Genomic DNA, 62,258 nt, shown 5'->3' with positions numbered 1-62,258 from the left:
AAGACCTCTGCAATTCGTCCTGGTATGCTGTCAATCAACTTCTGGACCACATACTGACATATATTCTTGGGACAGCATGAATTGCAACAGCACCTTTGTGCATACACAGTGTGTAACTAGGGAATTGAGCACGCGCAGTAACAAAACTCGCTCAACTCCGTGAACATCACCATTGTGTATGGCTCTTAATCAGGTCCACAATCTTCTGAGACAAGTTATATGAAATTCAGCAGGTACCAGCACCATTGACTCATACCTTCCAACATTCGGAGTCCCAGAGTTGGGACCTCCGCGTGCGCGCCTGGAAAGGGGGCGTGGTCTAATTGTAAAGGGGCATGGTCTGATTACACGCCCCCGTTTACATTACTAATGGGGCGTGCCCAGTATCTCCGAGATGCTGGGCTGCCCCCCGTACTGTGAATAGATGCTGTGCGCATGCGCACAGTATCTATTCTCGCTCTGCATACCTGCTATGCTACTGTATGCAGAGTCCCAGAAAAACGGGACTGTCCCACTGAATGTGGGACAGTTGGGAGGTATGTTGACTAGACCTCGATCTGCAGGAACGGAACTATTATGGTAGCAAAGATACTGCTCCAATGGGGTCTGTGGTCAAGAGGGGGGGGGAGTGGGTACTAATTACCCGGGCCTGGGCTTGCTGAAAGCGGCCAGACGAGGGCCCGGGTCTGACGCTGTCCCTCCCCCCTCCCTGTCAGCTGAGCAGCCAAGCACAAGCTCCTCTGTCTCCTCTGGCAGTCTCCACTGCCTGAGGGGGGAAGCGATCATCCTCGCACCCCCCTCTGGATTTGCGCTGGGCTGAGGGGCTCACAGCGCACCCCTCCACAGCAAGCAGGCTGCAACAGTTTTTTTCTTAAGGGGGCATTGCCACACCTCTCGCGATTAGGCTGCGCCCCCTTCACCCGGGCACCACAAGGCTCTTGGCAGCGCTGTCTGCGGTAGTGCAGGGCGCTGACTGCACTATTAAAGTCCCATGCAGCAGTATTGAGACTGCTGATAAACTAACAGGGTAGTTTGCTTCCTATTGGTTACAGCAAGCAAGGACTGATTAGCAGAAGGTGTGTCTGTAAGCTGCTGGTGGTAAGAAATTGACAGTTCTATGTACTGTGTATTGGGGCCCACAAATGCTTGCAACAAGGATACAGTAAAAAAAGTCTTTGCTGCTCATCCGAGCGGCAGTACCCACATTATTTCTGTGTTGTGATATGACCAAGTTTTCAGGCTGTTCAGAGAACATTTCACAAGCTTTATTCCATATGAATGACAATCAAAATAAATGCACCCTAAGCATGCTAAATAAGACTCTTTTGGTTAACTCTTTAGCAGTGAGCTGCAACCGCGTTCCAAAAAGTAAAAATTAAAAAATTGTCTATTATATCTATATAATAAAGAGGACTGCTTATTTAAATTCGGTCATCACGTTGCTGTGCTTGCACCTGCCAATGTCACCAGTGTGCCTGCACATCCTTTTGGCACAGCCTGTCGTTCTGCCGCTAAGGAGCTACTCACTGCTGCCGGTGGTGTCAAAACATGCAAAGTAGATGGATGAGATGTGCGTTCTGAAACAGTACATCAGGTTTAATTGAATTCCTCACTTAAATTCATACTGCTGCAGTCATATGATGTACTGTCTAAAACCTAATCAAGGTGATGGGAGGGTACTGAGAACTGTCAGTTCCAGTGTTGGAACAAAAAACTGTTTTATTTAGTTCCTATGCTGTGTACAAATAGGGCTCAATTCAATTACCCATGATTTATTTGCAGCTGCAAGTAAGTGCAGCTAACGGCGTAACAGGGCTGCAGTGTGCACTGTGCTTGCCCCGCCTCCTGAATGCATGATGGTGCGCTGAAGGGACAAGGCTTCCAGCACCAGTAAGTGCAGCACTGCCCGGAGCATCCTGAGGGCGATCCAATCGGCTGTACAGACTGCAGGGTACGTGTCTGGAGCGTCCAAAGGACGCGAGATATGGCCGTGAGAGGGTCAATTCTGATGCCATTGCTGGTGTTTACTCTTTGCAGCGGCACCTCGCCGCCCTCGCGTGGGGGGAATAGTTAATTGGATTGAGCCCATGTAATTATTGAACAATGTAATGATACTGTATTAGCACAACAGGTGGAAGTAATATTAACATGTGAGATCATTAAGGATTTCCTCCAGGGATGCAGACATTGCCATGTTTGTCCAGGCTGCAGTATAATATTAGCTCATGGGATTTTGAGGGTGTGCTTCAGAGAATGCTTTTCACCACTACTAACAAACCAACTAATTGAACTTATTGTGGAAGAACAGTGTTGCATCTGTCCAACAGATCCAGAATCTTTCCAAGGCGCATAGAAGCCATAATGGTTACCACCCATCTGGGAATGCTCTGTTCTGTTCATCCCGGATGGGTGGTGTCTGGGAATTCTCAAACTGCCGTTGCCCTTTGCCTCTGTTCCACTTCCACCCGGTGATGCCTCCTAGCTTGGTAAGTCCACCCCAACGTCTACTGCCCGCCCCGCCATGGTCCTCCTGTGAGTCACTATTTTCTAAGAAGGAGTGAGGACCCTCGGAGAGGGGAGACCTGGCAGACTGGGACTGTCACTGAAAGGAGCATCTCAGTCCAGTTGTTATTTGGGACTACAAAGAATGATAGTGTAACAGTAATTATGAAAACAGTTCATATGGTAATACTTCCTTATAGAGTTGTGTGCAAAGCACCTTATGAGTGTATGTTTCCACTGCAGTCAATGAAGTTAGAAGGGATTAAAATGTCATTAACTATGTCCTACACTTCTCCCAGACTAATTATTTGATTGAAATAATAACATGTATTTTCCCTACTACAGCCATGGCCAAAAGTTTTGAGAATGTCACAAGTATTAGTTTTCACACAGTTTGCTGCTTCAGTGTTTTTAGACCTTTCTGTCAGATGTTACTATGGTATACTGAAGTAAAATTACAAACATTTCATAAGTGTCAAAGGCTTTTATTGACAATTGCATTAAGTTTATGCAAATAGTCAATATTTGCAGTGTTGACCCTTCTTTTTCAAAACCTCTGCAATTCGCCCTGGCATGCGGTCAATCAACTTCTGGGCCACATACTGACTGATGGCCGCCCATTCTTGCCTAATCAATGCTTGGAGTTTGTCAGACTTTGTGGGTTTTTATTTGTCCACCCACCTCGAGGATTGATCACAAGTTCTCAATGGGATTAAGGTCTGGGGAGCTTCCTGGCCATGGACCCAAAATTTTGATGTTTTGTCCCCCAAGCCACTTAGTTATCACTTTTGCCTTATGGCAAGGTGCTCCATTATGCTGGAAAAGACATTGTTCATCAGCAAACTGTTCTTGGATGGTTGGTAGAAGTTGCTCTTGAAGGATGTTTTGGTACCATTCTTTATTCATGGCTGTTTTCTTAAGCAAAATTGTGAGTGAGCCCACTCTCTTAGCTGAGAAGCAACCCCACACAGGAATGGTCTCGATGCTTTACTGTTGGCATGACACAGGACTGATGGTAGCGCTCAGCGTTTTTCCACATGGAGGGATTCATCACAGAAAATAACGTAACCCCAGTACTCAGGAGTCCAATCCCTATACCTTTTGCAGAATAGCAATACATGTTGGTAGCTGCTCAATCACTTCAGTAATATCACTCGGGTGCATGTAAGGGAGGGGTTATTTTATACAAGAAACAACAAAAAGTATTCCACCAGCACTCAGAATGAAATCATCAATAAGATTTGAAAAACTACATGGTGGTAGATAATTCAGAGATTTCAGTTGCATATTTGTGCAAAAATATGGCTAAGACTCCAGGCCACGTCGCGGCTTCTCTGATACTGGAGGTCCCTAATTCTTTGTCAAAGTCTGGGTTGCAGAGCCCCAAAAAGACGGCGAAGGCCAGCCACCCTAGGGAAGCACACAAGTGAAAGACTAAAGTGTTAGTAAGTTTTAATAAGAATAAAGCAAAAACTAAAGATATATTTAATAACACATAATCATAACACATGTAGTCGACAATATATAAGCATAGCTAAAAACAGAGAAATTAAAATTAAGATGATGAAAATATAAAAATGAAAAGGTATGAAAAATAAAAAACTAAATGTATAGACAATCACGTCAGTATGCACCACGCAGAATAATTATAAATATGAATATTATATAGTATAGACAAAATCGCTAACTCCTATAAAACACCAATCAATGCTGCTTGGTAACATAGAAACGAAAGGAGTAAAAAAACTGATGTAGTATTCTTAAGGGGGGAATCCACTACACGATTTTAGCAGGCGATTGAACGATAATGACGTCGTTATCGTTCAATCGTTTAAAAATCGTTTAGAAATCGTGCAGTGTTTGGTCGTTAACGATCAACGATGCGCGCTCCCGCTGGTTGTTTGATCGTCTCATCAGTCGACTGAACATGCAGGTCAATTTCACTTGATCTATTAACGATAGTTTGCAAATCGTTTGCAAATCGTTTGCAAATCGTTCAGACTGAAAGATAAAATTTCAAGGGAAAAAATCAAGGGAAAATCGTTTAGAAACTGGACAGGGAGTAGATCGTCTAGTGGATGTGCCCCATTAGAATGTCACAATTGTAGCTCCATTCAGGAGAGATAATCTGTGTCCTTTTAAAACAACCCAGTGTTGTAAAAGAGAGGAGTTTTTTGGCACAGTTCCCAGGAGACTAGTCAATGCGTGTAAAGTCTCCTATTTTGTTAATATGTAGCAATTCCAATTAGGAACAGAAAAAAAAGAAAAAAGAAGATGGAGCACTAGAAATGGGGAGCGACAGGAGAGCGCCCCTAAATCTAACACTCTTCTGGCGGACGCTATAGCCAGATGAAAAAGAGTCTTTGCTGTGAGCCATTTCAGTTCCACAGAATCCAGGGGTTCAAATGAAGGACCCTGGAGGGCTGACAAATCCCATGGAGCCACTGGAGGGACAAAGGGAGGTTTTATATGGAGGACACCTTGGAGGAAGGTGTGGACACCCAGTAGTGGAGCAAGTCTACGCTGGAACCATATAGATAGAGCAGAGACATGCACTTTCAGTGAGGCAAGATGTAGTCCAAGGTCCAATCCAGCTTGAAGGAAGGCCAGGACTCTGGAAATCCTAGATACTTGAGGATCGCAGCTTCTGGTACGACACCATTGGAAATATGTATGCCACACTCTGTGGTAGATCCGAGCAGAGGCTGGCTTACGCGCTCTGAGCATAGTTTAGACTACAGAGCTAGAGAATCCTTTGGACCTCAGGAGGGATGTCTCAAGAGCCACACCGTCAAAGACAGACAACCCAGGTCCGGGTAAAGGTAAGGACCCTGAGACAACAGGTCTGGACGTTGAGGCAGCAGGAACGGAGTGTCGATGGAGAGATTCCGAAGATCTGAGTACCAGTGATGTCGAGGAAGCAGGGAGACAGGAGGGAACAGGTACGCAAACTGGAAGGTCCACTTCACTGATAATGCGACTATGAAGGTTGCTTCGGTATCCCTTGTTCCGGACCCGTACACCGGCAGTTTGTAATTGTGTCGGGAGGCCATGAGGTCCACCTTTGGGAGGCCCCATCTGCTCACTAGGAGTTGAAACACCTCTTGGTGAAGAGATCATTCCCTGGGATGCACTTCATGATGGCTGAGGAAGTCTGCTTCCCAATTGAGAACTCCCGGAATGAACACTGCAGAGATAGCCAGGAGGTGACCCTCGGCCCATATCGGAATGCGTGACACTTCTGTCATTGCTGCCCGACTTCGAGTGCCCCCCTGATGATTGATGTAAGCCACTGTTGTGGCATTGTCAGACTGAACCTGTACAGGTTTTCCGTGAAGTATGTTCTGGGCCAGTTTGAGGGCCCTGTAGACAGCTCGAAGTTCCAATATGTTGATTGGCAGGGTTGATTTGACCGATGTCCAACGGCCCTGAAAGGAGTGTGGACCAGTCACTGCGCCCCAGCCCCGGACTCTGGCGTCCATTGTTAGGATTACCCAGTCCGGGATCCAACAAAAGGGGTGACCTTTGGTTAAGATGAGATGAGATGTCTGTAGCCACCAAGAGAGGGACAGACACACCTCCGGAGAGAGCACCATCTTCTGAGCTTTGATCCGATGGGATAACCTGTTCCACCTGGAGAGGATCAGCCTTTGCAAAGGCCTGGAATGGAACTGAGCATACTCCACCATGTCGAAGGTGGACACCATGGATCCCAGAACCTGCATTGCTGAGTGGATCGACACTCGGCATCTGTGGAGACATCTGTGCAATCGTAGTTGAAGTGTGGAGAGCTTGTCTGATGTCAGAAAGATTCTCTGATTCTGAGAATCCAGCAGGGTTCCCAGATGAATCATTCTCTGTGATGGATTCAGGGAGGACTTTTTCCAGTTAATTAACCATCCGTGCTTGTGGAGGAAAGCAATGGCCAGCTGCAGATGGAGGTGGAGCACATTTGGGAAACCTGCTAATAGCAGGCGGTCGTCCACATATGATAGCAGTCAAACACCCTGACCATGCAGGTGGGCCGCCATGATAGCCATAATTTTGGTAAACACCCGAGGAGCTGTGGATAGTCCAAAGGGCAGAGCCTGAAATTGGAAGTGTTGCTGTAGTATAGCAAAACGGAGATATCGCTGATGAGAGGGCACTATAGGTACATGTGGGTACGCATCCTGAATATCCAGAGATACCATAAAGTCCCCAGGCTCCATAGCTAGGATGATGGAGCGTTGGGTTTCCATCCTGAACCTGGGTACCCTGAGGAATTTCTAAGTAGAAAAAGGAGGGGGATTTAACCCCCTATTGTACCTCAGCACACTGAATAATACCTGCAACAATATATGAAGACTATATGGTCATAGAAATTCAGAGATATTAGTTGCATGCATTTGCAAATACATGGGAGGCTGCTGGGCCATGTCACGGCTTCTCTGTTACCAGCAGTCCCTTATCATGAGGCCTTATAATTGGTATAATTTACATTTGGGGTGAGCGTTTGGGCGTAGGGCCCCAGGGACTGGTCTGGCTGGGCCTCCTCAGGGCATCACCACTTAATACACATAGTTGCTTTTCACATCACCTTTTATGTTTGTTTATTATTCATGTATTTTTTCACATATATTTTAACCTCTCATTCCACACTTAATGATTACTCACACACAGCTATACTTTACACTGCACTGTCACTCTTTTTCCATTTTCGTGTGATGCCCAGGGGGGGTCCTGGGCTGGACGTTTTTTGGGGTGCACTGCGCCCCGGACGTGAACCCCTTAGTGTTAGGGACTGCTGGTAACAGAGAAGCCGTGACGTGCCCAGCAGCCTCCCATGTATTTGCAAATGCATGCAACTAATATCTCTGAATTTCTATGACCATATAGTCTTCATATATTGTTGCAGGTATTATTCAGTGAGCTGAGGTACAATAGGGGGTTAAATCCCCCTCCTTTTTCTACTTAGTATGACCCCTCCCTTTCATGCACCTGATTAGTACTGCTAGATTGATTGAGCAGCTGCCATTTTTGTTTGTTTACCCTAAGGAATTTGTTCAGGGATTTGAGACTCATTCGGCTTCTGAACCAGAAAGAGAGTAGAATAATAACCAGTCCCTCGCTGAGATAGTGGGACTGATGCAATTACGCCTGCTTGCAGCAAGGACTGTATGGCTTTCTGGATTTGCAGGGTCTTGCTCGGGTCTGAAGGAGGGCTTGTGTAGGAAAGCTGGTGGGGAGGCCATCGAAGAAATGAGAGGTTGTACCCGTGAGAGAACAGTTCTCTTACCCAAGCATCCGTGGTGGTTTGAAACCAGCACTGGGTGAACTGAAGAAGTCGACCTCCCACTATGGGATCTTCCAGAGGGTGGCCCGTCCCATCAGGCTGAGGGTTTATCTTCGCGTTTTGAAGTAGGTCGTCTGGTGTTCCAGGTCTGCTTGTTCCTGGGTTTGGTGGCAATAGTGGAAGCCGACTGCCTAGGAAAGGACTGACCTTTAGGCTTTCCCTGAGGGCTAAAACACTTAAAGGATGTAGTCTGAGGATTAGTAGTACTGTAGTTGCTGAAGGCAGATATGCAGTTTTTGATGCTGCCAACGTGGTTACAATCTTGTCAAGGTCTGGGCCAAACAAGATCTCCCCATTGTAGGGTAACACTTCTAGGCCTTTCTTGGAATCTGCATCTGCCTTGCATGAGCGTGGCCATAGGGTACATCGGGCAGACACAGCCGTGGTTGAGACTCTGGAGGTTAGGTGACTGGCATCCAATGTCGCTTCTCCAATATAGGAAGCTGCATCTCGAATGTGAGCAACAAAAGACATCTGATCGCTAGAAGCATCTGAGGGAAAAGTCTTCAAGTGCATCAGCCCAGCTCTCTATGCAAGGGTGTGTCACTAATGAAGACCACCTATTTGATTACCAAATACAAATGACGTGATCTTCCTCGAAAATGAGGCTTGGCTTGAGACACACTGCTCATGCGCAAGACGCCGGTCTCCGGGATAAGAACTGGATGATTCAGAATGAATACAAACACTTCTGAGGAAACCGCTGAACCTAGACGGAGGCGGAGAAACGCGTAAACCACACTATTTTGTATACCAGCTGCTCGGTAATCACTCATTTCGACTCCCGGGAGTACTGTGAGTACAGGACAGTTAAAGCCGATAGGTTGTGTTCCTGGATTCATTAAAAGGAACAACTTCATTGATTACAGTCTGCCTAAAGGGGATTGAAAGGCTTTTTACTGTTTGTATATGTGACTGCCTACTAACACTCTGGAAATTACTAATATCTAAATTGAAGTCTGGATGTACGCAGGCTGTGCTCCTTAATAAACTAACAACTATCTAACAGGATTGAAGTTTGGATGCATGCTAAATACTAATCGCATTGCAAATTAACCTATGAAGCCTTTGTGGTGAAAATCTTTTATTACAATAAAAACTTTTTTTTTGCTTTGAGCATGGACTAAACACACACTCTGCATCGACAGAGCATGAGCCAGAAACATATATATGTTTTTTAAGCTCCTTGGCACTAACACTGTTGATGTGTTTGAAATACTAACAGACTTTCTAATTGTATTTATTGTCCGTAGAGCAATGTCAGTTTTATTTTAAGTTTATTTAATGTCATTATGGTGTATCAATTAGCCCAGTTTTGCTAAATGAGTAATACCCGCTGATTATCTAATACTCATAAATATTTTTACTGGTGTATAGTGTTATGTATTTTTAGTATTCATTTTTATGATTATTAATATGTATTAAATTATCTTTACTCTAGTAGCGCTGTCTACATATTTGTGTCCTTCCCCTCTATAGCTTTAGCCACCCATGCAATAGCCATGGTTGGACGGGCAACAGCCCCTGAAAGAGAGTATATCGATTTCAGGCAAGATTCCACCTTAATATCTATAGGATCCTTCAAAGAGGTTACTGTAGGGATAGGCAATGTAGCGCATTTAATTAAACACGTAATATGTGAATCCACCGAAGGGGGGGGTTTCCCATTTTGTAAAATGAGCCACAGGAAATGGGTAACAGGAGGTCAGACCTTTTGTGGATGAAACCTCTTACCAGGCGTCTGCCAGGCTGCAGCCATGTGTTCAGCTAGTTGATTCAAAAGAGGTAATTCTGCTAAAGCCACTTTCTGTCATTTAAACAGAGGGTGCTTGGACTTAGGGGCTGGCTCACCATCTTCTATTAGTAAGATGCATCTGACAGCTCGCACCAAGGCAGGAATATTAAGTTTTGACTGACTCTCATCCTCCTTCAGAGGGGAGTAAGTGTTAGAGAGATCAGCATCTTCTAACTCCTCGGATGATACTTCAGAATCTGAGAGTTGCGTGGAATGTGATGATAACACAGGACGCTTAAAAGGCTTACTGGGTAGGGGCTTCTCACCTTGCAACATAGTTTGAAAGGCATTAGATGTAGCCACCAGACTCTGCACCGAGTTAGTGAGTACATCTACCCGTGGTGGGGGCACAGGAGGTACCTGTATTGCCTGAACCTGTTGTGGCAACCCCAGAGGGGAATTGCGACCTGCTGCAGGCAGGCCTGCCGACAGCTCTGCCGGGACCAGGTACAGGGAGGGGGCGTGGCCAGCCGGGGAGGTGTGGCCAGACCCCCTCCTTCCGAAAAAACCCCCAACAATTATTATGCTCGCGGCCGTGCGCAACACATAGGAGGCGCAGGTGTCAGGGGCGCAATTGCTCCCCCTTTCAGCATATAACGCAGCGTGATAGCCCGGCACACAGCGTGATAGCAGCATGTGTGCTGGGGAGAGAGGCTGCTGCAGCAGCAGTCAGTCCTCTCTCCCTGCTGCCTGAACTTGACGACGGTGGCTGGGACAGGGTGGGTGGCCGCCTGCAGAAACTGGGCCCCTTCAACAGACCCGAGTAAATAGTACCCGCTCCCCCCCCTCTCGGCACCCCTGGCTGCAGTAACCCCATAGGGGGAATTACAGCATGAACCGCTAGGCGGTCCGCAGCACCTTAGAAAAAGAAGCCATGTGGGGCTTTTGTATAGGCGCTGGGGGGGTCTGATGGGCCTGGTGGAGTATAACACTTATACACAACCCATCTTGTATCAAATCGTCCTCACTTAAGCCTGTAGCACATAATTTGCATGATAGCAGTATGGGTGCAGATTTTGCTACTCTTGCCTTTGCTAGACATAGCTGCATAGTAGTATGGCACTCAATATGGTACTGGGCATAATGCAACCACTGTGTATGTAGGATACTAGTAGGAAAGCAATATACTGGTCCTGTCTTATGCTTGGGCAACCTGCATGAGCATACTGCACAAATATGGCACAGTGTAATAACCAACTGTATGTGACAAGCCTCAGAATTACTTAGTTTTATAGATGTGAGGCACAGGAAAAACCCTGAATACACCTGTATATTAGGTCAAAGTCAGAAAAAAAGGGAAAGATATATGCTGACAGTATAGAGAGATAAACAGAAAGACAGCGCTAGCATAAGTCACATACAATGCAGAAATAACATATAACTGCAGAATGGCACTACAATCAACTACACAGACTCGGTGTCTGGTAGGCTATAGCGCTACATACACTGACTCCAGGGAGAGGGATTTAGGGGGACCGGACCCTGCGTTTCCCTGAAAGAGCTGTGACTGTGTCTAGGAGAAAATGGCTGCCAGAGACCTCTGAGGGGGCGTGGTCGGAGGAGGAGAGCAGCTCAGGGAAGCGAGACCTCAGAGGAATGGAGCCCTGAGGGGAGGGGCTGCTTTAATGGGGAAAGCGGACCTCCCCATGCTGATTATTTAACCACCGGGACGCTGGATTCCAGCTCCATATGTACCCTGGTGGTCTAGTGGATCACATTGGACGGAGCCTGTGTTCACACTCAGTGCCTCCGGTCTATCACCTGAGACCGGAGGTATTATTATTATTACATTTTATTTATAGGGCGCCACAAGAGGTCCGCAGCGCCGTACATAGAGTAAAGGCTAGACAGAACATTACATTACAATACACTAACCAACTTATAAACAGAGCACAAGTAACAATTAGCAACACAATTCTCCATACACAATACAGCTGGGAAGGTGAAGGCTGTCATAGAAGTGCTAGAGAAGAAGGCTGTGAGACAGTGGGGAAGAGGACCCTGCTCCTAGGAGCTTACAATCTAGGGGAGACGGACAGATGACACGAGGCAAGAATGTGTAGAGGGGGACCTGAGTGCAGAAAGTAGGCGTGGTAGAGATGGCTGAGGCAGGAGGGACAGAGGCTTGGTGACGGTTATGTGGTGCACGGGTATGCTTTGATGAACAAGTGGGTTTTCAGTGCACGTTTGAAGCTCTGCAGGGTCGGGGAGAGCCTAATCAAGCGAGGGAGCTCATTCCAGTGAAGGGGGGCTGCACGAGCAAAATCTTGGATACGTGCATGAGATGAAGTAACCAGGGTGGAGGAGAGGGAACAGTCATTGGCAGACCGAAGTGAGCGGGAGGGAGTATGTAAGGAGATGAGGTTTGAGATGTAGGGAGCCATAGAGTTAGATAGGGCCTTATATGTGAAGGTGAGGAGTTTGAAGAGGATTCTGTAGGGGAATGGGAGCCAGTGCAGGTTTTGGCAGAGGGGAGCAGCAGAAGTGGAACGGCGGGAGAGGAAGATAAGTCTAGCGGCCGCATTGAGAACAGACTGGAGGGGAGCAAGATGGCAACGTGGGAGGCCAGTAAGGAGAAGGTTGCAGTAGTCAAGCCGAGCAATGATTAGTGAATGAATAATCAGTTTGGTAGCATTCTGGGAGAGGAAAGGCCTAATACGAGCGATGTTGCGTAGCCGGAGCCGACAGGATTGAGCCAGAGACTGAATGTGGGGTGTGAAGGAGAGGGTGGAGTCAAGGGTGACACCCAAGCAGCGAAGTTGGGGGGCAGGGGAGATGATTGTGTTGTCAACAGTGATAGCGAGATTGGTTGGTGTGGAGACTCTATTAGGGGGAAAGATGATGAGTTCGGTTTTGTCTATGTTGAGCTTCAGAGAGCGCTCAGACATCCAGGAAGAGATGGCGGAGAGGCAACTGGTTACCTGAGAGAGGACAGAAGGGGAGAGTTCAGGAGAGGAGAGGTATAGTTGTGTGTCATCGGCATAGAGGTGGTATTGGAGGCCAAAGGAGCTGATGAGTTCTCCTAGTTTAGAAGTGTACAGGGAGAAGAGCAGTGGGCCCAGGACAGAACCCTGTGGGACACCAACGGGAAGGGTGGAAGGGGGGGAGGTGAAGTCGGAGGAAGACACAGAGAAGGAGCGGTTAGTGAGGTAAGAAGTGAACCAGGCATGGACGGTGTTAGAGATGCCAAAGGTCTGAAGGGTGCGAAGGAGGAGAGTATGAGCCACGGTGTCGAAGGCTGCAGAGAGGTCCAGGAGGATGAGCAGAGAGAAGTGGCCCTTGGATTTGGCTGCAAGCAGGTCATTGGTGACTTTGACCAGGGCAGTTTCAGTGGAGTGACGTTGGCGAAAGGAGAGGATCAAGGATGGAGTTGTCAGAGAGATAGCTGGTGATGCGGCTGTAGACAAGCCGCTCAAGTAGTTTGGAGGCAAAAGGGAGAAGAGAAATGGGGCGGTAATTGGCAGGTGAGGACGGGTCGAGGTTGGGTTTTTTAAGAATAGGTGTGACAAGAGCATGCTTGAACAATGAGGGAAAGATGCCGGTGGAGAGAGATAAGTTGAAAAGGTGAGCAAGGTGGGAGCAGGCAGTGGAGGAGAGGGAGCGTAGAAGGCGAGAAGGGAGGGGGTCAAGGGGGCAGGTGGAAGGGGGAGAGGACAAGATGACGGAGTGGACCTCATCACCCGTGGTGGGGCTGAAGGAGCACAAGATGGGGTGGCCGGGAGGTGCGGATGGTGGGGGAGGTGGGGTTGCAGCAGGGAGATTGGAGGATATACTGTGACGAATTGCCTCAATTTTGGAAGAGAAGGAGGCAAAGTCAAATGCAGTGAGGGAGGACGGAAGGGGTGGAGGTGGGGGGCGGAGGAGAGTGTTGAAAGTACCAAAGAGGCGGCGGGGATTGGAGGACTGAGAGGAGATGAGTGACTGAAAGGATTGCTTGGCGAGGGAGAGGGCCGAGCTGTAGGAAGAGAGGACAAACTTGAAGTGAAGGAAGTCCAGAGACGCTCGGCTGTGCGCAAGCATTTTTGGAGAAACCGGGTCAGTTTGGAGTGCCAGGGCTGGGATTTGGACTGACGGAGGGGGACAGAGGAGGAGAAGGGGCAACGGAGTCAAGTGCAGAAATGAGGGTGATGTTATAGAAGGAGGCTTCCTGGTTAGGGCAGGCCATGGTCGAGAGACTCAAGATTGCGTCTGGTGATGGTGGCTCTGGGTGAGGGGAGGAGTGGAGGACTTGAGAGAGTGAAGGAGAGTAGATGGTGGTCAGAGAGGGGGAAGGGAGAGTTGGAGAAGTCAGAGAGAGCACACACATGGGTGAAGACGAGGTCAAGGGAGTGGCCGAGGCAGTGGGTAGCAGCGGAGGTCCATTGAGAAAGTCCAAAGGAGGAGAGGGCAAGAAGATTGGTGGATGCAGGATTTGTAATGTCAATAGGGATGTTAAAGTCACCAAGGATTATAGAGGGGAGGTCAGCAGAGAGGAAGTGGGGAATCCAGGCGGCAAAGTTGTCAAGGAATTGGGTGGGGGAGCCTGGAGGATGGTAGATGACTGCAACACGGAGATGAATGGGGTAGAAGAGATGGATAGAGTGGACCTCAAAGGTGGAGAAAGAAAGGGAGGGCTCAGGTGGGATAATGCGAAAGGTGCAGTTGGGGGATAAGAGGATGCCAACCTTGGCGGTTGTCAGGGTTGTCAGGTCTGACAAGAGTGGGTGAAGGAGAGGCCCCCATAGGAGAGCGCCGCAGGGGAGGTGGTGTCAGAGGAGCAGAGCCAGGTTTCAGTGATAGCGAGAAGATTTAAAGAGTAGGAAATAAAGAGGTCGTGGATAGTGGGCAGTTTATTGCAGACGGATCTGGTGTTCCAGAGGGCACAGGAAAATTGGAGGGAGGGGACGGGGATATGTGGATTAGATTGTCTGGGTTGTGTGTGAGGGGGTGTGGGCTAGATCTAAGGGGAAGGTGTAAGACGGTGGAGATGGTTGGTATGGGGCAGGGACGAGGAAGCATGGTGGCTGACACAGGGTTGAGGGAGAGCAAAGGATGACAAGTGAGCAAATAGGAGGTACTGTAGGCTGGGAAGCAAAGCAGAGGATGCAGGTATTAGAGGGGAGGTAGACAATTAGGCAGTGTATTATGGCGGTGAGCTAGTGGAAGAGAGTAGGTCAGTAGTGTAGGAAAAATAAAAGTCAAATGAAGAATAGTAAATAATACACTGGTAAGAAGTACATTTAGACAGGGAAATCATGTGTATATAAGGCAAATGACATTGTTTGGGATGTGCATTCAGATGTGTTTCAGAAACAGAAATTTCAATGCTCGTAGCTGCAGCTAAGGAGAAAAGTTTTACAGTGTCCAAACCAGGGAGATCAGTGTAAAGAGTGAAGGTTATGAAGACTGCAGGAGGTAGTTTGATGTTTCTGTTGACTCACTGAATAGCATTCAGTGTAGCCCATCCGTGGTATGACTGCCAATGCATGGGTCATTGTGAGCGAAGACCCGCCTTACCTGTCCCCTTGCGACCGGGTCCGTCCAGGGGGGCCAGCTAGTGAGGACCACGGGATGCCCGCCAAAAGTGGTGTTGCGTCGCCTGGAGGGTTAACGGAGCGGCAGCGCAGACGTCCAGTGGACAGTCTGCTGCTGCACGCTCAGGTAGTAAAAAAAAAAGAAAATAAATAAAGCTATTTCAGCTGCCTAAGCAGCCCACTGCATAATGGTGGCCCGACTCCGGCCGGGCATCGACGAAACTGAGGTGTCTCTGGCTTGGGGGCAGGGTATAGGGGGATGGACCGATGCATCCTGGGAGCTGAAATGCGTGGTGCCCGGACCTCAACCACAAACTACACCCCCTCAATGTCTCCCTGTGGAACCCTATGGATCCTTAAGAAGAAAATCTAATATATGGTCCCCAGATAGGGGGCGTATCAGATATTAAAATGATAAGAACAGATACAACACTTGATCTTTCTTAGACAAAAGGGCGAGAAACAATTACCCATTAAGCGGCGGGGACGACGAAAAAAATGCACTCCCTTCAAACTATGCCCACACAATTGAGGAGAATGCTGAAGCACCACCTAATAACTCTAGTGAGCAGCCTACAAGAGCCTACTGTGGCTCTGTCCAAGTCACTTCCAGAAACCGCACTGACCCACAGCCAGGCCCGTATTTTTGCACCTATTGATTTCGGCTTGGTCAAGAAGCAGATACACTGCAGGCTTCCTTCTGTCCCTCTCTTGCTCTCTGGATGCATGATTTGTGGATGCACTGCCTCCTGCAATCCTCTGCCACACCCACATGCCAGCTGGCGGCCTTCCTTTAGGTCTTGTCTCGGCAGTTAATCAGATAGTCTGAAACCTTAATTGGAATGTTAACACTGTCCACGGAATGTTCAAGACTGGAGTGGCTGCCATGCAGTCACCTTGGCAACAGAATGTAAACAGTCAGCTAGCAGATTCTGTCACTATAACAACATTCTGCTATGCTGTCACAATCTACTGCTGTGTATAACCATTACACTTCCTTGATGAAGCCCGCTCGAGGGAGACAAGGACCTCGAGATCAGGGGCGTAACTAGTTATTTGAAGGCCCCATAGCAAAAGTTTGTAAGGGCCCCTATGTACCACCCAATGGTGAAAACTGTATATAACACATGAAGCTTTGACAAGGAAGATTGGCCCCCCTCAGCTCTGGGCCCCATAGCAGCTGCACCTCACCTATGGTAGTTATGCCCAAGCAATCCAAAACACGCAAGATCCAGGTTTTAGATCCGAGTTCTGGACTTGGCGAGAACACAGAGTTAGGATTTGGTTCTGCTCGAAACCCTAAAGTGATTCCAAACTGGGACTTGGTTCGACTCGGAAACCCCAAAGTTCTGGTGTTTGGTTTTCAGTAAAACTGAACTGCTCATCTCTAACTTAATGCTCTGCTTCCTTTCTACGTGGTAGTCCAGACTTAATTCATTGATCTGTACTTGTCCTCCCTAAAACTGTTACTACTGCTTTATATTTCTGGATTTCTTCTGTGATTTTCACCAATTTTTCTACAAGGCAGGCAAGGGCGGCTGACAGGACAGTTGCCCAGTGCGGGCCTCTGAGGGTACACGGTGCCTTATGTGTGTGGTCAAGGTGCACTGCCCCCTGGGATATGGAGAGATTATTACGCCCCCCTTGTACCTGGTTTAGCCATAAACCGACTCACCTGTTCGGTGCCTGGGTGTGCCTCACACCTTCCTCCCGTGCACTTCATCTGGAGCTTTGTTAAGTAGGGAGGGAGAGGCGGGGCAGTGGTTAAATTACTAAAGCTTGAGAGTATTGTGGGGGGGGGGTGTGCACATTGATTACCTCTGTTACCTCCGCGAAGTGGCGGAGAAGGAAGAAGACTAAAGGCCTTAAAGACAGAAGACACCAGAGCAGAGGATCATGGCGCGAAGACATCTGGCACTGGCCACCACTGACCAGGTGAAGACTGAGGCCAGAAGAGAACAAAGCCCTGAGGGCACAGAGGTTTCCACAACTCAGGTGAAGAGGAAGGAATTTACCATCGTGGTTGTGACGCATATTGGAGAGGGGTATGAGAGTATCGGGCATGGCTGGTCCATCTGAAGCCTTCAGAAGTATGCAGGGCCTCAGTGGGAACCTTCAGTAAATATCCACTCTAGACCATCAGGATTATTGGCAACCACAGGCATTAGGCCCAAGGCACCGGAAGGCATTAGACCTGAACTACAGTAAGGCGGTCATTAGGCCCAAGTCCTCTAGCCAGCACTAGGCCCAAGTCACTACTACTCAGAGGCAATAGCAGCCATTCCGGCTTCCAATCGTTGAGATGAATGAAGTATATGGAGACAAATGTGTTGGTTTGGAATTATGCAATGCTTGTTACTACTGCATATTAATGTGCCTGGGCATTGTAGGGAATATCTAGCTTGAGGAAGCGGATTCCAGACTGCTCCACACCATAATAAGTTGTTGTATTTAGTTAATTGTTTACCCTAAGTTAATACCCCATTGACACCGACTTAAAAATCCCGGGTCGATGCACATGAATGCGCATCAACCTGGGATTTTTGTTGTATACGGATCAACCCGGGTCCAGTGACCTGGGGATCCGACCCGGCTGGCTAGCAGGGTTGAGCACTGGTCATTCCCGTGTCACCCTGCAGTGTAAACGGCGCGACCCAGGTCACGATGGTCCAGGTCGCGCCGTATGATTGGCCGTCTTCAGTGGCGCTTGGAGATGACATCTCCAAGTGTCCACTGCTGGGCCGACCACCACGGAGCAGCGCACCCCACCCACCCTCTGTGCCTCCGGACCGCTTCGGAGTAAGGTAAGGGGGTCGTGGAGGGGGAGGGAGGGTAAGAAGTGCTGCTCACCTGCACCGGAGAGCCATCTCCGGTGTGAACGGTTCCGTAGTGTAAAAGGAAGTCTTTCCCGGGTCTGATCCGGGTTGGAAACGTGTTCCAAATCCCAGATCAGACCTGGGACTTTGGTGTAAAAGGGGTATAAGTGACAGTTAAAGTACTGCATATGTAGATAGCCATCTAGTTGTTATTTAAAGGGGTGGCATACTATAGGCTTAAGATAGGGAATTGTGTGGGCGGTATCATTACAGGTCCAGTTCAGGCAATGCAGAAGGTGACAAGTAGGATTACAGTGAGCAACATTTTTGTTAGTTTTTCTTTCCTGTTGCTGGGCTGGCCGTATTTCCATAGCACATCTGTGCACAAACGTTCCATCTCCGCTGTGTGTGAGCACAAGTGGTGGAACAGGGTGACAACGGCCTTAGGGCCTACAGTCACCCATAGTTGTAATAGTCTGCTTATTGTCTCGTGCGAAAGGGGCCTCTTCTAAATCAAGTGATTTGTGTCCTGCAGGACCCGGACAAAAATTTATATTCAGACCTCGTAGTACTGCGAAGAGTTGGGAGTACTACCTCCCGGGGAGTTTGGAAGCTACCTACTGTATATCTTCTGTGGTTCCCGTTGTGACATCAGCTTGTGTTAGGGAAATGTTTCTTCCTACAGGGAAAGGGTTCCTTTGCTTAACTCTTCACTTCTAGCTGTGGCTATCTGGGAGTGGGGTATGTATCTGCTTAGGTCATTTGTCCTCAAGATCTATAGAGGTGTGGCCTGGTTACGCTCCCCCCTCCTCCGCCAGTGTGCGTGTTGTGAGGCTATAGGTGGCAATGAGTGTGTGTATGGGAGGGGGGTCATAGGAAATTCTCACCCTGGGCTCCACTTGGTCTAGAACCAGCCCTGCATATGACTAATGTAAAACCGATAAAACAAACTGGGCCTTTGTACTTGTATCTGAACAAGTTAGCTATAAGGCATCAATGTTTTGGAGCCAATTAATATTCTATGCCTGGGCATGGAGCACCTAAAAATAATCCTTTTGACCCAATTTACACTTTAGAAATATATAAGAAGCTGAACTGCTATACATACTGTACTGTTAATAAGCACTCCATGAACATTCCACACATACTAGTTACAGGTGTTGCTTTATTTTATACTAACTTCTAATGACACATACCTGAAGAAGTTATACAATGCAGTGGAACAAGTTAGGCCACACTTGTCTTAATACTATTATATTCACAGAATTTATTTCTGGGAGTATAATTGTCTGCTAAAGTTTCAATTATGTATGTGAACAGGAAATGAAAATAACATAGCCCTAAATCCTACTATTGGTTATCTTTACAAAAGTATGTCCCCCCCTTCTGGGCACTAAAAAGGTACACTGAAATGCTATTTTTCACCTTGGAGGCAACAAAGACTTTCATCCACTCACTGGTCATCTGCAGAATGGACTACTGCAATCTCCTCTTATCTCACCTCCCTGTCTCCCACCTCTCTTCACTCCAATCTTTCCTCAATGCTGCGCTGCTCATCTTTCTCTCCAAATGTACCACATATGCCTACACCCTGCTACATGCCCTACACTGGCTCCCATTCCCCTTAAGAACTCAATTCAAACTACTCACTCACTTACAAAGCAGTGGTGGGGAATTGTACTGGCCAATCTACCCTAAATAAAAAAAATAATACTATGCACAGTGCTGCAAATGGGGACAATATCCTCCTCTGCAGCTGAACCAGGACCCTCCAACAAACCTGGGCCCAAGTAATCAGTAGATGGTTATGCCAATAACAAATAGAAAGAAGGGAAACCCTCTTTTTGCATTCTGTAACATTTTTACTAATAATTTAACTTAAAAGTTCAATTGGCAGCACATGGTGCCAGGGGCATTCTATGCACAGTATTCCGTACAACATTGGTGGGCTACCTTCTGTATAATGGGAGCCACAAATGAGCCTATAACCACTACTAAGTTTCCCACATGACATTTGTTTTTATTTTGCCTACGTATGGACGATCAAATCTTATAACTACACTGGATCGGGGAAACAAACACCTCGCCTTCGCTGAGAAGGTGTTAGATCTGAGGTAATCACCAGTAAAATCCAATCATTTTGCCCTCACACCCCTCAGTCATAGAAGTAGTGCCCCAGCAATGTACCTGCTACACCAGTAAAGCATATTAAAAATCCATAAGTAATAACAACAAATAAAATGACAGCAGCAGTACTGGTGCCTAGAAATATGCCTACAATAACAATTAATGAGACTTCATAAGCAGTAATGCTCAATAAATCGGTAATATGCCAGTCATAATGAAAGTGCCATCCAATAAACACCCACTAATAGTACTTACTTAATAAAATAACATGAGTAGTAATGCCCATAGTACTATTGCAGCAATAGAATGACCAAAACAATTATAATCTGTAATGGCATTTAATATCCACCAATGACAGTATTGCCAAATAAAATGTTATTACTAGTAGTAATACTTAATAAAATATCAAAAGAAGCTACCATTATTATTATTATATTCTATAATAGTCATCTGTACTAACTTGGGTGCTGCCACTGCCTCCTCCCAACCCATCTAGTTGTCATTCTTGCAAATAGCAGTATCTAAGCAGCTGTGTCTATATCACTTACTATGAAGCCAGCCTCTAATTCAGGGGTGGGGAACCTATTTTCTACCGAGGGCCATTTTGATATATATAACATTATTTGTGGGCTGGGTGCAGGCCACGCCCCCTCCATGTGATGTCACACGGGGGCTGGCCACAATCGCCGGTGATTACAGCAATGCCCGGAGCAACCTGAGGATGTTCCGGGAAGCTGTAAGGACACTCCAGATGGCACTGCAGCATAGATTCTGGCCGCAGGGTGCCATTCTAGGCACCATGCTAGCCAGATGAGGCTAGCAGAAAAAAGCTAATAGGGCAAGACCAAATTATTCCGCGGGTCTTTTATGGCCCCTGGGCCTGAGGTTCCCCATCCATGCTCTAATTGATCACTGCCAGTGGTGATGCCTATCCTACTATCAGCTCCCAACCCTGCCCCTTCTCATGTGGAGTAGTAAAGAAAACAATTGAAAAATAACATCCAGGACACAGCAGGAGTACAGTAGGGTAATTTAATGCGCACATACATCAGTAGGACACCAGTACCTGAAGTAATCTGCCTGACACACTACCACTTTACATCTCTTTAAAGAGATTACTGACTGAAATAACTTTATTCTGTGCGATAACTGCAAAAATACTGGGGGGTAAATGTAATAGGCTGCGGCTTTGAGACATCGAGACTGCCTGATGTTTAAAAGTAGCAGTCTTAATAGGCAAAATCATCCTGGTTTTGCCTACTAAAAGACTGCTACTTTCACACGAATCACCTATGGCTCAGAGCCGCAGCCTATCACATTTACCCCTGGAAATCTAACCTTTAGATGATGGATTTCTTATCCTCAAACGTGTGATACAAAGAGCATTGTATCCTCCGAGGCAGAGTCAGTTACCTGTCGGTTGTGTCGTTCGGTCTCTTCTCCAAGGTAAAGTGCCCAAAGTTATTCAATTAGAGATCCATGATCAACCCCAAGGCAACAGTTAACACTGTTTTAGGTACGCACCAATTTGGAGATTTTGCTTTAAAAAAAAAATATTTAGTGCTTGCCTCCTTCAAAAGAAATCAGTATGTAATGCCAGCGATCGGGATGCTTCCTGTCACAATACCGACAGTGGCATCCCGATGGTTAGTATCCCGACCAGGGTCGGGTAAGTATAATTACCGTCCCACCTCCCCCCCAATCCTCCCTTCTTGTAGCCTAACCCTCCCCGTTAGGTTCAGGAACTAAGGACCTCATTCAGAGCCGCTCGCTATTTGCGGTCGTTCGTTTTCTAAAAAGGGGTGGCTATTCAAATGAACCGTTCGCACTTTGCGGTCTGTTCACGCCTCTAAGTCTGAACGAGCGAGCAAAACATGCGAACGTAAATTTGAAAAATACGCCCCCTGGCCGCTCGCACCATACGTCATGTCCGCTATTTATTAGATTAATCGAGTACATCGACCAGCGTATGAACTGCTCGCTATTCTTGTGGTTGGTTTTTTCAACCACTATTTTGCGAGCAATTCTGAGTAAAAAAAAACCAAGTGACGTGGTCAATGATGCTGCTGGATTAATTATGCACTCCCTTAAAACGCCCGTTTTGACCTTTAAGCACGCCTGCGATCGGATTTCCACTCCCCGTTTTCAAGCACCTTCCCCTGTTACCACCCACATACGCCTCATTCTGTCACTCAAATTATCAGGCATTCGCTATTTTGCGAGCACATGAATTTCGACCACACTGACTGGTTCGCGCATGCGTATAACGATTGTACGCATGCGCAGTTGGGCAAACATCGCTCGGAGCGAACGAGCTGCCGCTTACGAGTGGCTCTGAATCAGGCCCCAAGTCCCCTCCTTCGTGCCTAAACCTAACCCTCCCCAATGGTGCCTGACCCTAACCCTCCCCACCCCACACTCTAACCCTCCCCGTTAGGTTCAGGAACTAAGTCCCCTCCTTCGTGTCTAAACCCAACCCCCCCAGTGGTGCCTGACCCTAATCCCCCCCCACCCTAGGGGTGCCTAACCCTAAACTCCCCCCCAAAGAAACCTAATGCTAACCCCACTAACTGCCCTAAACCTAAGCCTCCCCCCCATAGCTAACAGGATGGGCACCTAAGGATTTACATCGTTCGGGCACACGTCCTCCAGGATACCGACATCGGGATTAAGATAGGCATCGGTATTTCGACACCTATCTTAACTCCCTTATCGCCATTTAAGCATCAGCAAGACTACATCACCTTCAAAAATACATTTTATATTGATAACTTTAAATGTATATACTATAATGAAGCTGATGCATATTAAATAACACATTGTCAAATGTACAGATGATACAGTAGGTCATTCCCTAGCTGACCTGATATATACAGTTCTCATCAAAAGGCAAATTCCATGTGTATTTAGAGTGACCTTATCACTGAGATATATTTTCACCAGTCAATATGAGTATTTAACAAAACAACATGCACAATCTATATAAGCCAATGACATTTATTCCAGGAAATGTCTGCTAATGTTATTTACCTTTTGATCAGTATTTTCCATACTTTTGATAGTACCCTCAATATTGCAATTTACATTGCATGTAAACTAGAATAAATAATCAAAAATAAGATGACATTTTAGCAATATGAAAGCTGTAATCACAGCTACAGGACAAATATGAACAGGTAATTACAAGTTTCTCCTACATTAAATATATTTGCTTTAAAAATAACTGTTTTGAGCTGGTGATAACTAACAGAATTAAGGCCTGATTTAATAAAGAGTGATTTGCTTGTTATCACTCGAGTACTAATCTTAAATGGTCCAACCAAACTGCTCCTAAAGCTGGGTACACATTGACAGATATATTGGCCGATCAACAGTACAAAATGTTAGAAGTATGTTGTACAGAGAACAAAAGGGGTAATCCCAGAATTTAGTTTCCATCATGTGTATAGTTACCCTAAATCAAAGACTGCCAAAGAGGGTGGCTAAAAAGCTGAAGATAACCAATGAGTAAGTAATACATTTTTTTAAATCCCACACATCCTATCATAAAAAAAAATTGTCTGAAGGGATCTTTAAAAAGTAAATTCATTTTGAAAAACTCCTTAAAGGAAACATATAATAATGCAAAGCAGTATGGAGTTGCAAAGACCGCGACAAGACAACATATGTTTAATAGTACAAATATAGCTCATTCAGACCCGCTCGCTAGATCATTCGCTCGCACCCTGCGTATGCAAATCTAGCGCACGTCCAGCAAGGCAGGCGATCGCACGGCAAGGCATTAGCATGCACACTATGTCTTGGGTGTGCTATCACTGTGTGTATGCAGACGCCCATCAGCCATTCATAAGACGCCCTTGCGCACGCCATCTCCTGGAAGTGCTTGAAAACATTGGTACATCGAGAACCATCGGATGCAATCGCAGCGCTTGAGGTTGACTATACCCTGCCGCAAGCATTGCGATCACTTCAGAGTGAAATCCCACCAAGTGTCGTGTACTATGACGCTGCCTTATAATTATGCACGCCTCTGAAACGACGTTGAGACACAGGCACGCTTGCGTTCGCACCGCCACTCCCACGTTTCCAGTGGCCAGCCCGTCACCACCCACAAACGGCTTGTCCTGTCACTCACTCTGCAGGGCAGTCTATGCGCAGCGAGCGAACGCATCCTGATCTCTTGTAGATTGCAAATATCGGCCAGCTACGAGCATTAGCATCATAGCGAGCGGGTCTGAAACAGCTCCATAGTACCACATATATTGTAGAAATCTATGGGGCCCGTGTAGTAATAATCGCGGCACTGCCACAATTGTTAGCATTCTGTACCTGAGTGGATATTTTCATTTTGCATGAAAATATCCCCGCTACGTACCAAACTGACCCTGCATGGACAGAGGTAGTGCTAAGGGCTGTCCCCGTGAGTTGCTTCCCCCAGCAAATTTGTGAAAGACTCTTCCAGGGGAATCTGCCAGTGTCAGTACATGCACACAGTGTCAGTTTCTGTCAGCTGGAGGCTGCAGGAGGAATTGAAAGATCTCTCTCCTGCAAGTAAAGCCTCCATATGCTTAAAAGCAGTTTACACCATCTGAAGATGGTGTAAACTAATGGGGGCCAAACTACGGAAAACTTTGCCTTCCAAAGTTTGGTACATAGGGGTTAGACCGTAGTCCCCATTGGTAATAATGGGAACAGTGATCTGCAGCCTTCTGGCATGAGATTTAATGTGTCTCTAGGGCGGTCAAATGGCACTATGGAGCAAATACTGTAAACGATTAATAATTCTGAAAAATGTGTGTCAGACAAAGTAGAGATAAGCAGAATTTAGGGAAAGGATTGGTAAAATGGAAACCGGTATTTCAAAGTTTGCGAGTACTACTGCTCCCCTTCCAGCACGCTTGACATCCCTGGAATCGCAGGTGGAGGCATGTCAGCAAAAATTGGCCGACACGGAGAGAAGCCTTCATTCTAATAACATTTGTTTGGTTGGTTTGACAGAGAAGGCGAACATTACTAATCCAGAACATTTTCTGGAATCCTGGCTCATTATTACTTTTGGACGAGATGCCTTCACTCCCCATTTTGCAGTTGAATGGGCTCATTGTATACCTCTGAGGCCTCTTTCTCCAGGAGCCCCTTCAAGGGCATTTATTGCTAAGACTTTGCACAACAAAGACATCGACTCAATCCTACAGCTTGCTGGGACCAAGGGCCCCCTGGAATTCAACAGTCATAATGTGGTTATTTATCAAGACTTTTCTACGCGTCAAAAAATATAGGCTCACAGTTTGTTCCTGTTCAATGTTGGTTGCAGGAGTTACAACTACTGTACCCTATGGAATATTTTTTTATTGCTTGGCTCCGTGTTGTCTCAGGTGGGAGAACCCACTTGTTCAATTTTACTATTTTGCTGCCTCAATAAATGCCTGTTTTACTATTATTGTTGATATGCTGGTGACTCCTGTACCAGAATAATTGACTCTGCCTGCCTTTGTACTGTTTGGTTATTTATATTTGCTTTTACATTGTTTGAATGTTTAGTTACTGTCATAACCTGTAATTATCTTTCCCTTCTCCGCTAGTAATTATCTACCACTACCCTTCTTGTTTCTCTGCTTGTTATTGGTCTCAGTTATTTCAGATTGTTACCTTTGGTAGTGTATTTGCTGGCCCTTTCCTCCTGGCTGCATGTACCATTTCCTTAAGATACACGTCTGTAGATGTCCTTGTTTTCTTGAGTTGGGTGGGGGTAATTGTTTGAGGATTCAGGGGTGCCGTAAGTTTTGGGTATGGGACATGGGGTGGGGGGAACTTGAGGTGGGGGGTTATTTAATTGTTCTATTTTGTTGTCCATGTTTTTGTGAGATACGTGGCTGATGTGGGTTCTATAGTTATAGTTTTTAGTGGTCTGGTATTTGTTTTACGAATATTGGTCTGCGGCAGGTTAATGTATGTGTGGCTTTGTCCATTTGATATTGGGGCAGATGTATTAAGCGCTGGAAAATGATAAAATGGATAGTGATAAACGACCATCCAATCAGCTCCTGTCATTTTTCAAACACAGTCAGGAACATGACAGTTAGGAGCTGATTGGTTGGCCCTTTATCTCTCCACGTTATCACTTTACAGAGCTTAATACATCTGCCCCATTGTGCTATATCCTATTTAGTGGATCTATTTTTTCTTATAAAGATTACACAAATCATTTTATGGACTGGAGCTTCTCTTGATCCTGCTGGTATTTACCCCTATTATTATCATGCCGTATGGGGTTTGCATGCATGTACGCTTTTTAAGTAGTGTCATTGTTTGCTCATTTTTATTAGATATTTTAAAACTAATTGGGGATACAGAAAAAAGAAATGGAAAAACAACTGGGGACACAATCATGTGATGCACATTAAGAACACAAAAAAAAATATAAATATCAGAGTATAATAATTAAAGTTAGTTGGAAATAAAGACAATTGACTGAAAATATTCAGAATAGGAAAAAATACAATGGAGAGTATCATTGCGTGACTAATGGAAGACATGGACCCCCTGTAGAGAACTCATGCCTGCTAAACCACTTCATAATTGGGGAGTTAGATGAGGAGGAATAAGGAGAATTCAAAGAATCCATCAGAAAGCTATAGTTAATTTTGGTCTTAATCATCGTGATACAGTAGGTGGAGCTGTGCAATAGCTGCTTTAGTAGCAATGGCTTATTAAATAACTATGGTACACCATCATCATAAAAATATTTAGGAGTGCAGTGGAGGGGGGCAGAGACAACTGTAAGCCAGTAATCTGTAAAATAAAATCTTCTACCTCAGACCAAAGGTGACGTATGACAGGGCACTTGCAAAAAACATGCAAAATCTCTCCTACCTGACCACATGAACGCCAACACAATCTAGATTGGGAGGGCCATATTTTATACAATCTGTTAGTGTCATTTTAGTATGAGAGATGCATTCAGACATTTTGAAAATGGAAACAAAAATTGCTGAGACCATACATGGGGTTCTTAACAAATGTCTAAGTCTTGTTCCCATTTCAAAGTGGCTTGGGTCTTATCAGGTTGTCCTGAAGCCAATAGATGGGAGTACCAAAGAGATATTCCACCTTTGTGGGAATTGGAGGTTATACGGGATAGGACATGGGAGGGGACGATACCAATTCAAAGCTACCACGGAAGGGAAGGATTGTATCCAGTGTCTTATTTGAAGAAATTTGTAAAAGTCTCTGGAGGGTAGAGAAGCAAGATTGTAACTGGGAGAATGACAGAAGAGTATTGTTAATAAACAAATCACGGAGAGTCTGAATACCATTAGTGCACCAGAAAGAAAGATTTTAATTAAATATGACAGGTCTTGGATAGAAAGTTTAGCAGATTGTGGATTAAACTGTAAAAGAACAAATAAAACTGTCCCATGCTTTAAGGGTTGCAAGTGATGCCCTGGATATAGGTTTAGGGAAAACTCTAAAGCTAGACGGAATCCACAGCAAATCAACAAGGGGAAATTTTCCCAGCATGTCAGCCTCCAACTCGACCCAAGGTTTAGGGATAGGGCACTGTAGTCCAATCACTGATTTGATCGACCAAGCACGCTGCTTGATTAAGTTCTATATTAGGATAAAATAAGCCCCCCACCGATCTAGACATCATAAGATATTTTTTAGCAAGTCTGGCTCTCTTGTTGTTCCATATATATTTATTCAAAACTGCATGAAATCTATTTAGCCATGAGGAGGGGAGGGTCCTAGGGATAGATAAAAATAGAAGCAAAGTTTAGGAAGTGCCATTTTGACAGACGCCATTCTGCCCATCCAGGAAACCTTGTGGTTCATCCTTTCGTGAAGGCAATAAACTGTTTTAACACGGGGCCACAATTATATTCCAGAAGAGTTTCCTCTTCAGCTTACAAGGAGATTACCAAATAACGAAGAGAAACAGATTGCCAATTATAATTTAATTGTGTCTTAACAGAAAGCAAAAGATTGGGCGGAACATTAAATGGGACTTCCGTTTTTGATGTGTTCAATTTGTAATATGAGGCTGCAGATAATCAGAGTAAATTTTGTATATTTGGAAGTTGTTTGCTCATTTGTATTGCCTGTGATATAATCACCTTTGTTTCTTCCCTACTATTTGCTTCCCCTGATATTCTTCATCCATCTCTTGACTGTTTAGCCACTAATTATGTTATATCACTATATGGTTTCTCATATTTGTTCTTTACTTTACTTATCTTTCCATGCCATCATTCATACCAGATCTCTGTACTGCTATTTGGATTTAAAAATTCTATAAATGAACACAACAAAAAAACAAAACACATTGAACGCGAACAATGAGTGCCGTTATGTAATACAGCAGATGTGTTACCTGAAGATGTAGATATATATATTAGTTTATTTTTGCTAGAAATACATGCACTAGTATTATAGCGGTTACAACAAATTATTTACAATTCAATAACAAATATTCACATTTACTATATGGGAAGTAGAAAAGGAGAACATTTGGGCAGTATAAAATTGCAGTGAATACAGAAGCGAATAATAAAGTTATTTTTCTATGTAAACATAATTATATGCAGCTGATTTGTGCAAACATGTAATTATTAAGGGAAGTGTGATAGGAGAACACTTAGGTGAAGATTTTGGTTACAGAACCGTGTATTTTGAATTAGTTTATCCCAAAGTTGTAAGTTTATCAATTAAATCATCAATTGTGTACACAAGAAGTTTCATGTCATCCTTTTCACTCATCCGATGTTGACCGTGTTTGCGGAGAATGACATCTACATCAGTAGTAAGCACACAGTCAGCAATCTTCATTGACACGTGCCATGGGACGTCCTCATCTTTCATGCCATGAATCAGTCGCACAGGGGACGTTATGGGTATAGGACTATTTAATATGCAGTGGTTTTCTGCCTCTTTAATAAAAGAATAAGGAATATTATAAAAACCTTCTTCACTGTACTTTGAGGGGAGACTAAGTACACCTTTTTCCTCAACTGCTTTCTTTTCCTGTAAGGAAAAAGTTACAGTAAATATATCAGTCATCTTGCTTATTACAACATTTAATGCTTTATTTTTGTTTGTGCGTGTATTGAAAGCAATTAAAGTAATAAACCCACATACGTTTTTTCTACTTTAAATAACAAGTTAAGCACCTTTGTAAGCTATACCCGTTTTCCACTGAGTGAAAGACTTGGGTCAAGTCAACCCATGTCAAGCCTCAGTGGAAACGGCTCCCAAAAAAATAACCCGGGTCCAGTGACTCTGCAATAAACCCGGGCAGCAAGCAGGATTGGACACAGGTAGGATCCGGGTTCAGGGGCAGTGCAAACAGGTAAACTGGGTCGGATGACCCTTGTCCCGTTTAGAGAAGGGGAAGATCCAGATTTCCCGGCACTTGGAAGTGATGTCATCTCCAAGCTCCGGCAGAAGAGTTCCACTGTACATGGGTGCAGTGTGAACACGGCCTACCCGGGAACATCCTTTTATATTATGAAAATTTTTTATTTTTTTTTCCCCCATTGGCTTGCGGCTTTAAAATCTCGAAATATGGTCAAAATAATGCACTGCTGTTGAATGTATGTAAAGCCAGCCATACACGGTGCGATATTGAAACATCACGATGTGTTGTATGATTTCGCTAGAAATTCTCCATACGATGTGTTCAAATGGTGTACGATTGATCGCTATGATCATACGATACAGATGCTAATATGTATCACATCGTACACAATAGATCACAAACACGGTTTTGTCCTAAGATCTATGATCCAGCTATACAACGGCAGGGACACACATCGGCATCGTAAAACATACAGAATCAACAAACGATGTGCACGACTGCTCGTTACGATTGATTGATCGAAATCGTCTACATCGTGCAAAAAAATCGCGCCGTGTATGGGCCGCTTCAGACTTTCAATTTCTCTGTACAGATTGATGCATCTCGATATAAAAATAATACCAGTTCTATGTTTCTTATTTTGAATATGGTTTCTTAAGGGAGTGGGGAACATAAAATACCAACACACTGCTCAGACTTTAAAGAGGAAATGCCCATTTGAACACTATCTACTGTTACACGAACAGCTGGTTTTTTTTCCCCTACCAGAAAACCATTCATACGATGCAAAGTAGTAGTGTTTTTAAAACAAGGGGCAATATAAAGTAAAATATCACTTCAAGGGAGTTCTGAAATGAATATTCTAAATTAATGTAAATTATTGCTCTAGATATGATAAGGTATCTCATTGAATGCACAGTAAAAGAAATGGATAAGAAAAACAGTGCGGATCCACTTTTACTCTATAGCTAACAATCTAGATATACTATACTTAAAGATGTCCAAGCTCTATGAATATGCCTGCACTTACCTCTAATGGAAGTTGATTAAACACTGTGACAAAATGGTCAGCAGCTGGGGCAACACCAACAAGAGCTGCTATTTTTTCTGGTCGCGCTAGGGCAGCAAGTAGCATTAGCCATCCTCCCATACTTGAGCCAACTAATATCTTTAAAGACACATAACAAAAAATAAGGAACAGAAGGGTGCTCTAGATACAATGCGTGAAAAATTATGTACATAGAAATTACACACGCACAGCCTGATTCAGATGTGGAGACAATGCCGATATTTGCAGAGTTTAGTAATAATTAGGCGGACGCAGAGTGATTGACAGTCGGTGACTGTGGAAGTTAAAGGGGGGGTGGAGAGTTTACACACAGGTATTTTGGGACCGTTACGGGGGCGCGTCTGTGTACGCAGTTGCAGGGGCTCTGGCGACCGTCTTCCAACGGACATTTTGAGCAACCATAGGGTTTGCTCAGAGGATTGATGGTGCGACCAATGTGCAACTTTTTACACAAGGGACGGATCAAAGACGCCACCAATGGGCTTCTCTGTACAAATCCTGGTGGCTGCAGCATTTGCATATTTTCAAAGAACTGCTGGTTACAAAGTAGCAGGAGCGAATGGATTAGTGTCTACCTCTGAATCAGGTCCACAGAAATTTTAAAATGAAAGAACAAAACTTTTTTTTTTCAGTACAATGGCTTATCTAACCATCGACTGTCAAGTATTTTTAATTAAAACACACTAATAAACCATAGATGTGTTAAATCAGATATAAAACATTTATTCATCAAAGTATTTTTGATGGGGTAGGGGTGAAATGTTAATGTTTGCACTTAAACCTACACAATAATACATACTAAAAGCTATGGGTATCAAATGTAATTATTTGTGTCTCATCAGCCTCTCTATACAGCAATTTTGTTGGGAAAAGTAGTATCTTTATCTCCGCGTGTGTAGGCCCAAAATGACTGACATGCCTATCTAATAATAGTGACTGAATTCTACTGGACTGAGAAGAGGGACTGCTAAAGCCTTCTCTCTTATACTATGGGGCAATTCAGCTAGTGGCATTGCCCACAAGGTGCCGGCTTTCCAACCATTTCTGCAGCACCTCATGACCACAATCAGGTGTGCAGAAAAATCCACAATGTTACTGTACCGTAATTACAGATGACATCTGTAGTCACACATCTCGACTGCACATTGCCGATAATTGAACACCCCTGTTTGTGTCTAATTCCTGATTGGAAGTTTTACCACTGTCTTTTGGCTTACGTAAATAAAACATTCTGGAACCAATGCTGATGCTCAGAATGTTTTTCAGATTCTGATTTTATCTCTTGCCGATTATAGCATTTAAGCCAAGTACTTCTCAGTTAAAGTTTATACAGCAAGTCTCCATGGAAAATATATCAAGTCGTGTGTATTATGGAGATAAATAATAATATAATATAGATGAAATAACTCAAGCTTTATATCTAACAAAATGTGGGGGAGATGTATGAATGGGCTATATGGAGAAAAAGCTGATACCGCTTCTCCCCATGTATTATTGTGGGGGTCCCTGCTGCGGCGGCTGTATGCTCCGGGCTGCACGCACATCTCGCGCCACGTCCATTAGAGCCGGCTGGGAGGTGAGACACAGCGCATCAGAACTAGGCTGATACGCTCTGTGCTCAGGCAGGAATCTTCGTAGGGGGGAGTTTTCACTCCCTCACTCCTGCAGATGAGATCTTATCAGTACTGCTTCCTGCTTCGACTTGGTAAAGAGGCAAAGTAGGAAGAGATATAGCGACACGATCTACGCCTGTGTTGCTCATGCTCTTTCCCTCATCAGCAGGAGGTTACCATGCTAAGGGGGGAATTCAATCAGCCCTGATAATTTATCGTGGGTGAAAAAGGGTGATAGCCTCGGGTTTTAATGCCTGAGGCTATTCAATTACATCCCTCTTTTCACCCAAGCCTGTTGTTAACGCCCTTTCAATGAACGGGCATTAACACAGAGTCCGTAATAACTTCACGGACCAAGGTGTTAACTGAGTGTTTTCACCCGTTAACTGGCTCGTAATTGGGGATGTTTTTCGGGTCTGATCAGACCTGAAAAAAAATTCCTGTTATGTGCAGCCTACCGGCTGCCTTAGGGGCTTTTTGATTTTAACTGAATTTCCCCCCTAAGAGTGGTGGGTTTCTCCAACTAAACAACAGGTGTGACAACACTATACTGAGAGGAATGGTGGATTCATGTACAGGACTGCATTCTGAGCTTATACACCTGTATAGGATCACTTAAGGACATGGTGCTCAAGATGTAGGAGGAACTTTAGCTGTCTGATGGAGAGTATGATCATTTTACCTACCACTCTATTAAATGTCAAGTCAGCTTACAATGAGCAATACATTTTACCTCCATTGTTCAGAGTATTTTTATTTTGGTATATAGCGGTTCTTTAATAAAAGTTTTGTCCTTGATACAGTAAAATAACAACCCAAGTTTTGTTTAGATCATAGATTGTGTTTAAAGCTTTGTGGGAATGCTGTAGGGTGTATGTTTTTTAATTTCTGTACCCAATGTACTCCTACACAAGGTACATGTGCTTCTTAATGCTATGTATCAATTTCCATTTTTATTTTCTAACTATGAAGTAAACAAATATAATAGTACTGGATTTTTAAATCACACATTTTGTCTTTTTTTCCACATATTTATCTCATGTTATCAAAAGAGAAAATGTATTGAAAATATATAGAATGCCTTTCAAAGACCTGTCTCCTCCAGGTTAAATATTGAAAAAGACTGACAAGCTGCATTTTTCAAACTAGATTAAAGACGGAAGTAAAAAGAACAAATATAATCCAAAAGCAATGTGGTCATCCCAGTATAGGTATCTGGTCTTTAGGTATACACTAAATAAGACAATGTTTGGGTAGACAATGGACGATAGACAGGCAATAGGTCGACAGGATCTGAAGGTCGACACACTAAAGATCGACTAGTAAGCAGGTTGACAGATACTGAAGGTCGTCATGGTGATTAGGTCGACACGCATATGGTCGACAAACAAATGGTCAACACATTTTTTATTTTCTTTTTAGGGTTAGAGTCAGGGTTAGGCACTTACCCAGACGGTTAGGGACCAGGAGGGAAAGTTAGGGTTAGACACTAGAAGGGACGGTTAGGGACAGGCACCTACCCCGACGGTTAGGCACCAGAAGGGAGGGTTAGGATTAGGGTGAAAATTAAAGCTAGAAAACATGTGTCGACCATTTGTGGGTTGACCCAATGACCATGTCGACCTTCAGTACCTGTCGACTTTTTTTTATACTAGTCGACCTTTAGTGTGTCAACCTTCAGTCCCTGTCGACCTATTGCGTGTTTATCTTCCATTGTCTATTTACTGTAGACCTAATGATCCACCCCCCCAAGTATAACGCAGACTGTATTTTGTGACTTTTGTTTTTGTTACCCAACTAACTTCCTGGCAGCTATTTAAAAACCACTATAGTCACTTGGTGTGGCGTTAACATTTTGGGGCAGATTCAGACTTGGGAGCAGAGCATAAAATAACCATGCTGCAATGTAAGGAGTGCAAATACATTAATTTTTTTTTTACTGCAGTTCCCCCCAGCTCTAAATATCTCTGCACACTGTATCTCCCACCTGCAGTGCAACATGGTTTTCCCAAGGTGCACATTTTCTTGGTATCCTATATTATAAAGGAACCTGAAACAAGACAAGCTGCTTGTGATGGAACAAAATAGGAAGATAACCTGAGGTCCTTCAGACACATTATCCAGAATAGAAAGCACATCCTTCTTCCATTTCCCAACTGTACATTCCTTCATATCTCCTTCAGAACTCCCACATCCAGTGTAATCAAACCTGAAATGAGGAAATATTACAAAGTTTCTCATTTTAAAAGTAATCAAGGTAATAACAAAAAGAGGACAATGCAAGTTCTCACACAGCCGCTGGGACCCGTAAGACAACATTGCAGATGCACCCTACCACCGGGACCAGGTAAATGACAGCTGGGCCACCAGGGACCTTCCATCACATTGACATTTCACCGTGTAGACATGATTAATGTCGACATGCTAAGTATGTCGATGTATTGACCATGACGACTCGAGAACTGTTGACCTAACATACCACATCCCCCCCAAAAAATGTTTTGTTTCCCTACCATGACACAACTTAAAATGTTTGACATTTTATTTATATTTACTGAGCAGCTGAGTGCAAACTATTGTTCTCATATCAGCAATTTAAGAGCCTAAAAGCTGGGTACACACTGACAGATATATTGGCCGATCAATTGATCGCCCATTATATCTGCTGCCCATCGGCCACTGTGTACCAGCGATATGTCTATGAACGTCTTTCACAGACATATCGCGTCTGCTGTGCTGCACAGCCGAATGAAGATATATCTCCATTTTTCTTTAATCACTTAACTGACGATTTAATTCCCAGAATACAGCTCATAAATTGTCTTTTTTTATTTTTTTATTTAATGAAGTTTAAAAATTATTTGTAATAATATATTTAAATATTTTATTTTAAAAAATACAGTATATATCTAGGGGGGGTGTTTTCCAACCCACCCATCCCTCCGTGTCCACAGGCTCCCATTATAAAATAACTGCCTACCCCCTATAAGCAAGACACCCCCCCAGTAGTCATAAATCCTAATAATAATAACCCCAACACACCCCATTAATAGTAAACAAATCCCTGTTTTCTAAATTAGCATCCCCCCCCGGAAAAAGACCCCCATCCTCCTCCTCCCCTGTGACCAGTATTTATTTATTTTCATTATTTTACACCACTTCCAGAGTCATATTACTCATTATTAGTGCCCCCTCAGCCCCACTGATGTTAGATCTCCCTGCCCCCCCCCCCCCCGGTTACACCCCCCTTCCTCTTGTATGCAGAGCGCAGTGGAGCGTGTGTCAGGGTGGACTCCTGCTGAAGCTGATCTCTGTACTTGCAGAGATCAACCACAAAGTGCTTGGAGGGGAACCAAGTTCCTCTCTTTGCACTGCAAACCCCTGCACATGCGCCCAGGAGTGCCGTTCGCACGGCATTCTGGAAGTGATGTTGGCGGTCACAGACCACTGCATCACTTCTGGGGAGTCGGAGGAGACCCTTTCTGCACAAATGCACAACGGATCTCCTCTGCAAAATCCGGGGGAAGCGGGGTGTCACCGAGGTCGCATGTGTTTCGACTTTGCCAGCTGAAGCACTGCTGCTGAGGTCGCATCACATGCGATGACGCCAGTTAAGTGGTTAAATAGGTTGTTAGGTACCATTTAACATGCATGTTTTAGCTTTGGAATACCTCTCTGGAGGGAAACAAGTATGGCTGTCACAGCTTCTCAGCATTTCATGTGATGGCAGAGGTGGATGTTATGGAAGATATTTTGAGATTTATACTTGCGCATCAATTCAAGTCTCAAGCTACTGCTCTCTACTGATGGTTACAATGCAAATTATTAAAACAGTCAACGGTAGGATACGGTCTTGAAAGCACAGGTTGAAAACAAAATTACAATAGACCTTATTTACAGCTGTTATTTATACAAGCTAAATAAATTTTTCCCATTTAAGACACATTATGAATGTTTATCTGGTTTCCCTCCTTTTAATATTTTGCACTGTTTGTTGAACCTTTATCAATACATGTCAAAGAGATTTACATATTATTTACACCAATTTTCATACTGTCTTTCGCAGTCTGAAGAAACAAAAGAAAAAAATGTGAGAACTTTCTAAGAGATTGCTGCATTCAGCATTCAGACTAAAAACACAAATTAGAAGCATCTTTGAATATTCAATTAAAGGCACTGAAGCAAGCAATACTGTTTATGATTCATAAGAAGGCTCATCCAAGATAATTACATTATTATTAAAGTAAGACAGATGTTCCCAAACTTGGTCCTCAAGGCACCCTAACATCCCAGGTTTTAAGGATAACCATGCTTGGGCACAGGTGACTTAATTCGTACCTCAGTCTTGATTTAATCACCTGTGCTCAACCATGGATATTCTTAAAACTTGGACCGTTAGGGCCTATAGGACCGAGTTTGAGATATTAAAAAAATAATAAAATATATATATATATATATATATATATATATATCTATATCAAGCACTATCTTGTTTTTGTAATTTTTTTTATTTTACAATATAACATTTTCATAGGAAAGACCATAATGTAAACATACATTCTTTAGTCCACTGTAAGGACTATGCTTTTTCTTCTCAATCTACATTTGAGTCAGCTTTAACTCCTTGGAACAAGTTTACATTTAAAAATATCATGTTTTGAGGTGCCACAAGACAACATGATGCATATAAATCCCATGGCAAGGAGGTCAGCTCTTTAACCTCCCAACGGCCTGGGAATCCAAAGTGCTTAATCATTATTTTGCCACATCTGAAAATTTTGACACATTGTGACATCCAAGTTTAGGACAACCATTACCAAGGGAGAAGAACATGTAAAAGCTTCAATTACACCTCCTATGCTAGATACCACTAACAAATCTATGCAAGCTGCAGCTTGTCAGTTTCTATTGCGTTTACAATGAACTTGTGACTTTTTCAAACTGAAACCATAATTTCCAGGAAACTCCTGTACAATTGTTATTTACCGTATAAATGAGTGTCCGAGTGATCTGCAGAAATCTTCAAGGGCCAATGCTTTCTGACCATTCATGTCAGATGCATAACCAGGCAAGAAAATGACTCCAGGGCTTTTGCCTTTTAATTTCTGGTAGGCTAGTTTAGGTAGATCTTGTCGTGCTAGATACTGTACGGATGACTTTAACCTGCAAGCTTTACATGAACACAAAAAAACACCCAAAAAGTTAAACATATATTTTAAAAAATGAAGCACAACATCAACAAAACACTGTAGCAGAGATTATGAAAAACATGCTATACGTATAGAGATAAAAATGCAATATTGATATTGCAGTCTCATATTCAGTGCCCAAGGGGGTGATTCAGTGCGATCGCTCCCCCCCCCCACCCCCACACAGGCAGAGGAGACTGCCGCTGCTGCTCAGCGGCAGCAGTCTCCTTGGTTCCACTGCAGTATGTGCTGGGCTGCTAACAGATAAGGGTGGGCATCAGATACTGGCCCCGCCAAGCCCCTCATTCAAGCCCAGGCAAGTAGTACCCTATCCTATTAGATGCAAATTCTGAGGTGCGAGTTGCTATTCTCACTTCAAGTTAATTGTGCAATCCAATTAGCAACTTGCACCGAATCAGTCAGACTGAATTCGCAACTTTTCCTGAGGGTGTGAGATAGATAGGAAAATCTTTAGTTTAAGGTTAAAATGTTGGGACACGGGACCTCATTCAGACCCGCTCACAAGCGGGTCAATGGTGGGGCACGGCGCATGCACAAGCCCGGAGCGAGAGAGAAATTCTCTCACTCCGGGGCTCGTTACAATAGGGGCGGCTGTCGATGTTGATCGACAGCTCGCCCCGTTTTGTAGGTGTGGTCAGACAAACGGAGGCGTTTCTGAAGGAATGCCAGTGATGTCAGTAGGGAGATTCCTTCTCTGTTAGAGCAGGAAGCTGCCTGGGGCTTGCGGTAGACGAGACCCGACCCCAACGGTTTTGTCGCAAGCCCCGATGGTCGCGACCATCATCTAGTCACTCGCTAAAGCTGTGGGTGGTAACCCACAGCTTAGCGAGCGGCCAGGAGGCCGCCTTTCAAAAGAAAAGCGGCCGCCCTCATTCAGAGCGAGCGGCTCTGAATGAGGTCCACTGTGCTGAACCCCTTGGACCCCCCCCCACCCTAATGACTAATTAGGCATTTGGAAGTTTGCAATTAGCTTAATTAGTCCAATAATTACATGTCATTTTTTGGAGTAAAAAAAATAAAAAATTTCCTCAAATTACCCCAAAATCAACTTTTTCATTAGTTTAGGCACCCCAAACTTAATTACAATAATTTTTAAGTTGAAAAATAATTATTTTTATTATTTTATTTTTTTTTTTCCAGGTGCCCTTAAAGTACCCCAAAATCACCCTTTTTCCTACTTTTTGTTTGCGATTAAACGAAAAGTTTGTTTTTTTATAATTTTCTCGCATTTAAAAAAAAGCCCCAAAATCAGCCATTTGATACCATTTAAAATCCAACAGTACCTTCCTAGTGCCCACAAACAGCCTTCTATACGGTCCTGCTAACAAAATTATAAATTTTGGGGGTCCAGGACAGTCTACCCACATTTTCATGCATTTCTCGCAAATCTCATTTGGCAGTCAATTCGCACCCCTCCGCTGCAAGTAGTGTGAATAGGTATTTTTAATTAGATTGTAGAATTCTCGGGAGCGTGTGAGTTTCAACAAATAATCTCGCTACTCGCCATTCACACCTAATTGGATTGAGCCCCTTGGATCTGTGAATTTATCACAAATCCTATGTGTATTTGCCCAAAAACAGAACAGTTTTTCAGATGAATAAAACGGGATTTAATGGAATAGCCTGAAAGCAATTCAAGCGTTAACATGCTGTTTTATGTGCCCAAAAATTTATCGGGTCTAATTAAATCCCCCCCCCTAAGGGTGGAATTCAATTAGCCGAGATAATGCAATAAGTTATAGCAGGCTAAGTTTTTGCACTCTTCACGTGCGGATTTCGCTTAACAAGTCTATGCGCACACCTGTTTTTGGCTCAATCCAATTCCAAAAGTCGTGATGCAGCATTCCCGTGATAATTCTTTCTGATTTTACCCATGATAAAACTTTTTATTTTTCTACTCTTTTCTATTCTTGCCAGAAAGCAAGGAGAAGAGAAAAAATGGCTTTTTGGGGCACACTGCCCCAAAAAGCCATTTTTTCTCTTCCCCTTGCTTTCTGGCAAGAATAGAAAAATAAAAAGTTTAGATACTTAAAATTTGAGAGCACCACAAACCAAGAGCTGTACTATATGTATTGTGTCGAATCAGCTAATATGTTGGGATCTATTATATAAATGATGTCCTATTTGATCTTGTGTATATATGAATTTTACCCATGATAAGTATAGGTGAAAATGGGGACATCTGCCTGTACCCCAAAAAAAGGCAAAGTGAAATGGGATAACATACAGACGTGTATAATACCCCTTTCAGACATACAACCCGGGAAATTTCCTGCTCAGACCCGGGAATTTCTCCTGTGCAAATTCCCGGGTATTTGGTCGAGACCCCCCTTTCACACTGCAGTATCTACCCGGGAAATTCCCAGGTAGACCCCTTTCAGACATAAGCCAGGTTTTTTAGTTTTAAATATTACCTGCCTCTCCTCTGCTCTTCCTAACCTATCCCCTCTCCGGCTGCCGCTGATGATGTCATCATCATGCAGCAGGCAGCCATCCAATCAAAGTGCAGCCTCTATCTATAATATAATAACTCCTATCTACCCTGGTGGTCCAGCAGGAGTGCGGGCGGCCCGCTGTGGCTGAAAACCACCGGCGGTCTCCAGCGCCAGTGTGAGGACCCGGCCATGGTCGCTGACTCGTTTGTCAGCGCCACAGCCACCGGTGCGGGGGGTGATGAGCAGCAGCGCAGAGCGTCCTACAGGACGCTCTGCACTGCCAACTCATTGTAATGAGCAGCAGCGTAGAGCGTCCTATAGGACGCTCTGCGCTGTCAATGTAAAAGCTGCTTGGTTGTACCCGGGAGTAGTAAATTCCCGGGTAGCACCATTCAGACAGAAGCAGGGTAATTTCCCGGGACTTGAGTCCCGGGAAAAACCCTGGTCGATTGCAGGGGCGGCTACCCGGGAACATGTTCCCGGGTAGGCACCTTTCAGACAGACTCTGGTACCCGGGAATTTGGCCGAGGCAGGCCAAATTCCCGGGATTCTCGAGATGTCTGAAAGGGGTATTAGTGACCATAATAAAAGTATGTGGGGTTCTTAAATTGTGTTAAATTGCAGTTATATACATTTTTCTAAAACATTCAAATACTGATAGAAAGTGTATTTTTTTCGCAAAATAAATGTTCTACTTTAATTGAGGTACATAAAAATGAATATAAGTATATATTTGTTTCATTTAAAGACATTTAAAAAAACCTTCAAAATACACCTCTAATACCCACCTGCAATCTTAAAAACACCTGTCCCACTCATATAGCACCCACATATACCTGTCCTACATCAACTAACCCATTTTCCTGCAATTTGCATTTTATCACCCCAAAAAATTTTTAATTATTGGCCAAATTAAGCTAATTAGAAAATTATTTTGGTCTAATTGGTCATTAAGGAGGGTGTTCCCAGTGGTTCCGAACCAAGTCCCGACATTTTTACCTTAAAAAAAGACAATTTCCCCAACTTTTCACCTGGAGGTGGTGAAAACTTTTCACGGCAAATGGTATTGAGAATTTGCACCAGTGAAAAGTTGTGGCTAATAGGAGTGCGCGTTAACTATAAATCTGCAGAATAAGCCAAATTTTCACCCCAAAAAAGTGGCTTATCGCGGCTAATTGAATTCCCCCCTTAAGCTTTTGTCTTTATTATTTTATGTTTTTGAATATTTGATAATTGTTTTAAAACATTAAATATTACAAGGGGAATATCAAATTTCCCATAGGCACTTTTGACACAATGATTTGTCAAGCTTGACAAATCTACTCTTATGTCAGGGTGGGAATGTTTGGATAATGCTTCTATGTCTCCAAACCAACAAAACTAATACCCCTATTACACTAAAATCCCGGGTCTGACCAGGGATTTAGAACAGGTTCCAACCCAGGACAGATCCCGTTCACATTGTGTCTCTGGCCCAGGTTAGGCCATCTATACTGCACATGGGTGATGGAGATGACATCATCTCCAAACGCCGATGCCCCGCCTGTTCTTATGCTGTAACCGGTACCCGGGCGGATGGCCTGTAACTTGGGTCCATCCCAGGTGCAACCCTGCTTGCTACCTGGGTTGGATTGCCAGGTCACTGGACCTGGCTTATATTTCGGCGACTCTTTTACACTGAGTCGCAATAACTCGGGTTACTTGGCCAGTGTAAAAAAGGTAGTGACTGGACCACATAGCCCCACTAAGCTCTTTTTCCCATTGCAATTTAGCTGGATCATTACACAATCAATGAAACTTACTTTTTTCAATACAGCCATGGCCAAAAGTTTTTAGAATGACACAAGTATTGGTTTTCACATAGTCTGCTGCTTCAGTTTTTATGAAGGCAATTTGCATATACTCCAGAATGTCATGAAGAGTGATCCGATGAATTGCAAAGTCCCTCTTTGCCATGACAATAAACTTAATCCCAAAAACATTTCCACTGCATTTCAGCCCTGCAACAAAAGGACCAGCTGACATCATGTCAGCGATTCTCTCGTTAATACAGGTGAGAATGTTGATGAGGACAAGGCTGGAGATCACTCTGTCATGCTGTTTGAGTTAGAGTAACAGACTGGAAACTTTATAAGGAGGGAGGATATTGAAATCATTGTTCTTCCTCTGTTAACCATGGTAACCTGCAAGGAAACACGTGCAGTCATCATTGCTTTGCACACAAAAGGGCTTCACAGAGAAGGATATTGCTGCTAGTAAGATTGCACCTATATCAACCATTTATCGCATCATCAAGAACTTCAAGGACAGAGGTTCAATAGTTGTGAAAAAGGATTCAGGGTGCACAAGAACATCTGGGAAGCGCCAGGACCATCTCCTAAAGTTGATTCAGCTGCAGGATCGGGGCACCACCAGTGCAGAGCTTGCTCAGGAATGGCAGCAGGCAGGTGTGAGTTTATCTTCACGCACAGTGAGGCGAAGACTTTTGGAGGATGGCCTGGTGTCAAGAAGGGAAGCAAAGAAGCACTTCTCTCCAGGAAAAACATCAGGGACAGACTGATATTCTGCAAAAGGTACAGGGATTGGACTGCTGAGGACTGGGGTAAAGTTATTTTCTCTGATGAATCCCCTTTCAGATTGTTTGGGGCATCTGGAAAAATGTTTGACCAAAGAAGGAAAGGTGAACGCTACCATCAGTCCTGTGTCATGCCAACAGTAAAGCATCCTGAGACCATTCACGTGTGGGGTTGCTTCTCAGCCAAGGGAGTGGGCTCACCCACAATTTTGCCTAAGAACACAGCCATGAATAAAGAATGGTACCAAAACATCCTCCAAGAGTAACTCCCAACCATCCAAGAACAGTTTGGTGACGAACAATGCCTTTCCAGCATGATGGAGCACCTTGCCATAAGGCAAAAGTGATAACTAAGTGGCTTGGGGGACAAAACATCGAAATTTTGGGTCCGTGGCCAGGAAACTCCCCAGACCTCAATCCCATTGAGAACTTGTGGTCAATCCTCAAGAGGCCAGTGGACAAACAAAAACCCACAAATTCTGACAAACTCCAAGCATTGAATAGGCAAGAATGGGCGGCCATCAGTCAGTATGTGGCGCAGAAGTTGATTGACAGCAAGCCAGGGCGAATTGCAGAGGTCTTGAAAAAGAAGGGTCAACTCTGCAAATATAGACTCTTTGTATAAACTTAATGTAATTGCCAATAAAAGCCTTTGACACTTATGAAATGCTTGTAATTTTACTTCAGTATACCATAGTAACATCTGACAAAAAGGTCTAAAAACACTGAAGCAGCAAACTTTGTGAAAACCAATACTTGTGTCATTCTCAAAACTTTTGGTCATGGCTGTACATTGCAGGACCCCCCTACTTATTTGTTTGTTAATACCCAGTCTTGTTTTAGTACAGTAAAGCACTGGTGCTATATAAAAAAAAAAAAAAATCATAATAAACATATCTCCCTGTCTTCTATTTCCACTAACAATGCAACATCTAAAACTAGGGATGGCCATCTAAGGGTCCACCATCAATGGTGTCATATGTGTTTTACATTGATGACGATCTTCATCACAGCGCCTGTAAAACAGTGGGAGAAGGGATGCAGGCGGCAAGTCAATCAGGGAAGGGAGTTGGGCTATGCGGGCTGCTACAGGAGGTGGGTCTAATCTCTATAGACACCATACCGAGGGAGGGGGAAAAATACATTACTTCCCTAATTGCCATTGATGGTGGAGAAACATAGGATCTCCTCCATAAATGGCAAAAACCATCAACCATTAGTGGCAGACATCATCAATGGCCATCCCTACTAAAAAAAAAAATCAGCTGCATAAACCTGGAGTACAGTTTTAGTAAAGTGCTACAGAGTATGCTGACACACACACACACACATATATATATATATATATATATATATATATATATACACTACACATTAGTAAAAAACTACAGCTCTCACGTCCATGTTTGTTTTTTTTACACTTGAGATTTACAAGGAGGGCCCTTACAAAATGATGCTGAGGGACCTACCAATATCTAGCTATGGGGAGATGTATTATAGCGGCACTTATCGCATCATGAAGCACTAACGATGAGATATATTAACATCTCATCGGCCGGCGATCCCCACTAAAGCTCACAGCGCATCAGCCTAGTCCCGGCTGGCTCCACTGAGCATGCGCGGGATCCCTTGTGCAGCTCTGAAGCTGGCAGCCCACGCAGCAGAGACAGCACTATCCCTGTTTTGGGAAATATGGCATTGCCAAGCTGCAGCTGTCGATAAGAATAGCTGCAGCTGGCAGAACGATCAGGCGAACTGACCATTCATGCACAGCCCTGCATATCGGTGCTGCTATCTTGTAGATACCAGCGCCGATAATGACAGGGGCGTATAGGTGGCGCCACTGTGATTTACCGCCTAAACCCCAATCATACATGGGGGTTTGCGCGGTAAATATTGTGTGCTGATGCCGCTTCGGCAGTTAATACACCTACCCCAGTGTCCTTTTGATGCACTACATTTTTGAAGGAGGATGAAACATTACTATTCTACAAAGAGTGGTTATTTGAGGACGTTAAATGTTCATATAAATACAAACTATTCAATGTATTTAGCAAATGTTTAAAAAAAACTTTTACATCACAACTTATTTCAACAATGTGGTGAGGTTCGGGTAAATACAACTTATTTTATGCTGTCCAAGGTGTTGGAACAATTTGGAATGATAATTGCATATCAGAGGTAGACACAGAGTAGCACTCCAGTTGCTGTGGAACTAGCAGTCCTAGACAAGGTCCTGTCTTACATTACAGCAAGCTGTTTAAATATGCAGAAGGTATAGAAAACATACAGGTGGCACTATGAATACAAGCATTTACTACCTCTATTAGCAGAAATCGAAAGTGTTATGTATACCTACAGTGGAATCGGTCAGGTTACAAAACTAAGGGGCCCATTTATCATTGTACATTTGCGGCTTAATCCCGGAAAACACCTGTTTTCGGGGATTAACAGCAAATATAATATTTCCCCAAGATGTAGTACAGAGGGACCGCAGCAGATATCTCCGATACATGCTGCGATCCCTCCATTCATGCCGGCAGCCGCATCCCCCATAGGTTTCTATGGGGGATGTGATGCTGCCATATTTACCAATTTACGGAATGCAATGTATTCCAGAGATTGGCCCCCGCAGCTACCTCCATCTGAAGATGGTGGTAGCCCATTGAAGCCTAGAGGCCACACATCGGGGATTCAGCCGTCAGAGGGTTCCCCCGGAACACTCCCCGGCAATCGGCTCTATGCATGCTCAGCAGCCCTCGGAGCACATCTCAAGGACGAGCTCTTTTCAGAGCTCCTGTCCCTACAGGTGCTCCATAATACATCCTGATGATGTCATCTCATTCTGCAATGTGATCATGGGTGCTAATATTGTGCCCAGATCGCATTGTATTTGCAATTAATGATAAATGGGCCCCTAATACCCATTTCAGACCGACAACACGGGAAATACAAGTTTATCAACTTTTGAATTTCCCAGGTCTCAGTCCCCGACACTGATACAGAGCAGAGCAGGGTCGTGGACGCAGGACTTTGACCTGGGTTGTTTGCATTCACATATAGCAAAAAAACAGTTTTTTTTGTCAAAGGGGTATAAGTTAAAAGCTGATTGGTTGGAAAACTTAATTAAAATTGTTTATTAGCAATTAAGTTATTCAGTTGGTATCCATGGTGATTGTATACCCATTGGTGGTGTGGACCCGACGTGTGACGTCATTGAGCACGCTGACCTGATGACCGCCTGGTGGTATTTGTGAATAAAGGTAAGACACTGACAGAGGCATGCCGATGCTGAGGGTCCAGACAGGGAATAAGTATGCTATCAGTTTACCCCCTAACCCTCCTTTTCTCTAGTCAAACCCTCCGGTGGTGCCAAACCCTAACCTCCCCCCTCCTAACCCCCCAGGGTGCCTAAACTTACGGTTGCTGCTATTTCCAAGTTGGAGAAAGGACCTCTGTGACGTAGACACCACGTGACCGCTGCAGGAGGCTGGACCGCTCCTGCGTTACCATCCACTAGGGCATAGAGGGGGAATATATATTTGTGGCGAGCGCAGCAAGCCACCATGCCGAAGCGTGGCGAGTCTGCGGGGGGACACTTTTGGTCCCCCGTTAGCATCCCCGCCCCTCCCCCTTTCAGGCCGAGTCACGTGGGTGTGACGTCACAGGGCCATCAGCCCTGTACAGTCTAGACCTAACCCTAAACCTACCCCCCCCCCACGGCTAACAGCTAAGGGCGCCCGCTGTACTTACAAACGGGATGCCGGCTGTCGGGATCCTGTCATCGGCATCTCCACTTGTGTCTGGATTCTGGTGCTGGTCTTCTGTCCGCAGATCAGGATTCTGGTGCCGGGTTTCATCAGCCGGCATCCTGAACGTAAGTTTTTAAACTACACCTCCCCCTACTGAAGGGTATCTATACACTACCTTACATTATATACTTTTAATTTAAACCGGTACACTCATGTATTGCACAGGTTCTGTGGCTGGCTGGCTGACTTCAAGCCCGCATTTTACATGTTTTTTTTAACTAGCAACAGAACCTGTGTAATTCATGACTGTCCCGGTTTAAAGGGATATTATACATATTACCCGTAGTTACTGTATCGTAATGGTATGGGTGCTGTACAGGATAGGGAAGGCTGTATCACTTGTATGGGTGCTGTGCATGGACAGGGGGAGGGTTGCTCTCACCTGCGGGGTGCATGGTAACTTTGGGCTGCAGGGGAGCTGCTCCCCGCGTGCAGAGCGCAAGCGCCCAGGTGCGAGGTCCCCCCAGCGCTCGAGACGCCATGATCCCACGTGCCAGTTATGACCCGTCCGCCCTGCCACCCGCGTGACGTACCCGGAGGAGGCTGTCCTCGTGCCCTCTCTGTTGCTGCACGTGACACGGGCGGTGGGAGTGGCGAGGATGTGCACGCGCAATATTAGCATTATTGAGGAAAAAAAATGACCCTAGATTATATAATACACATTATAGCACACACACAATCAGAACCCCCCCTACTACTGAAAAGTCAGCCCTTATCCAGTGCTGTGGATCACAGCCTGACATTTTCTTTAATTAATAACGTATCACTAGCGCTTCAAGGTGAAAATGTGATACTTTGAGCTTAGAACGCACTAGTGATAGGCACTAATGTATAGTTTTAAGTAAAATTATGTAATTTGTGTATATTTCGAATTGTATGTGTCATGGTGCTTCTGCTCTGGGATGAGAGCATGCTATGCGCACAATAGGGAAATATGTAGTTAGAACTTATTGTAACTTTACAGCAATTCAATGCAAAGACTAATGGTGCGTACACACTGGGCGATAAAGTGGACGACTGAACGATAATGATATCGTTATCGTTCAGTCGTCCACTTTATCGTCCATTTTTAACACCAAAAAGATGAACGATGACGACGCGCGTTCCCGCGGGTCGTTCGTCATCATTGTTCATCGGGCTGACATGCAGGCCAACCTGACGATCTCGTCAGGTTGCTGCATGTCAGGGAATGGGGGAGAGAGCCCGGCGCTGAACAAAATCGTTAATGATATCGTTCAGCGGCTGTGCTCAATGTCATGAATGACACTACACGATATCGCTCACACTACACGATATGCTCCCTGAGCGATATCGTGTAGTGTTGTCCCCGGCAGGCTGTGCTCAATGTCGTTCATGACATTGAGCACAGCCGCTGAACGATATCATTAACGATATCGTTCAGCGCCGGGCTCTCTCCCCCATTCCCTGACATGCAGCAACCTGACGAGATCGTCAGGTTGGCCTGCACGTCAGCCCGATGAACGATGATGACGAACGACCAGCGGGAACGCGCGTCGTCGTCATCGTTCATCTTTTTGGGGTTAAAAATGGACGATAAAGTGGACGACTGAACGATAACGATGTCGTTATCGTTCAGTCGTCCACTTTATCGCAGAGTGTGTACGCACCATTAAGAGTCAGACAGCTCATATAAGCTGTGTAACTAATTTAATTACTACTAGCTGAAGTACCCGATGTTGCCCGGGTTTAAGTCTTCAAGTTATGAAGTTTTATTATGTGTTGTCACCAAAATCCATCCAGTAGAAGCAGGGCTGCCACCAGAAATTGTGGGGCCCGCTACTAATAAAATAGGCAGGGCCCCCCTGGGGGAGAGCATAGGGCAGGGAAGGCTGAACATTATTGGGGAGGCTGTCTGGACTTGGGGGGGAGGGGGGCGGACGTGCGCCTCAGACGTGAACCCCTGAATGTTAGGGATGCCGATATAGAGGAGCCTTGACGCTGGCCCGGCGCTTAATCACATATTTGCAAATGTATGTAACTAATACCTCTGAATTTCTATTATCATGTAGGATTCAAGTATTTTTGCTGATATTGCTGCAGTGTTTTGGAGGGAATATCCCTCTAAAACCTGGCCAGGATCCACCTGGACCACTTCACGTTGGTTTCATCCCAATCGGTGCAGGGGTGTCTCTGAATGCATACCCGGACAGAGACAAACAAGTAAATAAACAGACAAATTAATTTTATATACAACATTAGTGCCAATTGCTTTACTCATATTTTTAACTGAAAGGCATCATTGACTATTTCTATGAGTCACCAATTTTATCATTGCTAAAAGATAAGGGACAGATGCTCTAAGCTCTGGAAAAAGATACATTGGAAAGTGATAAACTACCAACCAAGCAGCTCCTGTAATTTTTCAAACACAGCCTGTAAAGTGACAGAAGCTGATTAGTTGGTAGTCTATCACTCTCCAATGTATCACTTTGCAGAGCTTAGTACATCTCTCCATATGTGTAACTTAAATCTAAAACAGCTGTTTTTTTAGATCCAGCTATGCGTGTGGTTCAAGTCACATTGGACAACACAGTGGTACAATGGTTAGTACAGTCAGGTGCATAAATATTGGGACATTGACAGAATTTTCATATTTTGGCCTCTATTCACCACCACAATGACTTTGAAATGAAACAAACAAGATGTGCTTTAACTGCAGACTTTCAGATTTAATTTGAGGGTAATTACATCTAATTACATCCAAATCAGGTGAACGGTGTAGGAATTACAACGGTTTCTATATGTGCCTCCAACTTTTTAAGGGGCCAAACGTAATGGGACGTACTAAACAATCCTAAATCTAACTTTCACTTTTTAATACTTTGTTGCAAATCCTTAGCAGGTAACTACAGCCTGAAGTCTGGAACGCATAGACATCACCAGACGCTGGGTTTCATCCCTGGAGATGCTCTGCCAGGCCTCTACTGCAAATGTCTTCAGTTCCTGCTTGTTCTTGGGGCATTTTCCCTTCAGTTTTGTCTTCATCAAGTGAAATGCATGCTCAATCGGATTCAGGTCAGGGGATTGATTTGGACATTGCATAACATTCCACTTTTTAGCCTTAAAAAACTCTTTGGTTGCTTTTGCAGTATGCTTCGGGTCATTGTCCATCTGCACAGTGAAGCGCGGTCCAATGAGTTCTGAAGCATTTGACTGAATATGAGCATATAATATTGCCCGAAAGAATTCAGAATTCATTCTGCTGCTTTTGTCAGTAGTCACATCATCAATAAATACAAGGGAACCAGTTCCATTGGCAGCCATACATGCCCACGCCATGACACTACCACCACCATGCTTCACTGATGAGGTGGTATGTTTTGGATCATGAGCAGTTCCTTTCCTTCTCCATACGCTTCTCTTCCCATCACTCTGGTACAAGTTGATCTTTGTCTCATCTGTCCATAGGATGTTGTTCCAGAACTGTAATGGCTTTTTTAGATGTTGTTTGGCAAACTCTAATCTGGTCTTCCTGTTTTTGTGGCTCACCAATCGTTTACATCTTGTGGTGAACCCTCTATATTCACTCTTGTGAAGTCTTCTCTTGATTGTTGATTTTGACACATATACTCCTACCTCCTGGAGAATGTTCTTGATTTGCCCAACTGTTGTGAAGGGATTTTTCTTCACCAGGGAAATAATTATTCTGTCATCCACCACAGTTGTTTTCCGTGGTCTTCCGGGTCTTTTGGTGTGGCTGAGCTCTCCGATGCATTCTTTCTTTTTAAGAATGTTCCAAACAGTTGATTTGGCCACACCTAATGTTTTTGCTATCTCTCTGATGGGTTTGTTTTGATTTTTCAGCCTAATGATGGCTTGCTTCATTGATAGTGACAGCTCTTTGAATCTCATATTGAGAGTCGACAGCAACTGATTCCAAATGTAAATGTCACACCTAGAATCAGCTCCAGACCTGCTTAATTGATAATGAAATAACGAGGGAATAGCCCACACCTGTCCATGAAATAACTTTTGAGTTGATAGTCCCATTACTTTTGGCCCCTTAAAAAGTAGGAGGCACATATAGAAACCGTTGTAATTCCTACACCGTTCACCTGATTTGGATGTAATTACCCTCAAATTAAATCTGAAAGTCTGCAGTTAAATCACATCTTGTTTGTTTCATTTCAAAGCCATTGTGGTGGTGAATAGAGGCCAACATATGAAAATTATGTCAATGTCCCAATATTTATGCACCTGGCTGAATTCCTGCCACACAGCACTGAGGTCATGGGTTCATTTCCAACCAGGGCCTGCGTGGAGCTGCATGTTCATCACGTGGTGTATAGGTTGCAGGTGCTCCAGTTTCCATCCGCAAAGTCCAATGTCACAGGCCTTCTAAGCCAATGCAGAAGCCCTAGCGTTTGGACTGTACATGACTATTGTATATTTTAACTCCCAGATTAGTGAGGCACGGGGAGCTAAGTCACAAGATGAAGTAATGCATAATCTTTATCATCGCAATTTTATGGCATCTATAAAAGTTTCCTGCTAACTGGACAACTTTTTCCGTCATTATAGATATCTGTACATGTTTGCATTTGGTCCACAGGACTTAAAAAATAAAATGTACTTTTAATTGTTTGTCACAAATGAAGATCCAAGTAATCTTGTTCCAAGCTTGTACAAAGATTGTAACTTTTGTGTTTCAGTGTACTGAGGGCCTGATTCAGAGCCGCTCGTAAGTGGCCGCTCGTTCGCTATGAGCGATGTTCGCACAACTGCGCATGCCTACGGGTCGTAATGCGCATGCGCAAACCAGTCATTGCGGTCGGAAATCGAGCACTCGCAAAACAGCGAGGGGCTGCTAATTTGATTGGCAGAATGTCCCGTTTGTGGGTGGTAACAGGGGAAGGTGTTTGAAACGGGGGAGTGGAGATCCGAACGCAGGTGTGCCTAATGGTAAAAAGGGCGTTTAATGGGAGTGCATAATTAGTAAAGGAGCGTCATCGACCACGTCACTTGGTTGTCTTTTAGCCTGAAGTGCTCGCAGTGATTGCGGTAGGAAAAACCTACAAGCACTGCGAGCAGTTCAGATGCCTTTCGATGTACCCGATTAATCAAATAAATACCGGTGATGACGTGTGATGCGAACGGCAAAGGGGCGCCTTTACAAAATAGCGAGCGCATACTTCGTTCGCTCGCTCAGACAGAGGCGTCAACAAACCGCAATGAGCGAGCTCTCAATTTAAATAGCCGGCCCCTTTTTAGGAACGACCTTCCGGCTCTGAATCAGGCCCTGAGTTTATAACTTTCAATGGAATTTCAGAGGGATCCACTACCTTATATCTCTCTCTCTCTCTCTCTCTATATATTGTGATAGGATCACTGGTCAAGTGGTCTGTGACAGGGACATTTATCCCAGATTCCTGTCCTATGTGTCCTTTTTGAAAAGCCGATTTGGGACCTGGGGGTTGTGGGTGAGAGGAGACGGAGGGCTCCACCCACGGCCACTCCAGGTTTTGGTTCTCGCAGCCTGGTAACAGGCTTGATTGGGTTCCCACTTGAGGGTGGCCAATATAAGCCTAGTGTGTTGAGGGCTGATTGTCTCACCTGGGAGAGCAGACAGGGAGTTTGCTCAGAGACACTTGGAAAACCTATCTGTAAGTACTGTGCTGTGCTTTGTTGCTGGCGAGGGCATTAGGCCCTGCCAGGTTCTGGTAGTGAGGGAACTACCTGTGAAGTTAGTGCCCCGACAGGGCTAGGATTTATGTTTATGTTTTCTTTGTGTTATTTCTGACATTGTACAATAAAGACTGGCGCCGACCAGCTTGTACTTGCATCCAGACTGGTGTGCTGCTTCCCTGCTGCTGTGTGTGTGTGTAAGGAAGGAGTCCTTTACCCAGGAGAGGGACCCCCTAACCTAACTGTATCACAATATGGTGGAGAATGCGGGCACCCACACAGCGTTCCTCTCGCTGAAGTTGCAGCGAGAGGAAAACTTTCCGTTTAAAAATTAAAGGGACAGACACCCAATTGGTGAGTGTGGAAATAACACTGTGTCCTTGGAGTCCCATAGAGGAGGCGTCAGCCAATGCTCAGAGAGGCAAGGTTCAGCTTCCAACCTACACCCCAGGACAAAATGGAGGACATTATTAAGGCCTTGCTCCAAGCTACAGCAGCTCAGCAGGAATCTATCAGAGCTCAGCAGGAGACGAACAAACTTCAGCAGGAAGCTACCTGGGCTCAGCAGGAATCTACCAGGGCTCAGCAGGAATCCACCAGGGTGCAACTGTTGGCTTGGAGACAGCCCAGAGGCAACAACAGGTCGCCATCGCAGAAAACAGCCAGGCCATAAAAGAGGTGGTACAGCACCTGGTCGCCCGGCCCAGAGATGTTAATACGGGTCCTCCCACCACCACTCACTCCGTACGAGCCAGTCACTTCCTCCAAAAGATGACTTCGGGCGATGATGTGGAGGCCTATCTCGCCGCATTTGAAAGAACGGCCGAAAGGGAGAGTTGGCCCAAGGAGCAGTGGGCAAGTCTGGTGGCACCTTTTTTGTCTGGGGAGCCACAAAAGGCCTATTTCGACTTATGCCTGGCTGATGCCAAGGACTATAAAAAACTAAAACAGGAGATCCTAACTCGCTTGGGAGTCACCACCTTTGTTCATGCCCAATGGGTCCACCGCTGGGAGTTCCATATGGACAAGCCTCCACGTTCGCAGATGCATGACCTCGTCCATCTGTCCTCAAAATGGCTACAGCCCAAGACGCTGACGGGACCACAGATCGTGGAAAGGGTTGTGATGGACCGGTACCTGCGATCGTTACCTGCGACTCTGCACAAGTGGGTGAGCCATGCAGACCCTAAGTCCGCAGACCAGTTGGTCGAGCTGGTGGAGAGGTACATGGTGGCTGAGGAGCTGATGAGTATGCCCCACCGAGCCCCGATGGCGCACCGGTGAACTCCCACAGACACTGGTAAGACTGTTCCAGGGGAGAAGGGTGCTGGGCGGTGGAATGAACCTGGAGACAGGCCTGCCAGGCCAGGAAGGTTCTTGCCCCGTAAACGACTAGACATTAATATGATTCAGTGTTTCCGGTGTGGTGACTTCGGCCATATTTCCGCTAATTGTTCACTTACAACTGAACCTATGCAATGTGATACTGCTCATGTCTACCGCAGGGGGTCTTTCTTTGCACAGACAGCCTGTACGGCTGACCGGCAGGCTGAGACTGATAAGCACATGTGTGTACTTACTGTAGATAGCAACCGAGTAGAGGCACTGTTAGACTCTGGTAGCTTGGTGACACTTATAAAAGCTGAGCTGGTGAACCCCTTGAGGAATACAGGGAAAACTGTTGGTGTGACCTGCATTCATGGGGATACTCGATATTATGTTACTGCCGAGGTGAACATCGAGACACCCTGTGGCTCTGCTATAGTTTCTGTGGGTTTGGTGCCTGGTCTGATGTACGATGCAATATTGGGGAGAGACTTTGCTCACTTCTGGAAGTTGTGGGAAAGCCGTTTTGTTCCAGAAGTGAACAACCCCGATCCATTTGAGAAGGTTGTCGATGTAGTGGAGGAGGGAGTTTCTTCTGAGTCAGAGTTATTCCCTTTTTCTACTATGATTGGCGAACTAGAGAATGCGGAGCGTGACGGTGGCCCGCCAACTGATGTGCCTCCCATTGAGGTGAGAAGTGTTGTTGGGCCAGTTGATCGTCTGCCTGATTTAGAGGTCAGAAGAGAGGTCTTTGCCGTGGAGCAGTTGAAAGACCCTACTTTGGTAAAAGCCAGGAAGAATGTAAAGGTAGTTGATGGTAAACCCGTAGACCCTGATTGTCCTTTGGCCTATCCCCACATGGCAATGTGTCAGGATTTATCCTGCCCTGAGTGTCAGTATCATGCTCCCAGACCACGTTTTAAGGGTCCACTAGTTCCATTGCCTATTGTAGAGGTGCCAATAGTGAGAGAGCACCTGAAACAGGCTCAACAAGCACAGCAGAGGGTATACAACCGCAATGCTCAGTTACGCAGCTTTGCTCCTGGGGACAGAGTGTTAGTGTTGGTTCCCACTGTGGAAAATAAACTTTTGGCTAAATGGCAAGGCCCCTTTGAAATCTTAGAAAGAGTGGGACAGGTCAATTACAAAGTTTACCAGCCGGGGAAAAGAAAGCCGGAACAGATATACCATATAAACCTGTTAAAGCCCTGGAAAGATAGAACGGTACTGTCGGCCGTCCGAGTCCCTCCAGTAAATCCAGGGCCCTTAGTTCCCGAAGTGACAGTGGCAAAAACCCTGTCGGCAATTCAACAACGAGAGGTCAAGGAGTTTTTGGTTAGAAATAGAGTGCTGTTCTCTGACGTACCTGGGAAAACCTTGGTCGTTAAACATGACATCATCACTGACCCAGGGGTTAAAGTTAATCTAAAGCCCTATAGGTTACCAGAAGCACCAAGAGCATCGGTGTCGAAAGAAATTAAAAATATGCTAGAGTTAGGGGTTATTGAAGTATCACATAGTGAATGGTCAAGTCCCATTGTGTTGATTCCAAAGCCCGACGGGAGTGTGCGTTTCTGCAATGACTTCCGAAAGTTGAACAGTGTTTCAAAATTTGATGCCTACCCAGTGCCACAGTGGAGAAGGAGGCGTTGGCCATAAAGTGGGCGTTACAAACTTTTAAATTTTCGGTGGAACACAGGCCAGGGGGCCTGTTGTTTAAAGCAGACGCGTTGTCACGCGTTCATTGTTTGGGGGCTTCAGTTGTTCCGCCGCATAGGTCGAAACAAAGGGGGGGGATATGTGATAGGATCACTGGTAAAGTGGTCTGTGACAGGGACATTTATCCCAGATTCCTGTCCTATGTGTTTAAAATCCCCAGGAGAAAGTCTGCAGTGTAGCAGGCTTGAGTTTCGGCTTTTTGAAAAGCCGGTTTGGTACCTGGGGGTTGTGGGTGAGAGGAGAGGGAGGGCTCCACCCACGGTCACTCCAGGTTTTGGTTCTCGCAGCCTGGTAACAGGCTTGATTGGATTCCCACCTGAGGGTGGCCAATATAAGCCTAGTGTGTTGAGGGCTGATTGTCTCACCTGGGAGAGCAGACAGGGAGTTTGCTCAGGGACACTTGGAAAACCTATCTGTAAGTACTGTGCTGAGCTTTGTTGCTGGCGAGGGCATTAGGCCCTGCCAGGTTCTGGTAGTGAGGGAACTACCTGTGAAGTTAGTGCCCTGACAGGGCTAGGATTTATGTTTATGTTTTCTTTGTGTTATTTCTGACATTGTACAATAAAGGCTGGCGCCGACCAGCTTGTACTTGCATCCAGACTGGTGTGCTGCTTCCCTGCTGCTGTGTGTGTGTGTGTGTAAGGAAGGAGTCCTCTACCCAGGAGAGGGACCCCCTAACCTAACTGTATCACAATATATATATATATACACACACATACAGCCATGGCCAAAAGTTGAGAATTACACATGTATTGGTATTCACAAAGTTTGCTGCTTCAGTGTTTTTAGACCTGTTTGTCAGATGTTACTATGGTATATTGAAGTAAAATTTCCTGGCCATGGACCTAAAATTTTGATGTTTTGTTCCCAGAGCCACTTAGTTATCACTTTTGCCTTATGGCAGGGTGCTACATCATGCTGGAAAAAGCATTGTTCCTCACCAAACTGTTCTTGAATGGTTGGGAGAAGTTGCTCTTGGAGGATGTTTTGGTACCATTCTTTATTCATGGCTGTGTTCTTAGCCAAGGGAGTGGGCTCACTCAAAATTTTGCCTGAGAAGCAACCCCACACATGGGATCTGAACATTTTTCTTTTTAAAAATAGCATCCTTCACATTCAATACATTTTTTGCAGCGTTTCAAAAATGATTTAAAGACATGCAGTAGACTGTTTTGTGACATCACTTTTAGGGGCATATTTACTAAAGTGATATTTTTTTTGAAGTGGAGATGTTGCTCATAGCAACCAATCAGATTCTACTTAACATTTATCTAGTACCTTCTGGAATATAATTGCTAGAATCTGATTGGTTGCTATGGGCAACATCTCCACTTCTAAAAACTCTCACTTTAGTAAATATACCCCTTACTGTTCCAGCTATGGCATTTTTCTGTTGAGAACTTCTTTCCGCGCAGCTGTTTTATCAGGGTTGGGAAAGCCCAGAAATCACAGGGCGCTAAGTCCGGGCTATGTGGACCACTGTTTCTACAGCAAATGTGGTCTTTTTATGCCTCAGAGCTCCACGCAAATGGGTTTTCAGGACATTTGCTTAGAAGTCACCATTGTCTGTCCACGGGGAACAGTGCTGTAGGATAATACCGTGTGCATCAAAGTACAGCAGAAGCATGACTTTACACGCCAAAGGAATCACACAGAACATTTTTGGGCAGAGGAAAAATCGCATGTTTCCATACACTGGACTGTTGTTTGGATTCCGGATCATAATGACTAATCCACAATACGTCACAATCGCTGTCAGAAAATTGGGTATCCACTCCGACATTCGAATGGTGATCTTGCACGATTCAGCTCGTCGTCGCATCTGCTCTTCTGTGAGATTTCTGGGTACCCACCTGGCACAAACGCGATGCATTTTCAGTTCCTTTGTCGCAATATGCTCAACCCGTTTGATTAAGATGCCAAGTGAAGATGAAAGTTCGCGTAAAGGTAACTTTCTTTTGCAACATCTTCACAGCTTTGGCAATGTTGACATCTGTAACCGTGGATGGTCTCCCACTTCGTCAGTCACTCGCTTATTACCCTCTTTGAAGTTCTTCCACCCCCGAAATCCTGCAGCATGGCTAACTGTCTCTCCAACGTATGCTTGCCGTAACATTTAATGAGTTTCATATCTGCTTTTTCTAAGTAACACAAAATTCAATCACACATCTCTGACGTAATCTCACAGACACGTCTTCCTCATCCCATGACGAAACGTGTTAGTCCGTGGCCTCGTGACATGATGCAGACTCCTACGGCTTCCCCCTGAACTCCGTGTGTCACACTGATGTGGTCCGACCAGCGGTAGCCTTTTAACTAGCAGTGAGCGGCGGGGTATGTGAACCCGACAGTTTCCAGGGATGGCGCGGTGGTGATTGCCAGTTGGAGTATTTTAAAAACACCATGTGGTAACCAGCCCACACTGTTTTATATCAGATGCAAGCGGCACTATAGTAGTGCAGTGTTTTATATGTAACATTTTTATTAATTAAAAAACTATATTGCACTATGAAACGCCCCCTTCCTACAAATGCCGGTGATTACAGCAACCAGAGCATCCTGAGGATGCTCCAGGGAGCTGTAAGGGCAGCGGTGTGACCGTCTCTATCGTCCTAAGTACGCTCAAGGTGGTACTGCTGCATATAATCTGGCTGCAGGGCACCATATTAGGCACCCTGCTAGCCAGATGAGGCTAGCAGAAAAAAGCTCCTAGCTTTGATCGTTTTTGAGTTCTGTCTCCAGTTGCCTTGGCAGGACCAGACCAAATTATTTCAGGGGCCTTATACGGCCTGCGGGCCCGACGTACCCCACCCCTGGTTTAGTTGTATGAACCATTCATCTATGACAAAAGGGAGCCAAGCAGTAATGAGCAAAGTCACAGAAAAAAAATCTTTCACCAAGCTATAGTAGAGAAGCTAGCCAGGGTGCTGAAACAGCAAGACATCATCTGAAAGTGAGGCTTGGAACGAAGCAAGACACAGAAAAACTGTTGTGCTGTATGAATGACTGCTGTTGCAGGGCCGCGGGCTGCCCTTTGATTTGCTCCCTGATTGAATGAGCGCCAGTCAGAGATAACAATTTGCCCTGTTGCTTAGCAGCAGTCTAGAATGGGGAGGGAGTCAGTGACTGAACATTGTCATGTCTGAGGCAGACAGAGAGTGAGAGACAGTCTCCAACAAATCCATACAGATGCCCAGTAGCAAGGAAGGAGCCAGGGGAGGCATAGCTGTCAGGAATTAAAAAAACAAACAAACATTGGACCACCACCATCAAATGGTAAAAACACTACCATCAGAACAAAAACATTGATGGTTAGTAACTTTCAGATTCCGATGTCCATCCCTACACTGAACCTGCTCGCGGACTCTGGGCCTGATTCAGACCCGGTCGCAAGCGCTGTGCGCTCGCAACCGGGTCGACGGTGGGCCAGTGCGCATGCGCGAGACCTGGATAGCGACGGGCACTCCGTCGCTCCGGGTCTCGCAACAAAGGGGGCGTGCTGTCGATGTTGAATGACAGCATGCCCCCTTTGGTTGGCGGGCCGGGGGAGTGGCTGCCTAAACGGAGGCGTTCCCATGTGAATGCCTCCGTTTGGGGGCGGCTCCACTGACATCACGAGTGTATATTACCAGCCCGCAGAGATGGTCCAGTTAGTGGCTGGTCCAGTTGGCCAGCAGGGGCCGTCGCTTTATGGCAAAGGTGGTGAAAGTATATAGTGCTGGTCCGGAACTTCCCAAATGTGTCTCCAAATCAGTCCTGATATTCTGGGGTGCTGTAAGTCCTGGGGTGCTAAACGTCAAAGCAGCTGGTTCAAAGTGGGTGTGTCAGACCCCAATAGTCACAAAAAAGAGAAGAAAAACGGATCGAACAGCGCTAATAATAATGTCAGTATATATACTGATCTCACACTAAATAGCTCCAAATCTGGTGGAACAACACTTAAATATAGTGCATAATGACAGATAATGAATAAAAATAGTTCCCTGAATGATATTCAATACGGCTTGGTTCAGAATTCAAAACATTTAATAATAAAATTGTACTAAAATAAATAGTAATAACAATCACACATAGAATAAAAAGCAACAGCACATAGAGTAATATTATTCCAGCATACAAAGTGCCTGTTTGGGCTCAAATCATGCGAGGTCTCTTGTCCATATAATCCACTGATATTGTGGAAATCAAATAAAATGTCACAAGAGAAAAGCAACCCACATGGAAAGAAACGGAGTATAGTGAGGCAATCCGGACGATTATCCAGCAATAATGAGTATATTACCAGCCCGCAGAGATGGTCCAGTTAGTGGCTGGTCCAGTTGGCCAGCATGGGCCGTCGCTTTATGGCAAAGGTGGTGAAAGTATATAGTGCTGGTCCGGAACTTCCCAAATGCGTCTCAAAATCAGTCCTGATATTCTGGGGTGCTGTAAGTCCTGGGGTGCTAAACGCGTTTCGTTGTGGAACCCCCCACAACTTCGTCAGTAGCTCAGTGAAATAATCCTCTCAAGATGGGGTTTATAAACCCTGATAATGATTATAAAGTCAGTGCAGCTGCATACGCCCTAATTTATCTGAACCAAGCCGTATATATATATATATATGAATCGCTATACACATGTTCTAAGGGAACTCCAATAAGAGTAAAAAGCATATTTGCTTCTTATTATACAAAGATAGTATAATACTTACAAAGTAAATAATGCACTTGAGCTCCATTACTTCCGGTTCGCGTGACTCAGATGTTATGATATGGTCACGCGAATCCCCGGAAGTGATAGTCAGTGATCCAAACATATCGGAGATCATGTGGTGTAAACACAGACAACGTGCGTCTGTGTTCTGACCGCCGAATAGTAGCGGTCACATGATGTAACTTACTACGTAGGTATGTTTACATCAGTGATCATGTGTCTCCACATGCCGCTCTACAACTATCTGTCTCAGAAACCACCCAATTAGCGGCGGTCACATGATGCAAACATGCTTGTTACATAAACACATGTATTAGGTGCAAATAGAAAAAAACACTCAAAGATTAGATTACTTATCCATTAATGGGGGTCAAAGGGAAATTAAACCAATCAATACCTAATTCCTCAATATAGATAGGCTATATGAAGAAAATAGAATAAAATTACATACAGAAATCAAATATACAATTTAATAAATAATAAACACATGGCTATCTAAGGAACCAAATAAACTAGGTTTGACTTGAAAAATAAATAAATACTGATACCACTCCTATATATCCACATGGGAAATCTCAGAGGGTGGATAGAATAAATGGAAGTGAATATGAAAATCGATGGTGGATACCCCATCTGTAAATTGAAACTAATATATCTACACAAAGTACTAAAAAATGGAATTGAATTCTACTGATTCATTCAAACCACCCGGATGTAGTGAATTTAGTTTGAACATCCAATAAACCTCTTGCCTACATAATGTCCGAAATCTGTCACCCCCCTAGACGTCATAGTGATGGACTCCAGTCCAACTATCCCTAGAGTTTGAGGATCTTTATTATGTTTGTCTAAGAAATGTAGAGATACACTGTGTGTTCTCACACCTTTAATGATGTTCCGACGGTGTTCCATGAACCTCGTTCTAAGTGGTCTCGTGGTGCGGCCCACGTATTTCAGACCGCAACCACAAGTAATAAGATAGACAATATAAGGTGTATCACAGTTCATAAAACTAACCAGTGTATAAGTATCCTGCCCTGTACCTAAAGAAATGGTGGTTGTTTTTTTCTGTGTGTGTACACATCGTACATCTCGCTTTCCCACACCAGTGGAAACCTGGAGGTCTAATGGGTAACCACTGTTCTCTGTGTTCAGAGACATCTGTCTCTGAATTGTTCTTTTTATCAGTCTTTAGATAGCAAGGGACTAGGATACATTTAAGGGATTTATTCTTCCTGTAAATCACAGCTGGTTTAGAGGGTAAAATGTTTCTCAGAATATTATCTTGTTGTAAGATTCTGTAATTTCTAAAGATAATCTCCCTAATTTCTTTATGTTTATTATTAAATTTACATATAAATGGTACATTGTTTCTATTAAATGATTTCTCCTTATTACTATATAGATCTTTTTCTTTGGGGTATAGTAAATCTAGTCTCTCTAGCTTCGAGACCTCCTCTAAGGCTTTTTTCAAAATGTGTGGGGAATAACCCCTTCTCTCAAAGGAGGTAACCATCCTGGATGCTTGTTGTTGGAAAGTTTCCAAAGTGGAGCAATTTCTCCGTAGGCGCATCAACTGCCCCTTGGGTATATTGTTTTTCTAAGGTTGGTAGTGAGCGCTGTTAAAGTGTAGGTATGATTGTGTATCCACTTATTTGGTAAAGTTCGAAGTGTGGATACTACCATCACGGACCTCAAGGGTCACATCTAGGAAGTCCATACGTAACGGATGATATTGATAAGTGAGAGAAAGATTGTAGTGATTAGTATTAAGAGACGAAACAAAATCAGAAACAGAAGACAGATCCCCATCCCAAATAAAAAATAGATCGTCAATGTAACGGCCATAGAAGACCAGGATCGCGACGAACTCGCTCCCCCACACATGCTAGTCCTCAAACTCTCCCATGTATAGGTTCGCGTAGCTCGGCGCAAACCTGGTCCCCATGGCCGTCCCCATGACTTGTAAATAAAAAGTGTTTTGAAACAAAAAATAATTGTGCGAAAGTATAAAAGAAATAGAGTCTAAAATGAAGTCCCTATGTTCCGGTGAGAGGTCGTCATCTCGGGACAAACGAACAGAGATATTGGCAATGCCAAACTGATGTGGAATGTGCGCATAAAGAGCATGGTAAGGGAGGCATAAGAAGGCTTCCATTCAATAGACTGAATATGTTGAAGGAAATGAGTAGTGTCCCGAAGATGCGACCTCAAAACCGGGACATAGGGTTGAAGAAAGGTGTCTACATAAAAAGATAAGTTAGACATGAGGGAATTGATGCCCGAAATGATGGGGCGTCCTGGGGGTGAGACCAAGGTTTTGTGGATTTTAGGAAGGTGGTAGTAGATAGGGATCACCGGGTGTGGATTGAAAATAAACCGATGGACTTCCCTAGATATGACCCCCTTGGTCAGTGCTGAGTCCAGGAGGATCTTAATCTCCGAGAGAAAGGTCCTGGTCGGATTGTGGGACAGAACCTCATAAAATGAACGGTCGCCCAACTGATTGAGGGCCTCCTTCAAATAATCGGCTCTATCCTGAACAACCAACCCACCCCCCTTGTCTGCCTCTTTGATGATGATGGAGATATCTTGAGTAAGTATCTTAAGGGCTCTTTTTTCCTTTCTGGAGAGATTCGATGGTACTCTAGTGGTCGGAGACCTAGAGCATAATGATTTAAAGTTCTCCAACGTAATTTTATAAAACGACTCTAT

General features: G+C 44.6%; 1 protein-coding gene and 1 pseudogene across 1 annotated transcript; both read right to left on the bottom strand.

Moving 5' to 3' along the window:
• Positions 1-15,492: 15,492 nt before the first annotated feature.
• Positions 15,493-15,612, bottom strand: LOC148511570 (U2 spliceosomal RNA; annotated as a pseudogene).
• Positions 15,613-28,469: 12,857 nt separating this feature from the next.
• Positions 28,470-46,685, bottom strand: ABHD10 (abhydrolase domain containing 10, depalmitoylase). The gene is made up of 5 exons (XM_088442105.1): positions 46,543-46,685; positions 37,115-37,298; positions 34,226-34,337; positions 30,477-30,614; positions 28,470-29,112 (listed from the first exon to the last, which is right to left on the bottom strand). Exons 1-5 carry the CDS (start codon positions 46,640-46,642, stop codon positions 28,771-28,773), a joined length of 876 nt encoding a protein of 291 aa, XP_088298231.1. The 5' UTR covers positions 46,643-46,685; the 3' UTR covers positions 28,470-28,770.
• Between the last annotated feature and the right edge of the window lie 15,573 nt (positions 46,686-62,258).

This window comes from Taudactylus pleione, unplaced genomic scaffold (genome assembly GCF_031769625.1).
Source record: "Taudactylus pleione unplaced genomic scaffold, aTauple2 ptg000305l, whole genome shotgun sequence".
In the NCBI taxonomy this organism is placed as follows: domain Eukaryota; kingdom Metazoa; phylum Chordata; class Amphibia; order Anura; family Myobatrachidae; genus Taudactylus; species Taudactylus pleione.
This window is presented reverse-complemented; position numbering and strand designations above follow the sequence as displayed.

Excerpts from the sequence above, each read along its gene's own strand:
- ABHD10 (XM_088442105.1), bottom strand. The coding sequence starts at position 46,642 with ATGGCGTCTCGAGCGCTGGGGGGACCTCGCACCTGGGCGCTTGCGCTC. Across the intron at positions 30,615-34,225 it reads ATGTGTCTGAAGGACCTCAG|ATATTAGTTGGCTCAAGTAT; the intron begins GTTATCTTCCTA and ends GTGTCTTTAAAG. Across the intron at positions 29,113-30,476 it reads TTAATCAACTTCCATTAGAG|GAAAAGAAAGCAGTTGAGGA; the intron begins GTAAGTGCAGGC and ends TTTTCCTTACAG.